Below are 60,948 nucleotides of genomic sequence, written 5' to 3' on the forward strand. Positions count from 1 at the left end.
TTCGTTCTTAATTATTTAGATTTATTGAATTATTAATGTATTTGGTGATGATGGTTTCTCTCCCGACCCCATCATTTCTTTTCTACCTCATGAATTTCTGTTTTTGCCCTTGGGGGTACTTCGATTTATACGAACCGAATTTTTTTGTCATTCTAAAAAAATTCGGTTTATATAAACCGAAATATTGTGTTCCAAATTTTTTTTCAGCTTTCCTGCATAAATTCTGCATGAGACCCTCAACTTCCACAATTTATTTGAAATACTAAACGATGTCCGATTTGAGTAAACGACCACTCGTTGGAAAGCTTAGGGTGTCAAGAATACAAATATAATTTTTGTTTTGAGGATTAACTATCCAATTGGTTCAGTTTGACCAAATAATGAGTATTGGTACAGAAACAGAGCATAAACTTTTCTCAAACTTGTAGGTAGATTTTCTCATACTATACTTAATGAAATTTAACAATTCCGGTGTCAATATTGTAGTAAATTTTGTCTTCTTTACACTGGAACAAAAATCATTAGCATACGACTTATATTCAGAGAGCTATGATAAATTTACCACATGTATCTCTACAACATTTTATAGAAACTTTTCTCAAACTTGTAGGTAGATTTTCTCATACTATACTTAATGAAATTTAATAATTCCGGTGTCAATCTTGTAGTAAATTTTGTCTTCTTTACACTGGATTAAAAATCATTAGCATACGACCTATATTCAGAGAGATATGCTAAATTTACCACAGGTAGCTCTCTACACGAATTTTCACATAAATTTTCCTTCTTTTTGGGGGGTATATGTTATTTCGGTTTATATAAACCGAATTTTTTTTCCATGTTTAAAAACTTCGGTTTATATAAACCGAAGTTTGTTGGCAAAAAATTTTCATACCGCAAGGGGCAAAATGAGATTTTTGGGGGGTCGGGAGAGAAAACTTCTTTGGTGATACGATCACGAGTTCCCTAAACATGTGGAAGGAAACTTATAAAAAAATGCATAAAAAAATATTTGGATGAAGATGCTTGAGCCCAACTTGAAGCCCAATTCATATGATAAGAAGCATATTTGAGCTGAATTGTGGTCTAATAATATTGGACTAAACAATTAAATCCAATTTTCTTAATTTTTATTGTAATTTTCGTTTTTGGTATTAGGAGAGTTTTTATATGACTTTTAGTTGCTCCCTAGGCTCTCTAGATGCTTCCTAGTGGTGCACTAAGTCATTATAGTGGCTAGTGGGAATTTATAAGCATGTTAGTGGGAATTTTCTAAGTCCTATGGTGAATGCATGGTAGTGGACAATAAATCCTACTATGTAAGGATATGCTATAAATAGGATTATCTTGTACTTTTCAAAGAACTTGGAATATAATCTAATTTGAGAGTTTCTCTTGTGAGAACTTTTTCTTTGTTCTTGTGATAAGAACATTGTTCTTGAGATAAGAACTTTATAGTGTTGGTTCTACCGGCAGGTCGCGGTTAGGGTCGCATTTTCTTTGATAACTTTGGTTCTACCGGCAGGTCGCGGTTAGGGTCAAGTTCCTCTTTTCCTTGATAACTTTGGTTCTACTGGCAGGTCGCGGTTAGGGTCAAGTTCCTCTTTTACCTGTTTTCAAGACGATCCTAAGCAGTCGCTTATCATTTGGTCTATATTATAGACTAAATATTAGTTATTGAACAAATTTTTAAAAAATAGAGTTTTACTTATAAATAGGATAAAAGGAGTAACTAGTAGTAAGAATTTAGGATTTTACTCTTCGTCCCCATCATTCTCTTATTTCCTGAACTTTCATTTTTGTTTTTAGGAATAAAGTTCAAAACATAGAATTTGAATTTTTTTAATTTTGAAAAAGTTCATAACAACATGTTCTATTAAAACATACTAAAAAAATTTAAAATCTACATTCCGAGCTTTATTTTCAGGAAAAAAAATTCAAACGAGATAAGAACTGTTGAAACAAAGTTCACATTGGTGTGTGAAATTGAAAATAAAATTGAGTCACATATCAGATACTAGAGCATACTAGTGTGTAATTTGAGAAAATAAATAAATTAAGTCTCACATTTATTTATTTATTTTATTTATTGTGATTTATTTTTCATTAAATTGTAACGGTTGAGTTTATGGGAGAAAAACCGTTTTCACAATAACACAAAATAAGAGTAGAAGCTCACAAAAAAAAAAAGGTCAAGACTCTTGGAAATAAAACCTAGTTTTTATACATAGTTTTTATACATACTAGAGAAAAAGGTGACTGTGCATAGAGGTTGACGGCTGCACTTTCTTTCATCCTTCGTGACTTTCATTTTCATTGCAACTATGGTCTGCTCTTGTAATTAAGGTATACTACAACTTAATTTAGTTGATTTGAAAATGTTCTAAGTGATTTTATGAAAAAACATTGATGCAAGTATATCACTATGTGAGTGTGTATATTTGCTAGATAATATTTATAGTTAACTATTGTTTTGATTAGTAATTAAAAGTGGCTGCTATATAATTTTGATTATTTTCAATAAATCTTGATTCATTTAGAGACAATAAAGGATTGATGGAAAATGAATATTGTTATTGAATTTGTCTAGAAACATTAAGAACAAAATTTTGATTATTTTTTGCGTCATATCACGAGGCTCTTGTTGATCAATTGTCGTAAGTGCCATAATAATACCAGTAACAACAATACTGCTAATAATACTAATGAATTTTGTTATGAATATTGAAGCTTTTTCTATGTGAATATTAGTCTTGGTATTAGTATTGATTTATTTTAAAAGTGATCTAAGAATCACATGTTACTTCAAATAAAGAAGGGTCTTAGCACCATAATTCCTTGGATTTTAGATTAGTCTTCGTACCATATCAAAGTGGTTTAGTGTCATTATATTGATTGATATTGTAGTATCAATACGGATAATATTGTAGTACCGTTGAGTCATATTGTTATCGTAATATCAATATGTGTGGTATCGTAGTACCATTCATAGATTGATGTCATAACATCAATTTGAGTGGTATTATAGTACCACTGAATCATAGATTGATGTCGTAACATCAATTCGAGTAGTATTGTATTATCATTCAAGATGTATTTTTTGACCGATTTATACTGTGCAGTAGCAAATCGGTATTCATTTGTAATTGAACTATTTCATCCTGGGAACGACGTGGTTGAAGAGAACGACAGTATCACGAAACGTCTTAAAGAGAACGACCTAGTCTGCGGCATAGTACATAACTCAACCTAATAATCTCTTCGACGATCGTAAAAATTATTTTTTAGCTGTTTTTTAAACTCCGAAAACAACAAGAACATTATGAGAAAAATTCAAGAATTTAGTCGTATAAATCTCACTATTGGAATTGTAACTTTGTACCAAGTGAATGGAATGTCATTATCTGATTGAAAAGCACGTGTCCTTGTTCTTTATTCCCTTTCTTAAATGTGCACATGTAGTTGCCGCAATTTGTGGGCTTGTCATTTCTATTTCTTTAATTTTGATGAATGAGATTCTTTTAAAGCTATAGTGATTCATATTTCAATTTATAGTAAATAATTTACTCACATTAGAGTGTAAAGTAAATAATTTTAACAGTAATTAATAAACTAAAGATAATTTTTATTTGATAGGAATAAACTAAAGAAAATATTTTTAGTATATCATAACAAATTATATGTTGATATAATATCAGTTATTAATTTTCTCACTTTACATGTTATTATTGGTGGAGGCTCCTCATGCATGCTTAAGCATGTACTCACTTGCCATAATAATGAAAGAATCCAAACCTTTCAATATCAAAACATGTCTATGGCGCGGGCCATTTTATAGTTGTGGTGCTACTTGGCCCAAAATATTTATAGATGTATACAAATATTCAAATAATATAAATCATACATTTTCTATCCAAAATTTTACATAAAATAAAAGCTTTATAGAAAATATTCAAAATAAGAATCGCATGTGTTCTGTTTTGGTTATATTGAAAATAGTGAATATATTTGTTTATTTCGATCATCTACTTTTTCATATAATTAACATGTGGATGTTTACATATGTTTTTTATTGGTAACATTTATATATGTACTAGCTAGTATGTGAAATTGGAACTTTTATAAGCCATGGTTAATTTGTACAAGTAACTACGTAAAAACATAACATCTAATTGTTTTAATTAGTTAATTATTTTGATGATGTCAGATAGCCTTAGACACCGAAGAAGATAAGATATTAAATTTTGGAATTGTCCATGATTTGATCAAAAAGATACTATAGAAGATAAGGATCCTTGTTTATTTATATATACTATAGTCCTATAATAATTATTAGATTAGATTCTTACAGGGAGTTATACAGTTACAAGGGCTACATCATCTGCCCTTTTAGTATCAAATTGGCCCACTATTGCATATATAAAATTAACGACTGCCTACACTGAAATAGTTCTATGAATTTTGCCAGAAATCCAATTGTAATTGTGCCAATACAAATCTCTATATAAGAGGAAGCGTTGGTTGATTTGAAATAAAGTGTTTTTTTGGTTTAAAACTTTTTGAGAATAAAAATGAATTATAATATTGTTTTAGATTACCATTGGATAATATTTTTTAAGGATAGTTTCTTATTTGATATGAGTTTCTCTATAAATAGAGATATTTATGAAGCAGAAAAACATATCTAAGAATCATGTTACATGAGTCTAAATTTTGTCAAAAATATTCCTAAGTCATTTCTTCATTTTTTTAGTGCATATGAGTCATTGAGTAAATTTTATTATGTAAACTATCATTGATTGATATGTTTGATATGAGTGTGTAATTCATATATAGTTTTTAAAGTATCTTGAAGGAGATTCGCCATATATAGCCATTTATATCCGGTTAGCATAATCTCGTGGGGTGAATTGAACCTAAAATTTCATGTGTCCACAAACGCTTCAAAATTTATGTGCAATCTTCATCATGTTTTTCTTCATCTACTTCTTGTTCAAGTTTGGCTATCTGAACAAAAAAAATTGTGGGGTAGTTTGAATTTCCCATTTTATAGAAAACCATCTTCACTCCTATAAAGATAGAAAACCCTATAGGTATTCTAGTGATAGGTTCTTTAAAGATTGGACGATCCTATTTAGTTAAATTTCTATCGACGAACTCCTAGATTCCTTTCATTATTTCTAAACAATATTTTGGATAAATGTCCTAAGGATTCATAAATGATAGTGAGGAAGATATTTTTGATGAGTGCCATTTATAGTCTTACCTAATAATAAGGGTAGTTGCTATAATTATGATAGGATAATAAGGGTAGTTTCTAAACGCCTTTAATGGACATTTTTTTCAGTTTACTTTTTCTTCCGGTAGTTCCCCTTCACGACGATCTTTCCTGTAGCTCATTTAGCTTGTATGTGTGTGGGTTGTGTGAAATGAGAGAAATCAAAGACTATTCAAAAATTCAAAGGGCTCCTTATCTCAACTGTTGGACAAGATCAAAATTTTTTATTATCGGTATGTGGTTGAAGACTACGAACCTTAATCTAGTCTCCAACTCTCATAGTTGGTGGTCGAGCCTGTGTATTTGTTTGGACATTTTATAATTTTCATGTTGTGACTTATACATTATGTGATATTTTGTAGTCTTTTTGGCACACCTTGTATCGAAGAGATTATTTGGTTAATATATATTTCATTTTGGCCTTTTTAAAAAAAATTCTAAACGCCTTTGTAACATTAAATAATTTAGGTGCACTATTTTATGGGGTTCTTTTTATGATTCATTACTTAATTAAAATAAACATTTAAAAAATGCATTTAAGTTACCAACAATAAATTAATCTAAATAGTAAGAGTTTTAATCCTTTAAGCATGCAGTTAGGGGTTCGATTTCTGACTTATGTGCATAGAAAAAATTTGATTGGAGAGAATCCACTTTGTATGTCACATAAGCTCTCTAACGAAGATTAACCATCACTAACAGCGATATTAATCATCACTAGCAGCGATGAAAACTTCGTACATATCATAGTAGTAACCAACAAAAATCATCTAAGCTTTAACCTTATAATAACTTTCTACTTCATCTTTCTTCTACTATACAAAGTGGGGCTTGAATGACTATTACTTCGACACAAATGTGCCATGTATGATGTACATATAAATTTCCAGGCTGAAATAGCTAAATATTATTTTATAATTTTCTCTAACCGGGTCCATTTGAGAAGGTGAGCTATCAATTCCCAAAGACAATTCGAGGCTTGTATATGGATAGCTAGTGTAAGGACAAGCATTCCTTCCTTGAGTTCCAATTTTAGTTTTGTCCATTTTTGAAAAAGAGGGCACCACATTGCGCTGTCTACTATTCAAAACTACTATATATGAAAGCACCAATAATAAAGTGTGGTCGATTCTTCATAATTACGTTATTATTATGATCTTCTTTTTCTTCTCTTCTTCATAATAACTACTACTATCTCACCCTAATCTACACATGTTAGGGTTAGGGTTAGGTACCTAGCTCTATATTATATCAACGTTACAGTGTTCATATTAAGCTATATCTTATTTAGCCATATCTAGACCGTACTTTTTTTTTTCATAAGAAATCAAATGAATTGAAGAAGTAAACCCAAATTCAGGTCTTCTTGTATGGCTATGTGTATTTTTTAACGCTGTTTGTCGTTAGCGGGTGTACTTCTGGTATCTCTTTGTATTCTGAACTTCTCCTAGTTCTTTGCATATTATATATAATAGGGTTTTGGGAAAAAATGAAAAAGAGGCAAGTGGTGGTGGTGGTGAAAAGCAACAATAGTTCATCTTCAAGAAATATTATAAGATATGGAGAGTGTCAAAAGAATCATGCTGCATATAGTGGAGGATATGCTGTTGATGGTTGTACGGAATTCATGGCAATTAGCTCAACAGGAGAAGGAGTACTTACATGTGCTGCTTGTGGTTGTCATAGGAACTTTCACAAAAGAACAGTGCAAAGTACAAGCTCATGAGTTGAAAATGAGTACTATCTTAATTCATTTGATTCTTTACATGTCTATTGAATTAACTCATTCATGGAAGTGTTTGACATGGACTTGGTTTAAAGGTGATCCTTATTATTTATAGTAAAATTTAATTTATTTTCCTATATTTTTATTTTATTTTTATACCATTCATTTGACTCATGTACTTTTCTCTTATCATATTTTTCTTTATTTGGCGTGCTTGTAAGTGTTGATTACCAATATTGATTCTTGTGTGTAAAAAGAAAAATAAACATTCTGAATTTTTGTTCCTTGAATATTATATGTGTATCCAAATTAATTATTCTCTTATTTTTTTCCTGGTTTTTTAAAAATCTTGTCAATTTCTTCTTTTGTAGAGGTTTTTTTTTTTAAAAAAAAAAAAATAGCAAAAGTTTATTATAATAGACAATTTCTTTAACAAGAAGTCGAGGAAATACCAAGTTACATTACATGTAAACAGCCACACTACCATAAAGCAGGTATGTACCGTTTGTTGACTTGCAGGATATATAAAAATATCTCCCATTAAGTCAATTATGAAGGCATAAAACGGAATTTAAAATGAAACTTTTTTGAAATTCTTAATAGTATTTTAGTAAAATTACTAAATTTTGATTTTAATGTTATTTTTCAGATGTTTTAAATACGATATTATTTATTAAATGACTTTTTTTGTATTTTTTTAATTTTAAGGTGAAATTTCTAGCCACTAGACTATTTGATAAAAAAAAATTTATTTATTTATTTAATCTTGTTGAGGGAATACTAATTTTAGATAAGATTTTATTAATTTTATTTTTGAAAATAATAGTGTATGATTTTTTACCAAAAAAATGAAGAAAATGAAGCTTTTTATTAAGTAATTTTCTTGATATTTTTGGAGGTCTGAGACGATTGTAATAAGACCTGAACCGATATTGAGAGGAGGAGAATAAAAAAGATAGAGCACTATCCGGAAAGTTTACAAGAATCAAAGCCACAAAATAAAAAACAAGGAATTCTTGTTTATTTATGAATATAAAAAAAAATAAAAAATCATCAAAAAATCAAAAACAAGGGGAAAAAAAAAAAACAAGAGCACGCCAAAGCCTGATTGTAGAGAATATTTGGAAGATAAGCCAGGCTATATAGAACAGATCGGAGGATGCAAAGGGACTTTAAGGAGTTTTGTTTTGTTTCTAAACTCACTTTGTCATTTTGCTATTGTAGACTTGATTTTATGTCAAATGTTGTGTTAAAGGGTCATGTCAAGGGTCTTAGTTAAAGAAAAAAATAATTATATTGAAAAAATATGTTTTATATTTTAAGATGATAGATCAAAATTCTAAGATTATTTTGTTATTATAAATTTATTAATTAGTGCTTTTGGAAATTAATTAGCATTTTTCTTTCAAGGGTGTGTTTTAGAAGTATGTTTAAATTAATCAAAGAAGAAGAAGAAGATGAATAACTAAGTAGCGGAGAGCCTTTAAGAAATACAAAAAAATACTAAGTGATGGAGAGAATTAACAAATATCTTATCATATATCGACAATGACATGTGTGTTGGTGTTGTTTTGTTCAAGCATGTGTGTGTGTTTTATATATATACTTTTCTTACAAAAATATATAAATACGCTTTGTGTGACCATATAAATATATAAATACACGCGATCATCAAATGACATCATGGGCCTTGTCAAATTAAAAAATAAAATAAAATCTTTTATATTATATGCTTGTATACACAAGCAAACTCTAAACCCTAATTTGTTTTCTCTGTTTTCCCTCCATTTTATCTTGCAATTTTTATTAAAAAATAATACAATTTTGTCTTGACTAGGATTCGAACCCGCAACCCTTCAGTGCAAGGCAATATTTCCAACCACTATGGCAAGTATACCAATTGTGATTAAAATTATGTGCAATAATTGATAAGCACCATCAATTTTAAAAGTATATCATATCAAAATTATTGTTGACTATATTATTCATCACGAAATATTTTTATGTCTTTCCTGATCAATGATTTTTTTTCTACCGGATCATAAATTTAGAGAATAATTATCATGTGAGATTTGAAAAGTTATTATCACGTGTGATTTGGAAAGTTATTGTCAAATTCAATTATGCTAAATCAAATTTTTTTGCAATACAACCAAACACAACCATAGTCATGTCACTAATCACATTCATTATTTTGATTTTAACATTGTAAATTTAGTATTAACCGATGATCAATTGATACAATATGCACTAGCAGATATTGAGATGATTGTGGGAAGAGTTTAAAAGATTATTCTCCAATGCCTTGAGCAGACACATCATTAGTTCCTAATATATAAAATAGTTTAATACACGACGAATTGAATTATAACAGACAATCATTAGCTGAGGAACATGTTAGATTGATGTCAACTATGACTTCAGAGCAACGTAAAGTATATGACACAATTATGACAAGAGTTAACGAAAACAAACCTGGTGTGTTTTTTATTTATGGTTATGGCGGTGCAGGGAAGACATTTATCTGGAGGGCCGTGTCAGCCGCATTACGCTCAAAATGTGAGATAGTTTTAACAGTTGCCTCAAGTGGGATCACTGCATTGCTTATACCTAGCGGTAGAACATCACATTCAAGGTTTTGTATTCCTCTAAATGTTGACGAGTTTTCAACATGTACCATAGTTCCTAAAAGCCCTTTGATGCTATTAATACAAAAAGCAAAGCTCATTATATGGGTGGGATGAAGCACCAATGATGAACAAACACTGTTTCGAAGCTGTTGATCGAACTTTAAAATATATTCTCAAGTCTGTTGATGAAAAAAATAAACACATTCTCTTCGGTGGAAAAGTTGTTGTTTTTGGTGGAGATTTTAGACAAATTCTACCAATAATACCCAAAGGTACAAGGTCAGAAGTTGTTCATGCTACTATTAATTCTTCGGTTCTTTGGAATTTTTGTGAAGTTTTAACATTTAGTAAAAACATGAGGCTTCTCGGTGGTGCTTCGAGTGCAGACGTTGAACAAAGAAGATTGTTTTCTGAAAGGGTTTTGGGTGTTGGCGATGGAGAAATTGGAGATGACAACGACGATGATTTAGAACTTGACATTCCATCAGATTTATTGTTCCAAATTCAGGTGATCCTCTTGCTTCTATCGTTGAAAACATATATCCCCAACTTTTACAAAACATGAGATATAACACATTTCCAAAGTAGAGCTATACTAGCTCCTAAAAATTCAATAGTCGACACAATAAATGATTGTATGTTGGATTTAATTTCTGGTGAAGAAAAAACATATTTGAGTTATGATACTCCACTCACACAAAATGTAGACGGTCAAACAGTGGATGATGTTCATACTCCCGAATTTTTGAACACGATTTCTACGTCGGAACTTTCAAATCTCAAGTTGAGACTTAAAGTTGGAGTTCCAGTTATGCTATTAAGGAATTTGAATAAAAAATTAGGATTATGCAATGGAACAGGACTTATTATTACGAGATTGGGAAAATGTGCTCTTGAAGGAAAAATTATTTCAGGAAGTAATATTGGTGATCAAGTTTTCATACCTAGATTTTCTCTAACATCATCTGACGTGAGAATTCCTTTTAAATTTTAACGGAGACAGTTTCCTATAATGATTTCTTTTGCGATGATTATTAATAAGAGTCAGAGACAATCTTTAAAGCATGTTGGGATATATCTTCCGTCGCCAGTGTTTTCACATGGTTAGTTGTATGTTGCAATTTCAAAAGTTACTTCTTGAAAAGGATTAAAAATATTGATCATCGATGATAACGGTGAAGATACGACTAAGCATTCGAATGTGGTCTATAAGAAAATCTTCCGTAATATAACATAATTTTCTTTGTATGAATATTTATCCAAAGTTATTGGTGAACTATCGTTTAATGTTACTCAACGTTTTTCATATACCTTACATTATCGGAATTATCATATCTTATTTAATCATTATATAACTTACAACTAATCAGACCCGTGCACCGCACGGGTCGATGTTCTAGTTACAACAAGTATTCAATACTATTCAAACTCACACACATAAAGTGGATTAACTAGAGTTCAACCCCCAATCATGACATCTGACATTAGCAATTTGAACATTTCTGTCGGTTGAGATAGAATCTGTGGACAACATTAACACTTAATTACCTACTTAATTTGAATCTATAAAATAAATAAAGTGTAAAATAAAAAATTGATAGTTTTATTTTAATAAACTCATTGTTTGTTATAATATATTTATAATATTTATTTTTTATTTGTTAATCAACGGTTAAAATTGCTTATTTTACACTCTAATGTAAATTACACTCACTTTAGATAAATCAGATCTAATTAATTTATAATTTCTCATCCTGTATAAGAAACATGATGAAGAATAGAATTTTTTTATTTCCATGAAAATTTATTGGTTTATCTACTTTTTTTAACAACAAAAATTTGTGAATACATTAATGATGTTTTGCTCTATATGTAATTTTAGTTGGCTCATTTTAAATTTGGCAGTTTTAGTCTCCTCGATTTTAAATTTTTGTTCAAAATTTTATTTTTGAAAATTTTAGTCTATAAGCTGTGGAGTATTTTAAGCTAATGTTGCATATATTATATAGTTTATGTGGATGTCACGTCGCCATTTCCTATTTTATATTTAATTACTTAAAAATGAAACTACAAAAATTTGAAAAATAACTTTTTTTCAGGCTCGAGCCTTGAAAATTTTAGCTCGAATTGTTTATGAATTTTTTAGCGCGGCCTGATAAAGCTCGTTTAAAATATGGGTTGTGTAGAATGGGTCACGGCCGACCAGTAAGCCCGAAAAATTATAATAAAAAAAATTAAAAAATTAAATATAAGTAACTTGTTTTGGATGATTTGAACTTAGTTTGTATTATAAGAGTTTCTTTTGCCGCCCTACGAGTTTCTTAAATATCATCCGCCTGCAACTTAAGTAGCGAACAATATTTTTTCTTCAAATTTCTCATTTTTACTACTTAATTGGCGAATGAGTAAAAATAGGGCGCACAAGAAACTCGTAAGTAGCGGGTGAGTAAAAATTGGACGCGCGAAAAACTTGTAGGTAGCGGAAGAATAAAACTAGGGCGCGAGAAACTCATAAGTAGCGGTTGAGTAAAAATAGAGCGCACAAGAAACTCGTAGGCAGCAAATGAGTAAAAATAGGACGCGCGAAAATTATTGATCTTTTTTTTTTTATATATATATATATATATATATATTGATCCATTGGGCATTGCTTCCTCCTATCTAGCTGAACTATGTGCAACAATTATGTGCAGCAATGACAGGAATAGAAGTTGCTCACAGAATGAAATGACATAACATTTGGATTGAAACTGATTCAGCTCTTGTGGTCCTAGCATTTCAAAACTCTAACATTGTGATTTCAATTGGAATTTAAGAAACTGGTGGAACAATAGCTTGTTTCTCTTTGGTCAATTGAATGACATAGTGACTCATATATATAGAGAATGAAATCAAATTGCAGACTTGCAAATCATGGTTGTGCTTTATCTTCTTTCACTTTTTGACATCAATAATTTATGTTTTCCGTAAAAAAAAATATAAATGTATATTTTCTTGGTACATTTTTTTGCAAAAAATTTAAAACAAAAAAAACCAAACAATTATTTAGTTATTTTTATTTTTTTTAGAAATTTCTTTAGTTATTGTTGAGTTTGAGCACTAAAAGTAAAAAAAAAAAATTTTAAAACGGGCCGGCCCGAAAGTCCGACAACCCGTACCGGACCGGGCTCGGTCACTAAATATTATAGCCCATTTTTTATCCGGACTTTTTTGCCCGGCCCGACAAAACCCGAAACCCCGATCGGACCGGTCCGAAATGAGTCCGGTCGGACAGTTAGTTTTAACAACTCTAGTTAACTTCTTCATGAACCATATATTGTAACGGCTTAATTAGTAAAATGGTCCCTTAAAGATATTTTAGGTGTCACATTGGTCCCTTAAAGAAAAAAAGGTTCACTTTAGTCCCTTAAAGACATCTCTGTCATTCAAAATGATCCTTTCCGTCAATTTTTTACTAATAGTGTACCACCAACATCCAATTTTTTTTCCTTCATTTGTTCTTCATCTTCATCAACCCAGAAAATTAAAATCAAACACATAAATTCAGATTCGGAAAATTCAGATAAATCATCAAGTATGTTGAATATAGGACTTGCAAAGCTTCAAGTGTGCTGAGAACTCACATTATCTTGAGTGATCCACAAAAACCCCAAGAAAATGGGAGCCAATGAAGGTTGCATTAACATTGGATGGGCAAGATGAAGGTTTCAAAAATTCAGAATTTCAGATCTGGAACCAGAATTTTTTTGAGTGAAACCAGAAATTCAGATCTGAAATAAGAAAGAGTTGTATTTTTTTATTTTAGATTTGTTTTACTTTTTTTTTTTTTCTGGGTTTGTTGTTTGAAAAAATGGGGGTTGTTTGATGAAATTGGCGAAGAAGGAGGGTGAAGAAGATGAAGAAGTACTAAAGTGTTGGTAGTTCACATGTAGATACAATGCACCTTACATATCCAATGGTATTTTTTCATAAAAAAAATCAAATGGTTTAAATTAAAAAAATTAAAGAGGTCTATGGTGGACCATCGATAATATTGGTCCACCTAAGACATTTAAAGTTAAAAAGTAACGGAAATGACCGTTATGACTAACAGGGGTATCTTTAAGAGACTTAGACGAGACTTTTTTTCTTTAAGGGACCATTTTAAAACCTAAAATATCTTTAAGGGACCATTATACTAATTATGCCTATTATAACCCTAATTAAACAAACAAACAACTTTGAAAAAAATGATAAAATTTGTTCAACAACTTCAAACATTGCAACATTCACCATAATTTATGACCACTAACCTCATATTTCCTTAAAAAATAGATCAACCACAAAATCATTCTTTAATACATTACCATGCGCATATTATTTCATTTCGTCTTCAATGTAGTTCATAACAAATAACATCTCTCATAGGTGACATAACATCCACACACTTATATCCCACATCATAAAATTTTTGGTCAACTAAAAATAAAATAACCGAAATAAATTTTCAAAGCCCGTCTCATCAACAAAACATTCTAAAGCCCGAAAATTTCTCATCCCACTCACTCACTTTTTCTCCTAACCCCTGTTTTTTCATTTTTGCCCTTGGTCAAAAAATTCGGAACGCGTTTTCTGAATTTTTTTAGTTCAAATTTGGAAAAAATTCGAAAACACATTCCGAAGTTGTTTTTAAAGGCAAAAAAAATTTGAAAAACGCGTTCCGAATTTTTTGACCAAGGGCAAAAATGGAAAAACAGAGGTAGGTGAGAAAGTGAGTGGGTGGGATGAGAAATTTTCCTAAAGCCCGTGATGTATGTATTTCTTCATTTAGGCCCATGGAGTTAGTTGAATTGGCCCAAATTAGTAGAAATTAATGAAGAAACAGGCCCAATTATTAAGTACGAAACTATAAATACGGATACCAACTTCCCAAAGTTATCGTAAACGCTGAACAAAACCCCTCATTCGGAAAAAATGACTGAAACCGCTGCACCGGAAGTTATCGAAAACGCTGAACCTGCGGAGGTTTCCGCCGTCGATTCAACAATGAAAGACGAGAGCAATCAGAAGCGTACAAGAGATGAAGACGAAAAAGGTGTTTCGAAGAAGCAAAAAAAAAAAGAAGAAGCAAAAGGTGGAGGCGGAAGAGAAGAAAAAGGTGGTGGAGGCGGAAGAGAAGAAGAAGCCGTCAGGTCCTGTGAAATTAGGTCACAAAACTTTCGCCTCTTCTTTGGAATTGTTCAATTACTTCAACACTTTTCTTCATGCTTGGCGTCCTAATCTTAATGTTAATAAGGTAATTATTTAATCTATCTAATTATGCCCTGTTTTCTTCAGAAATTTGTAGCTTTAAACCCTTGACTTTCATTGACTTCAGTAGCATTAATGCAAAGTGGTTGCAAATGTTTGCAATAAGGCTATGTTTGGTATGTTAATATTTTTTTTTTGGTTTATAACCCTAAGGGACCTATTAGTCCAGAGTTCGGCCGCGAGGTAAGTAAAGTCTTGCCAAGAAATTTGTTTGGTATGTTAATTTTGTTTATAGAGTTTTCGGAGTTGGGGTTTTTGGACTTGCAACGGCTGAAAGAGTAGAACTTTCAGCCACCGGATTTATCCAACAACCGACCTTGGACAAGGGGCATGTATGGATTGGCTTAGTTGAGCTTATCTACTTGGACAAAAACACTTGCAATACTGTTTGAGAGAGAGCTCAAAAAGAAAACAACTTTTGACATGTTCACAAGTTCTTTTCAGCTTATTTCAATAAGCTCTTGTAGATAGCTTGCTTATATAACAACTTATAAGCTCTTGTAGATAGCTTGCTTATATAGCTTGCTTAATTGGTTGTTACAATTTAATCCCTGTTTCTAGTACGAAACTATAAATACGGTTCCCAACTTCCCAAAGTTATCGTAAACGCTGAACAAAACCCCTCATTCGGAAAAAATGACTGAAACCGCTGCACCGGAAGTTATCGAAAACGCTGAACCCGCGGAGGTTTCCGCCGTCGATTCAGCAATGAAAGACGAGAGCAATCAGAAGCGTACAAGAGATGAAGACGAAAAAGGTGTTTCGAAGAAGCAAAAAAAAAAGAAGAAGCAAAAGGTGGAGGCGGAAGAGAAGAAAAAGGTGGTGGAGGCGGAAGAGAAGAAGAAGCCGTCAGGTCCTGTGAAATTAGGTCACAAAACTTTCGCCTCTTCTTTGGAATTGTTCGATTACTTCAACACTTTTCTTCATGCTTGGCGTCCTAATCTTAATGTTAATAAGGTAATTATTTAATCTATCTAATTATGCCCTGTTTTCTTCAGAAATTTGTAGCTTTAAACCCTTGACTTTCATTGACTTCAGTAGCATTCATGCAAAGTGGTTGCAAATGTTTGCAATAAGGCTATGTTTGGTATGTTAATATTTTTTTTTTGGTTTATAACCCTAAGGGACCTATTAGTTCAGAGTTCGGCCGCGAGGTAAGTAAAGTCTGGCCAAGAAATTTGTTTGGTATGTTAATTTTGTTTATAGAGTTTTCGGAGTTGGGGTTTTTGGACTTGCAACGGCTGAAAGAGTAGAACTTTCAGCCACCGGATTTATCCAACAAACGACCTTGGACAAGGGGCCTGTATGGATTGGCTTAGTTGAGCTTATCTACTTGGACAAAAACACTTGCAATACTGTTTGAGAGAGAGCTCAGAAAGAAAACAACTTTTGACATGTTCACAAGTTCTTTTCAGCTTATTTCAATAAGCTCTTGTAGATAGTTTGAATCTTTAAAATTTTAAAAATTTACTGGGATGAATTGATTGTATAAAAAAAATATTATATCTCAAAAGAAATGTAAAAATATATTTATGTCGAAAATGCTTGTATATCTATACTAATATATAAAAATGATAGATGAGTTTGGACTGGACTTTTTTTATTGTCAATTTTACCCTTCAAAAACTTTCATTGATCAATAGTCCAAAAAAAAAAACTGCTCTCAAATATCATAATTAAAACTAACTTCCGTGCAAAAAATATTTAGTGGTTATATTTCCTTTCTTCTATACTATAAATAAAGATAATACATGAGTTTTGCAGCAAAAATATTTTATTATCAAACTCACAGTAACATTTTTTTTTTAAGAAAAACTCACCGTAACATAAGACATATATATATATTTCTTTAAAACATGAGTTAGACACAGACTCACTAGTTAATGTATAAAATCAATATGATAAAATTTTGAAAACCCGTAAGTATTTTTAAAATAAAAACATTAATGTAGTATTTCAATAAAAATATGTGCACAGCCGTTGTAGATTTTATGTACTTATATTTGTAAAAACAACCTTTTTTTAAAATATAAAATATTAATGTAAAGTTTATATGAAATATTTGTTAATTTTATATAAAAAAAATCCTTCTAAAATATTTGCACCACACTCATTGTACATTTTATGTACTTATGAAAAGTTGGTTACTAGTACTTTTATTAGTTTACCGGTTAGTGGTTTCTTGCTTTGTTTGTTACTATCTCATTTTGTTACTTCCTTCAATCTTTTATATATAAGTAATTTTTTAGATTTATTTAAAAAGTAATGCTAGAATATAGACTAATTACGTCACTTTTTTAATTAACCTAAAAACTTAAAAATAAAGAGGGGGCGCGTGGAGAAGGCTTGGGGGTGCGCTGAGCAGGACACCTCAGCTCTTCTTCTTCCTCCTGCTGCCAAAAAAACTGGTTTGGCCGGAGGTGATTCCGGCGCGGTGGCGACACTATTAACAAAATCAACTAACTACCTAACTTTTTGTTAACAAAATTGATTACAACACTTAAACACCTCAAAGATTTTTATGTACAATTAAACGGTAAAAGGTAGAGTCACCAACACTAATAGTTAGTTTTTTTTTTGAAAAGGCAAAAGCTAATATATTAATAAACCCAAGCATAAGGAATGCTAAGGTAAAGAAATAATAGTACAGGAATTCATTGTCTAATACATGGTATACACCTCTCATAACACTACAGGAAAATATGAACATCACCACTACATAGAATTAAGCTGAATCACCGATACTGAGATTAGAAAACAGAGATTTACTCATCCAGGCATAGAATCAAATTAAGGATAGAACATAAAATCTAAATAAGGATCGAGAAATTTGGATCTCTTGGGATCTCGCTCCAAGTCACTAGTGAGCATCCAGACGGTTGAAGAACATGCGATGATGCAAGAATTTCAAATCTAGAGCCCAATCCGGACAAGGATTTTGAGATTCAACCAAAAAGATACCAAAAACTCAATCACCTTTCCTTTACAAGATTCTACGCCACAGATTAAAAGTATGAGCAAAATTCACTTCCGGTACCAATTTGATTCTCTTAAAGATCGCAGCCGCAGTAGATTTAATAGTCCACACAACCAAGACATGCTCTAGGATTCAAATACCAAAGAATGAAGTTATAATCTATGCTGCTTGATTTAACTTTTAGCCAATTCCAAGACCACCTTTTCACATATTCAACCATATTGATCAAATTAATTTCCTTATTCTTGAACAACTTCTCATTTCTGGACCTCCATATGCACCAGATGCAAGCGAACCATATCACCCTAACTCTCTCGGTGTAAGCTCTTCCACTTCCGATAAGACCTTCGAATTGCTCTAAATGATTCATCCCTTCTTTATGCAATGCTGTTGATATACCCATCCATTTCGAAACATCGTACCAGATACCTGCAAAAACCGGACATTCAAAAAATAGATGGAAGACCGATTCCTCGGACCATAGTTAGTTGATTCAGTGATGATTGATGCTGAACTTAGTAGGTCGGACCATAGTTCGATCCTTTATGGTTTTTTAATTATTCCATAATTGCCCTTAACTTCCTCTTTTTTTTTTATTATGGTTTTTTCATCTATATCTATTCTATACTATAATATATAAAAAGAATACATCAGTTTTGGGTAGAATTTTCATAATACCAACATTACCCTTACTTTTTTTTAGTAGCAACAAAAATCTTTTATTAACAAATTCACCATAATATAAGACGTATCTTTTTTTTTTTTTTTGTACATAAATTAGACAAACAAACACCAAACAGTGGGTGATGAATCTAACAGAGGTTAGTTCATTTTCTTTACTTGAGAGAGAACGATAAAGCACGGGCCTACTACTGTTGTAACATCGTCTTCTCCTTTTCATCATCCTCTCCTCAGGTCCATCTCTCTCTCTCTCTCTCTATCTCTCTCTCTCTCTCTCTGTGTGTGTGTGTGTGTGGGGGTTCAGTATTCTCTTTATTTTACTTTTCAATTCTCTTTTTATTTTAAGACTTCAATTTCATCTTTGACTTCGATCGGTACCCTCTCTAACCCTTATTCTTACAGATCGGTTTCAACTTTGTTTTCTTCTTCTCAAATTTTCTTTGCTTTCAGTCTAGAAAATTGCAATTGCGTGTAATCAAATTCATTTTTTCCTTATCAATTGTGCTTTAATCTTAGTTTAATTCAATTACTCACCATAATCTGTAATTGGTTGTTACAATTTAATAGCTGTTTCTAGTACGAAACTATAAATACGGTTCCCAACTTCCCAAAGTTATCGTAAACGCTGAACAAAACCCCTCATTCGGAAAAAATGACTGAAACCGCTGCACCGGAAGTTATCGAAAACGCTGAACCCGCGGAGGTTTCCGCCGTCGATTCAGCAATGAAAGACGAGAGCAATCAGAAGCGTACAAGAGATGAAGACGAAAAAGGTGTTTCGAAGAAGCAAAAAAAAAAGAAGAAGCAAAAGGTGGAGGCGGAAGAGAAGAAAAAGGTGGTGGAGGCGGAAGAGAAGAAGAAGCCGTCAGGTCCTGTGAAATTAGGTCACAAAACTTTCGCCTCTTCTTTGGAATTGTTCGATTACTTCAACACTTTTCTTCATGCTTGGCGTCCTAATCTTAATGTTAATAAGGTAATTATTTAATCTATCTAATTATGCCCTGTTTTCTTCAGAAATTTGTAGCTTTAAACCCTTGACTTTCATTGACTTCAGTAGCATTGATGCAAAGTGGTTGCAAATGTTTGCAATAAGGCTATGTTTGGTATGTTAATATTTTTTTTTTGGTTTATAACCCTAAGGGACCTATTAGTTCAGAGTTCGGCCGCGAGGTAAGTAAAGTCTGGCCAAGAAATTTGTTTGGTATGTTAATTTTGTTTATAGAGTTTTCGGAGTTGGGGTTTTTGGACTTGCAACGGCTGAAAGAGTAGAACTTTCAGCCACCGGATTTATCCAACAACCGACCTTGGACAAGGGGCCTGTATGGATTGGCTTAGTTGAGCTTATCTACTTGGACAAAAACACTTGCAATACTGTTTGAGAGAGAGCTCAGAAAGAAAACAACTTTTGACATGTTCACAAGTTCTTTTCAGCTTATTTCAATAAGCTCTTGTAGATAGCTTGCTTATATAACAACTTATATGAAAACTATTGGAGTTTATTTTAGAGTACACAGTCACTTTCGTCTCTTGAAAATGCCACTCAACGTCATAGTAGTCCTGGAACCAACAAAAAAACATTTAAAAGTCCCCATTTGAACTTCCTTTAGCCAAAATCGTCCCTAAGGTTATCTCTTGACCAGTTTCTGTTTATTTGACACATTGGGCCAATATATGGCAATTGTTTCTTCAAATTTCACTGCCACCTAGTCAAGGATCAATTTGACACGAGAACTATTGGAGTTTATTGTCTCTTGTTATTATTGTAATAAAAATATCTTATATGATAAAACGCTTATGACTTACTCCCTCCAATCACTGTTATAAGTAAGATTGACTTTTGTATATCGAATAACTGATGTATATAGTTCATACTATATACATGTGTCTAAAAAACCAAATTTGCTTATAACAGAAACCGGAGGGAGCAAGTTGTTTATCCAAATAGAGTCTGGAATTAGATGCAGGGCTACAAAGAATTCAAGTTTTTTTTTTTTTGAGGTAATTCAAGCTGGTATTAACACATGGGTTTTTGAAATGGTTTTATATGCGTTTATGCAACAATTTAAAATTTCACTGATATATCTACATGTCCGGATTGAGCGACTTACATGCAAATTAGTTGCTACCTACTGTAATCTGTTAATGTATGTTATGTATAATAATCATGAAGAATTAGATAGTGACTGTCTAAATTTGTTTGTTAACTAGATTTACTTTGGGTTGTTTTGTGTGGCAGTATGAACATACAATGTTACTGGAATTGCTTATGAAAGGTCATCCAGAAGCTGAAAAAAAGATTAGTGGAGAAACCTGTGCTTTCCAAGTCCGGAGGCATCCTACATGGAAAAGCAAGTGTTTCTTTCTCATTAAGGAGGATGATTCAGCTGATGATTTTAGCTTCCGTAAATGTGTGGATAATATTCTTCCCTTGCCAGAAGCGATGCAAGTGAAACATGATGCAAACACAGCATTAGCTTGTCCTGGTGGAGGAAAGCATCGCGGTGGTGGGAAAAAGGGAAAGTCCAAACATTGAGTGCGTGACTACTGACTACTGCTGGTTTAGGTTTTTTTTCTTTCAGGATTATAGTTTTTTATGTAAACTTGACTAAGCTTGTGTCATGTTTCCTGTTACTCGTAAACTGCTAGTAGATGAATCATGTAGTAATTCAGATTTATTTGAATTTTTATCTCATGTGGTTATATCTATTGTCTTCCAATTTCACCCTGAGTTTTTTGAGCTTTTAAGTTTAAATTCAGATATTGATCCAAAAGGGAAAAGGAATGAGAATTAGAAATCAATAGTATAAAGTAGGCTAGTTTAAAGGACAAATGGATTGATTGTATATTAGTTTCTGAAAGTAGGTAGTTTGAATCTTTAAAATTTTAAAAATTTACTGAGATGAATTGATTGTATAAAAAAATATATTATGTCTCAAAAGAAATGTAAAAATATATTTATGTGGAAAATGTTTGTATATATGAATAAATCCTAATAATATATTAATATGATAAATTGCTAAATTTTAGTATAAATATGGCCGTCCGATCAAGATAGAGTCAGGGACGGAACCAGAAAAAATCATTGAGGGTGGCACAAGTAAAATAAAAAAGGAAAATGCTAAACAGTGCCCCCGGGGCATTGTTTAAGGAACCAAATATAGTAATATCATATTGAAGTTTGTGCAGTCAATGCCTCGAAAATCTAAAAAGTGTTATTTTCAATTTTTAAATTTTCTTTTTTGGTTTCCTTAACCAGTGCCCCGGAGGCACCGGTTAGCATGACCCAATAAAAAATATACTATCCTACAAAAACATTTAAGCATATTGTGTTAATTTACTATCGGAATAATGTCAACTTTAATAATATTGTGTTAATTTGATTGTAAAATTATTCATGCGACTGGACAAGTTGGCATAAAAAAATTTGACAAAAATAATTTTTTTTATCCCCCATTAAACCATGGGATAAGTTGGTTACTAGTATTTTTATTAGTTTACTGGTTAGTGGTTTCTTGCTTTGTTTGTTACTATCTCATTTTGTTACTTCCTTCGGTCTTTTATATATAAGTAATTTTTTAGATTCATTTAAAAAGTAATGCTACAATATAGACTAATTACGTCACTTTTTTAATGAATCTAAAAAGTTAAAAATAAAGAGGGGGGGTGCGTGGAGAAGGCTTGGGGGTGCACCTCAGCTCTTCTTCTTCCTCCTGCTGCCAAAAAAACTGGTTTAGCCGGAGGTGATTCTGGCGCGGTGGCGACACCACCAGAGTCATTTTTGGACCTCAAAATTTACAAATGAATATGTTATTTCACTCGAAATTTCGCAATGATTATGAACCCGAACTTAGATTTCTTAGTGGAAGCTTCAAAACACGATTCAACCACAACCAAGAAAAATTAATAAGTGGTAAAGCTTTAAAACACTTTCAGAAGCTGAAATCCATTGAAAAAAGCAAGGAAATCCATCAAGAAACGTCTAGTTCGAAGTTCATAGTGATTAAGAAAAAGCTTGATTCGGTTAGAATGTTTCGTAGCTCAAATCAGGTAGGTTTCACTTGATTCGTGATCTAAATGATGTTTTAAAACTTTTCCACCGATTAATTTTGCTTGGTTGTGGTTGAATCGTGTTTTGCCATTTTTTATGTTCTTGAAACTTTTTCTTCGAAATTTAAAATCTAAGCTTTCACTAAGAAATCTAAGTTCAGATTTGGCAGCAGGAGGAAGAAGAAGAGCTGACGTGTCCTGCTCAACGCACCCCCAAGCCTTCTCCACCCACCACCCCTATTTATTTTTGGTCGCATATTATTGTAGCAATTAATCCACTAGTATTAGTAGTTTTTTTTTTGTAGAAAGGAGTACTCCTCCATCCCAATTTATATATAAGGAAAATAAAAATAAAAATCACATTTATTAATAAAAATTAGGTTTAATTGTACATTTGGTCCCTTATCTTTATTTTAGGTTTTAAGTTGATCCCTTATCTTTTAAAAGTTTCAAATTGGTCCCTTATCTTTTCTTCCGTTTACTAAGTTAGTCTTTTCCGTCAATTTTTTGACCAACGCCGTTAGATTTCGACACGGGGCAAACGAAAAACATGGTTTTGACATTATTTTAGTTTAAAACTAACTACGAAGCAATCTGATGACGTTCATGGGTTGCTGTTGTTATATTCAATTTGATGGTGGAGATTTGTTTATGCACCATGGATAAATTTATTCCTTATGCATAATAACTGATGCCCTCTAATTATAGTGCATTTTTGTTTACAATTTATAATAAATATTTCAAAGAAAATATTGCAGTAACTCTTTTTTTTTAAAAAAAATGTAAAAATAAAAAAAATTGTCAACAAATTTAATATTAATAAACTTTTGGGTCATGCTAAACAGTGCCCCCGGGGCCCTTGTTAAGCATACCTAAAAAGGAAATAAAAAATAAAGCTTATATTGAAAATACAACTTTTTGTACTTTTGAGACATTGAATGTACGCATTTCGAGACAAAATTTCTATTTTAACATGTTTAATCGTGCCCCGGGGGTACTGTTTGGCATTTTCCTAAACTTTTTTAAGGTGAAGCCTACTCTACCCTTCCATAATTTGTGGGTATTTACTCATCAACCAATTAGAACAATTTACCTTGTAACAAATTTTTTTTTTATGTGAATTTGTATATTGTTGTTTTCTTATTGGTTGATGGGTAAATATCCTCAAATTATGAAAGAGTAGTTTTGAAAGAAAAAAAAAATCCTTTTTTAATCTATGATTTTCTCAAAGTATCTTATATTTAGGAAGTAATACTTAGTAGATTCTATGAGGATTTTTTTTTTGTGGTAAGATTAATTAATCTAGGAAATTGGTGAACGAAAGCACCTATAATTATTTTCAGTCTCATGATCGTGCCCAAGTGTGTTCAACTAAACTTTGATGAAGCTATTGCACAGAACAAAACAGTAAACGTGCATCATATGCATACATGGTCACGAAACCTCATCTTTTGATTTTTGAAGGATTTGATCATCCATACATACTCCATAGAAAGATATCGTGTCATTCAAATTTAGCATGTCTATATATACTATCAATATCAATCATTCACAACCCCAAAATTTTAATTAATTAGCTGACTCTACCAATAGATAATTGCGTTTCCCAAACTTAATTATGATGATGGTGATATAGGTTAAAGACACTCGTTTTAATTTTATCTAGCCTTATCAATTTTGTGTTTATTTTTCTTATGCTTTTGTTTTAAAGTACTCCCTCCAACCTCCGCAACAAAATATATGATTAATGTATTTGAACTATATTATAGACTAGGGTGGGTGGGGTAGCTCAGTTGGCACTTGCTGACTAAGCGGGTGTAGGCTGTTGGTCAGGGGTTCAATCCTTGGCAGCAACAATTGTAGTATTTTCTTTGTAAATAAGTTGGTGGTACTTATAAACCATCAACTTTTAAAAAAAAAAAAAAAAAACTATATTATAGACTAAATACATTAATTATACAATAAATTTAAAAAGTAACTTTGCTTATATTTTGTTACGGAAGGTGTATTGTGAGATGTAGTTAAATTATTTATTTTGGATAGTGTGGGTATACTTATGTCTGGATATGGTTGAGAGTGAAGTCTATATGTTGTAACAAATTTTACATAAGATTTATTCTTTTGTTGACGGTTTTGATAACGATCGTGGCTCGTGGTTTTTTCTCCGCACCCCTTATATTTCCTAACACCAAGTCACTCTCCCCATTGAAATTTTTCTATCTAAACCCTACATATATAAGGGGAATGAGATTGCATCCAATATTATCGGTGGTGATTAATTTTCATCGGAGTATAAAAAAAGAGTTCTTTTTTAACCGGTTTTTTTTCATACGTAAAAATTATAAATCGAACTTCAAACCATTTACTTTAGGGCTTAATTAAGACTTTTACAATTTCGATTAATTCATTGTTTGTAACTTAATCCTTTTATAATTATATCTTGTAAATGTAATATTTTTTACGGATCGTAAATGTAATACTAGTACTATGTTGTATAATATTATTCACATTTAGTAGTCTTTTTTGTACGAAACACAAACTTACCACTAGTATTTTTCTTTTTTACAACGAAACTCTGTTTCAGTTTTTCTTAAGTATCAATTCTTCTAAGCGCAAATGAAAATAAATGCAATCATGTCATGGATAATGGTTCCTTGCCCTTGCCTTCAATCTAATTTGTTCAATCAAAAAGTAAAAATCATGATTATTAATTGGTCTAAACTCTAGAACAAAGCATAGCCAACACTAGTAGTACGCTAGTACTAGAAAAACATCATATTAATAGACCTAATCAAGCATTCTAATGTTACAAAATGGATCAAATGAAAAAGATCAAAAGGTTTCTGATCCACACGCGATCAATTGAGTAAAAACTTAGAAACTCTTTCTCCTTTCACGTACTAGAAAAATTATGTCAAAAATTGTTAAAAATAATCGACAAACAAGCATTTCTATTTAAGTTATAGGTCAAAATTTTATAAGGGCTTGTTCAAAAAAGTTTATAAGGGTTTTGTGATTTCGTCTCCATTTAGAGACCAAAAATAGTTGTTGTTTGAAAACACTATTCCCCGCTGACATTCAATCAAAATATATTTTGCCATGCCCATTAAGATTGGTTTAGTGTCGAGGGATTTTAGTAGTATGATAGATGTTATGTGTTCAATCTTCAGCTCCATTGTAAACAAAAAAAAATTGATTATGTGATATTTTAATAAATTAATTTCTTAAAATTGAAATTGTTTTCAAAATAAAATTTTAAAAACATTGTTTATAAAATAAAAAATGAAAATTGTATTTTTTTTAAAAAAAGTTTATACAATAATTCATTTAAGTTTAAAAACAAATATATATTTAAAAAAATTAAATAATTTTTTTTTATTTTAAAATGTCAAATAAGTAATTTTGAGTTAAATAGTTAATGAGACAATTGAAATTTGAGGAATCAACTTTTTACTACCAAGTGTTGTTCTGGGGAGGAAGGAGTAATTTTGTGAAAAAGAAAAATCATAAATAAATTTACAAAAATATCCTTAATTAGTTGGGATGTCCATCATTCTACTTGATGTTTAGACGCTCTTAATTCAGTTAAAAAAAATAAATAAATATCATGAAAAAAGAATTGAAAGAAGAGATAATAATAAATGCTACAAAAAGTATGATACGAAAAAATATATTAATTCAACCGATAAATGTTAAGATAAAGGCTTACAATATTTTTGGCATTGTGTATATTTTGGAGTATATCATTTTATATTGATAAATTAATTTAACAAATAAGTTTATCAAACATTACAAATATTCGATCACAACGATAAAAAAAACTTATCTATTATCATCAACAAATTTAGTACTGCTAATTTTATCGGCTAGTAATATAGTATAACGTCTTATCTCACATACCAATATATGTAAAAATAGACTTTTTTTTTTAATCATGTAAAAATAGACTTTCTAGATTCCTTAAAAAGGTAATGTATTTAATCTATAATATAAATACATCATTTTTTTCATTGGTTTTTTCAAGTAGAATTTTTTTTTTAAAAAAAACTTTAAGATTATATTACGAGTACTATTTTTATTTTTATTTTACCACTAGTTTAATCTAGTTTGGGGGTCAGTTCTAGCATCAAGTGGTTTCAATTCTCTCCCGATCGCAGTTGCGGGGAATCGAACAGTAATCCTCCCTACTTAATTCAACGCCAGTCATTATTCATTAGTGAACCAATTAACAATCGGTAAAATTATATCCCCTCCGGTCTTATATATAAGAAAAACTTTGTTTTTAAGATTCATTGTAAAGTTAATGTATCATTGAAAAGTATAATGTTGTCTAGATACATTAACTTTTCAATAAATCTAGAAAACAAACTTTTTCTTATATATAGGACCGGATGAAGTATTACTATTTGGGTCATATTAACGTGTGTCCTAAGAGCACATGTTAAGATATCTTAATATAGAAATTCTACATTTAATGATACAAAAAATTTAATGCGGGAGAGATAAAATGCACAACTAATTTCAATAAATACTTTCTAAATTTGTTTCATTAACATGTGACTTTAAGACACAGTTAACATTCTCCTTACTATTTTTATTCGCTTAAGTAGTACTCCCTCCGTCCCAAATTATAAGGGAAAATTGGTCAAATAAAGTTGATGTATTTAGTTAAGAATTTGGACTAAATACATCAATTTTAGTTGACTAATTTTCCCTTATATTTTGGGACGGAGGGAGTAGTAATTCCTCTAGTCCTTCATATAAGAAAACTTTCAATTTTTAGATACATTGAAACATTGATGTAATATCTAGACTATGATATGGTCTAAATATATCAATGTTTCAATATATCTAAAATGTAAAAATTTTCTTATATTAAGTGTATTATAGGGAAAAAAAACATGAGAATTTATGAGAAAAAAACGGCGAGTTAATTTTGTGGCAGTAGTAATTAGCAATAATCTTGTAACTCTCACACGGCATTTAAAACGCATTATACAAGCCGGCGGGCACATTCTCCAAGTACTAATTGCTTCCTTTAGTTACAATAATGTCATCATTAATTCACTCTCATCATCACTAATTCCATCATCATCTTCTTCTTCACACTCCACTGCATATATATATTACGTTCATTTTTACACATCTCCCATAACTCACTTTGCTTATATGTTGAAAATGGACACTGACACTAAGCAACTTATAAGTTTGAGCTCTAATTACCATGAAAAAGTTGAAACGCCATGTTCATTTACGTGCCAATTTTCAAACAGGTAGTTCATAAAACCTCTGTTTATATTATGTTTGTCACCATTAAATTTCGTTACATTATAATATTTAAGTTTTAATTTGAATTTATTTAATTTTCACAGTGAAAATAGTACTAGTGAATATAATTTCCCAACGAATTTCGCCAAGGATGAATTTTCTAGCTATCTAGATTCTCTTATGGAGGAGTATTGTAATAATACTATCCTTGAATTTAAGGACCATTTATACCAATCTCTTACCGTCGAAGCAAATCAACCGGCATTGCCAAGCCTGCAAGGTTATACATATCATGCAACTTCTTCGATGGCACCGAACTTTCCCATTCCTCCTTTGGGTTATGATGATGACATTGTTCACCCTTTAGATGCATCTCTCTCCATTGAACCAACACCAAACATGCAACTGCAAGGTTACTAGCTATATTATTGTTACTATATATTATATATTATGCAGTTTTCTCAATTTTTCTAAGTTTATATACCAATACTTTGAATCTTAATGTTGGTGCAGACATTGATTTTCATCATGATGTGGACTGGAATGAAATGTTTGATATTTTGTTTGATTCAGAAAAAGAACATTTATGCTGCACTGATATTGAAATTAAGAAGGAGGTTGTGGAGTTTAAGCCTGAAGTGGAGGAGAGAAAGAAAATTACTATTAGTGGTGAAGATACAAAGAGTTTATCAAGGGATACCATATCTCAGTATTTTTATATGCCAATATCACAGGCTGCTAAAGAACTTAATATTGGCCTCACACTATTGAAGAAAAGGTGTAGGGAATTGGGTATTGGTAGGTGGCCCCACAGGAAACTCACAAGCCTACAAACCTTGATTAATAATGTTCAGGTACATAATGAAAAACATCCTTATTTTTTAGGTTGATAAAAAAACTGGTGCACCAGTTTAGAATATAAACCAGATACATCAGTTTTTCAATGAACCTGAAAAATGGTTTTTAATTTTGTTGGATTTTGTTGCAGGAGCTAAGGGAAGAGGAGGGGCCATTAAGTGATGAAAAGTTGATGAATGTAATAGGGATGTTGGAAAAGGAAAAGAAATTAGTAGAGGAGATGCCTGATATGGAATTGGAATATCGTACAAAAAGGCTTAGACAAGCATGTTTTAAGGCTAATTACAAGAAGAGAAAGCTTATGGAGCAAGTGTTTTGAGACTAATATATGGATAGATTTGTAGTTTTTGTTTTGATGATAGGGATGGGGGTGCTTTTGTTTTGTGGAAAATCAGTGTTTTATTTTTAGGTTTGTGTACATGTCTAGATTGAACTGCTTCCTATAGTTTATGGCTGTTTAATCCTTTTGTAATTTCTGGCAGTCAAAAAACAAATCGTTTTGTAGTCCTAATTCTGATCCACCTGCATGTTTAAATTAATGTGTTATTCTTCACACAGTGATGAATAGATTGTTGATGATTCTTCTTCCTGTAGATATTTTTTCGTTACACTTCCCATAGAATAGGAAAAACTGTGTTGATGATTTTTACATATACCCTGCACGTTTCTACATTAATGGTGTTTAGATAAATAAAATTCAATTAACTATCATTTTAAAGACAATTAATTTTTTTTGTAATGTAATGCTATCACCAAATTAACTTGGTGTAAATTACTTCCAATCAAACTTGGTGTAAAGATATCAGTCGAAGTGGTAAGGAACTTGTTACATATGTGGTTATGAGTTTGTAGGTGATTTTGGATTTGAGGATTTTGGAATAAAGAGTAAAGATTTTGATTTGGGGTTGGTGGTTAAGCGACGACAAAGCGAGACAACTCAAAAAGTGAAGTAAATTAGATGATGTCACCGTAGCTAAGCAAGTCAAGATGGTTTAGCTAAGTTCCCCCCGATCTGTAGCGTCGATGACACAAAAGTCGACATTGAATGAATTTACACCTGATCGGAATTAATCTTTCAACCTGAAACAAATGAACACCGCACAAAATGCAACTATAAAATGAAACTTAGACTTCATTTTACGGGTGTCATTCGGTTCTTGCAACACCAAACATCGCAAAACAGAGGGTGAAGGCAAACAATATTAGAGATCGGCCAAGAGGAGCGTAGGAATCATGTCGATCATCTTTTCATCCCTCCTAGTTATGCCTCCTCCTAGTTATGTATTGTATATATGATTATCATGTTTAACTAATTCTCTCTATTATTGGGATTAGGTTTAGTCAAATATTATAAAATCTTAATATGGTTGATTATATATAATCTCTATTTCATTACGTTGATAATTTATTTCTATACTTAATGATTTTTTGACGTAAAATTCCGAAATTGGTCTTTTGATTTACAAATATAATTAGTCATATCCTTTTTATTTAAGAACATGAAATAAATCCATATATGAAACTTAATAGTCAGACATAATGTTAATTTCATAGTCACTATACTATTAGGTGGCAATATCGTTAATTTTCATGATGAGGTGTAACTACTACTGTACTGACTAGCAGTTTTCTATCAAACAATCACAATGTCAAAGGTTGTTTGTAACCTTTCAAGCCTCCTATACTCAAAAGATGGCAAAGTATCGTGTCCGATACGTACTCGATACCGATATTCATCTGATACACGCATCGGAGAAGTAACGTATCAGAGAAGTATCAACAATTAATATTATTTTTTAAAATAAAATATAATCAATATTTGTCGGATACTTCTCTGATACGCGTATCGATCGAAAAAGTATTGGACAATTAATGCTCTTTGATGATAGAAACGTAGGAGAGGGGACTGATACAATTCGTATTTTCTCTTAAGTATTGAATGTTAAAGTATGATGTTACCAACTATGTCTTTATTAGTTTTTCTCGTTGTCATTTTCTCTTAACTCTGGACCCCCATCTCCTTAACCCTTAGCTCAACTACCTTGACCAGTTAAGCTACTCATCCTACCTCTTTTGGGTAATACTTAACTTATTATATGTAATTGTCACTTATTTTCTTATTTTGAATAATTTGAATGTTAATTTTTATCATTATCAATTTTAGTTATCTTTATATATTGTGCATTTATATATTTAATTTTAAATTTAATTTTTAAATAACTTATCCCGAATCTATGGAATTTTGAAAAAATTTCCCTATGGTGTCATAGTATCATTGTCACGTACCATGGCTTGATAGTTTGTAACACACCAAAATTGTGAGCCATGGATTCCAATTCATAAAACCTCAAAGGTTGTGTTGGTTGCACACCAAATGGCACCAGTTTGGTCTTCATGCTCAAACCGTTGTCTTCTCGCCGCAACCAATCTCCACTTCCCCTCTTATTTCACCGCCGCCATTTCCATTGCCACTCCACAACACCCAGAAAATCAACCAGAATCCATTTCATTTTTCTCCCTAAACAACAAAGAATCAATAATTTCTACCATAAAATCTATTTCCAATAAGACCCATTTGCTCCAAATCCATGCTCACATTCTCAGAACAACCCTCATTCAAGACGCTGCAGTTTCTCATCACTTCTTATGCCGTGTAGCTCTCTCTGGCCCATTGCAAAACCCCACTTATTCTCATCGTTTCTTTCAACAAATCAGTAATCCCTTTGTTTCCCATTATAACACCATGATCAGAGCTTATTCTTTCAGCGACTCACCTCAAAAGGCTCTTTTTTTATACCAAGATATGAGAAGAAGAGGCATTGCTGCTAACCCTTTAACGTCTTCTTTTGTTGTTAAGTCGTGTATCAAGTTTCTGTATCTTCTTGGAGGTGTTCAGGTTCATTGCAATATCTTCAAAGATGGGCATCAATCAGATAGCCTTTTGCTTACTGCTCTCATGGATTTGTATTCACAATGTCAGAAATATGATGATGCGTGTAAGGTGTTCGATGAGATGCCTCAGAAGGATACTGTTGCTTGGAATGTGATGATCTCTTGTTTTATTCGTAATAATCGGACACGGGATGCATTGAGCTTGTTTGATGTTATGCAGATGGAAAAGTATGAATGTGTGCCTGATGATGTTACTTGTTTACTTCTTCTTCAAGCGTGTGCTCGTTTGAATGCGTTGGAGTTCGGTGAACGGATTCATAGTTATATTATGGTACATGGTTATGGAGGTGCTCTTAATTTGTCCAATTCTCTTATATCAATGTATTCGCGGTGTGGTTGTTTAGATAAGGCTTATGATGTGTTTATGGGAATGAAGAACAAAAATGTGGTTTCATGGAGTGCAATGATATCTGGTTTGGCAGTGAATGGATATGGGAGAAAAGCTATTGAAGCATTTGAAGAGATGCAGAGAAATGGTATTCAGCCTGATGATCATACATTCACGGGTGTCCTTTCTGCTTGCAGTCATTCTGGATTGTTAGATGAGGGGGTGTCGTTTTTTGACAGAATGATCTCGGAGTTTGGAATAACTCCAGCCATCCACCATTATGGTTGCATGGTTGATCTCTTGGGACGTGCTGGCTTACTTGATAAGGCCTACCAGCTTATTACGTCCATGGAGGGAAAGCCAGATTCCACAGTGTTGAGAACCCTGCTTGGAGCTTGCAGAATTCATGGTCATGTTACACTCGGGGAACAAGTAATTGAACATTTGATTGAATTGAAAGCTCAGGAAGCTGGAGATTATGTTTTACTTCTGAATCTTTATTCATCAGCTGGACACTGGGAAAAGGTAGCAGAAGTGAGAAAACTAATGAGAGAAAAATCAATCCAAACTACACCTGGTTGTTGCACAATTGAACTGAAAGGAGCTGTACACGAGTTTGTTGTGGATGATAATTCACATTCAAGAAAAGTTGAAATTTATAACACACTGGATGAGATTAATAAGCAGCTGAAGATAGCTGGTTATGTTGTTGAACTTTCATCTGAACTACATAAGATAGATGACAAAGAAAAGGGGTATGCACTCTCTTATCATAGTGAAAAACTGGCCATTGCTTTTGGGGTTCTTGTTACTCCACAAGGCACAACATTAAGAGTGGCCTCTAATCTCCGGATATGCGTTGATTGCCACAATTTTCTGAAACTTTTTTCTGCGGTTTATAACCGTGATGTAATTCTCAGAGACCATAAGCGGTTTCACCGCTTCCGGAGAGGGCATTGCTCCTGTAATGACTATTGGTAGAGAGATGAAGAGTTAGTAATTGATTGGGAAGAGCAGCCACAAAAAATCGGTGAAGGCTAGCTCGCCATTGACTTTATTCAAAGTCTTTTACTTCACAGTACCCTGCTGCAGTTAGCCTGCGACAGAGGGCCATAGCTTGCTCTCTGTGAAACTGTAGATTGATCTTGTTCGTCGTGTACATGAGATTGAACATCTGCCGAGCACCGAGGGCCTAAATGAGAGACATGAAAAGGGGTCAATAATATCTCTACGGTGCAGCTGAGAAATTTGGTGGTTGTATTCTTTGAGAAATTTTGTTTCTACCGAGGGAGATCTATTTTTGGGTTAGTACAAAAATACTGAGCAAGTGTCATTTGATTTGACAAAAGACAAGGAAGGTTTGTCATGTGTGGTACCTAAGAGGATTTTGTTCATCATATGCTTATTTGATTGTCATCAATTTCTGAGTGTTTAGTTTTTGTGAAGTCCGTATATGACTTCACATTACAATGTCAAATGACATGTTGTCAACTTTAGTTATAGAAGAGCAACAAAAATGATACTTCACAGTTCACACACAAATTTAAAAATTAACTTCGACAGTAATTTGATTGATTAACACAATTTCAATACGTGGTTAATCACAAGTTAAAGTCAACATAATATTATGTGACAAATTCTGATTGTTTTTCTGCAACACGAAATTTCTCTTATTTTCTACCTTATTATCCATCCTTTTTGTTTCCTTGTCGTTCTCTTCTTCCTTGCACCACTCACCCCATGAAAAATGTTAAGTTAATTAAAGTGAAAATATAGCACCATCATTGAATCACGAATCAAGAAATAAAAAAGTTTGTATTTCGAATCTAATTTGTTGAAGTTGGCATTAGAGTAATCTATCTAATCTAATATTCCTCTAGAAACTCTAATTTGTTAGCTGCAGCAAATTTGGGTCAGCATAGCATTTGAATCCATCTCTAGGCGTTGATGAGTGAATGGTGAATTGTATGTTCAACCAGGCCAACAGTTTATAAAATGTGTGCGTATGCGTGCGAGTGTACAAGAGGGAAAGCATAGATTCTAAAAGATTAAAAACACAAACTGGTCCAATGGCCGTATTATTCAAAATGCAACGTTTACATTTTCCCAATTCTAGTAGACTGTAGTACATGATAGTAACAGTCTATTAAGATTTCCGATCAAAACTAAAGCTCAATATAGAGAACAGAAATGGAAGCCCCCTCCCGTTCTACTAACAAATCTGTAAGTAGAAATGATACTATAGAAAATTTAAATCATAAGTTCTGGAAGCAGTAAATGATGCTACTTAAACCTGCAATCTAAGTTCTCTTAAGTAATATTCATGCTCAAATAAATCCATAACCCAAGAAATCACCCATTGACATTCTCTCGCAAGGACGCTAGAGATTATAGAATATATGCTTTCACAAAATAAGTTAAGCAGAAACAGTTTGCTTTTGAGCAAAAGCAATCCCCTTTTCAATGCTAGCCTTAAGTTCTGGTTTAAGTGCTTCCAAAGCCTTCTGCTCGTACTCACTCAACCCTTGGAGATCGGTTGGAATCAAAGCCTCAACTCCTTTCCTTCCAATCTTCACCCTTGAAGCAAAAAACGGAAGGTCAGTCAGATCTGACTGTACAAATGAGCACTCATACACATCAGCATCACCATCAAGTGCACGAAGAGATGATTCAACAAATCTAGCTGCTGCATAAGCCATTGACAAAGTAGCAGACCCTGCACCAGCCTTAGCCTCAACAACTTCAGTTCCAGCATTTTGAATCCTAACAGTTAGCGCCTCAATTTCTTCATCAGTGAAATTCGCTGAGGGTCTCGTCTTTGACAAGAGAGGAAGAATGGTAATCCCGGCATGGCCACCAACAACAGGAACATCTACATCAATTAGCCTCAGGTTCTTTTTCTGAGCAACAAATGTGTTTGCCCTCACAACATCAAGTGTAGTAACACCAAAAAGCTTTTTAGGATCATAAACACCCTTTTGTTTCAGAATTTCAGCAGCAATAGGAACTGTAGAGTTCACCGGGTTACTGATAACGTGAATAAAAGCACCGGGGCAATTATCTGCAACAGCAGTGACCAAGTCCCTGACTATACCGGCATTGATGTTGAAAAGGTCATCACGAGTCATGCCGGGTTTCCTAGGAACACCAGCAGGTATAACAACAACATCCACACCTTTCAAACAATTTGCTAACTCAGAAGCACCTGTGAAATCCAAAACCTTTGAAGGAGTGTTGCAATGACTGATATCAGCAGCAACTCCCTTAACATTGGCAATATCATAAAGATGCAGGTCGGAAACCAAAGGGGACATCTTGATGAGAAGTGCCAATGGCTGACCAATTCCTCCTGCAGCACCGAGAACCGCCACTTTGTAGGATGCCTGAGGCTGCACATTTCGGGTGAGGTTTTGGTTTTCCTTTTGAGCTTTGGGTGCAAAAGTTGCACGCAGGGCAGCACAAGTTTCGTTGCCAAAGAAAGATGATTGAGACTCGCATCTTAGAGATGACATGGCCTTGAGACCAGAGAAGGTCTTAAAATTAACCTGAGAATTGATTTTCAAACCAAAAGAGTTTGATTGAGGAAGTGACCTCCCTGTTTGGGCAGTTCCAATAGTAAAAGTAGCTGATGCTGCCATCTCAACCTCTAAATACAAAAAAAAAAACACATCAAGTCCCATTTCATTATTTCATCAACATAAATGCCAAAACAAAAACAAAAAATCCATAAAAGAAACAACAAAGAAAAATTAAATTGGCTTTGCTATTTAATTAAACCGATTAGGGCCCTGTTTATTAGACTAGATTATTTGAGCTTATCTACGGACATAAACACTTGTGAGAGCTTATGAAAACAGGTTAAGAAATGTCCATGAGTTGTTTTCAGCTTATTTCCATAAACTCTTGTGAGGATAGCTTATTCAAACAACTTATAAGCACTTGATTAAGTTGTTTATCCAAACAGAGCCTAAATACATTGAAAATTACAGGTATGTGTGTGAGGTATTCATGACAAAGAATACAATATACGAATACTAATACAAGTACATAAAGAAGCATGGATAAATACAGCGTGTTTATAATGGAATAAATGAAAGACACGTGAAAATGAGTAAGATTAAGAGAACAGCATATTGAAATAACAGATCTAGAATAAACAATAAAGGGAAATTGATATAGAAAATTGAAAGTAATAACAGAATTGAGGTGAGGGATGAGATCTGTGAAAGAAGAAGAAACGTACCTGGGAATGAATGGTAATGGGAATTGGATGGAGAAGTTCAGAGAGAGAGAGAGAGAGAGAGAGATTTAAGAAGGAAGGAAAATTGGGTTTGAAATCTCCGCCTAAGAGACGAGGACGAATGGTGTTGGTAATGCGAGTAGTGCTACCGAACGAATGCTGCATAAATATACACACCAATGGTAAGTGAGTCACCGCCACTGAACAAAAACAAAATTCAATAAACAGTAACAAGAATTTGCGATCCGGCTTTAACTATAAGCAAATTTCCATTTTTTAAATTTATTGCACAAATAATGTATCCGATGATCAGATACATTGTTTATGCATTATATTTAAAAAATAAAAATTTGCTTATAATTAAGGTTGAAATGTGTACTAATTTTTATTTATAAGCAAATACTCCTCTGATTTTATATATAACAAAAACTTTACTTTATAGATTCTTCGTAAAATTGATGAATTTAAACAATAATATAGTTTAGATTCATCAATTTTATGATAAATCTAAAAAGTAAAGTTTTTTATACATATAAGACTGGAGTAAGTATATTATTAATAAAAATCAGATTTTTACACAAGATGAACAGAGACTAGTAAAAGATGAATACTGATAAAAATATCAAAACAGACACTACGTAATAGAGATCTACTTCTAATCTCATTCTTAGAAAGACAGTCGTCAGTTTTCAGATTACTAGAGACGGTCATCAGTTTTCAGATCACCAGTGAAGATATCAATCCAACGCATAAAGACGTCATTAGACACTAACTTTAGATAAGTAAACTTTATTTTAAAATTTATGTATTTAATATTTTAAAATTGTAAAAAATTATTTTATAAACATTAAATTTATCTTTAATTAATTTAAGTTTCTTATTTAGTATATTTAATAAGTGCCAGGAAATATTGCCATCGAATAAAATCAAAGAAAGAATCTCTCTAGTCCTAAATTGTACGTATATTCCCTGTCTCACATCTCCACCATTCGTTTAGTTTCAACTATGCTTATCATTTTACCTTTTTTGTTACTAAAAATCTCAACAGCTTTAAAGTGAATCACATGGTATGTTAATTTTATAGTACCACTACAATAGTAGTAACGTAGAGAGCTAAAAATTTGTTTTCTCTTTTAAAATGAGTGTCATTTAAATTTTTTTATAATGTTAAATCAGTGGGTTTAGTTTAGTGGTGGCTGGTGGGATTCATGAGGTCTTAGGTTCGATTATCATGGATAACATTGTAAATAAAAAAAATTTGATAATGTTATAAAATGTGTTTAGCTATTGTCCCGCACGCAAGGTCCAATGTGCAAGGTGCAAGGTTTTGTTGAGAAATTGAGTTTCATCACGGTCTTGTGCGCAAGGCTCAAGGAAGTGGGCGTCGGGCGCATGCTCACATTTACGCGCACGAGGCACACAATGCAACAATTTATAAATACTATGCGATTTTTTTACATGAACATTTTGGAGGTTAAGGTTTTGTGAAATACTCGGTAAAACAAAAAGAGAGAATTATTAAAGGTTCGAGAACTAATAATTGAGAACTTTTTGGGGTAGATCTAAAGTTGGGAAACATATCATAACCACATTAGGAGTGAGATTCATTGTTTAAATTTTAACCTCATCAAGGTTGTGGAAAAATTGATAGAAATTAGAGATTCTTTCTTGGGGCTAATTTCTTGTAACTCATTTGAGATCTCATCGTAAACATTGATTATAGTGAATGGAGAGTTGCTCATTGTAGAATAATCTTATCTTATTGTTATAAAAATAATATAATAGAATAGATAGGTAATAAACTAATAATAGTAATAATAAACATGGATGTTAATTGGATAACATTTTTATAATCGGATATATGATGAATTTTGTTGAAAATATTATGGTCTACTAATTAACTATGGGCTTTGGCCCTTGAATACAACCAAGAGAAAAGGCTACCAATTCTTGATTATATTTTTAATGCAGAAGCAGACTTTGAGCTCAGATGTAACTGTCATTACATCATTGGCATGCATGTCATTAACCTTAATCTCAACTCTCTTTCTTTTTTAATCGAAAATTAATCTCAATTCATTTTCCTCCTTTCATTTTCTTTCAATCCTTTTCTCAAAAAAGGACGTGGGATATCATCCTCCCATCACCTAAACCTTGAAAATCAGGAAGATCAAGTTGAACTGCACTGTTCTTTTTTTTTTTTTGGGTTACATGAACTGCACTGTTCTAAAAAAAAAAAATAAAAAAAAATAAAAATAAAAATAAAAAAAAATAAAAAAAAATAAAAAAAAAAAAAAAACTGCACTGTTCTTATTACTGTCCATTGATAAAAAGGTGAATATTCAATGCTTTTTATAACAAAGTTTCAATACTCAAAGAATGTTTAGGAAAGTACTTACATATTATCCACCAATGAAACCTCGACAACAAGATTCAAACTCAAATCTTTGTAGGATTAGAGCTAAATCCTTATCAACTATACCAACTTAAATTGACATATTCAATGCCCTTACTCTCGGATCTCGATTCCCCTGCAGCTTATTTTTCACACAGTTTCACATTGTATTAAATATTAGCTATTCATTTAAGATCGGACAGCTCTGGTGTTACATAGTTTTATGACTAATACAATCTCAACCACTAATTTCAAATCGGACGACTGAGATCAGTTACTGCAGGACACAGTAACCGCGGGAAATCTGCGTCCCTTACTCTCTCACAAGTTATAAACAGTATAACTAATAGAAGTGAAGTTAGTGTTAATATACGTAGAACACGTCTAATAATACAAAATAAATTAGGAATAACTAAACCACTAAATGAGTCATTACAACATAAACCAAATCTCTTAAATTCCATCTGATATTACCACATGCAAAGGTGTCTAAGCTCTAAACTTTTACAACAGCTTTCAAATTTCAATCATCCCCTGCTAATGCTATGCTCCAATCACCAGTCTATATTGGGATTGCACGAACATTTAATCCGCTTTCTTACACAGATAATTAACACTTATAAGAGATAATGTTTACTACTACAAAAGCAAAAATGAATGATAAATTAATATGTATATAAGTCAGACAGACAGTGATGAATGAATGACTAATGTTGTCATACATTAAGTTTGTCCATCTCCCTCCTTAGAGCATTAGCCCTAACCAAGCTTCCAATGGTGTTGATTGCCAACTTGATATCGTCCAATGGATTCCCCGGCACAACAGTCTTGTACAAATAACTATCAAATGTCATCTTCTGCACATATTCATCAGCACACATTTCCACAAATGCTTCCCTAGCAGGATTGGACCTATAAAACACCTTCTGAAGAATATCCAAAACTTTGTAAGTAGGCCAATAAGTCTTGTCCCATTTCTCCAAATACTTCCTCAAATCACTTTCTTCTACCATCCTCTTCCCGTTCGCTGAACCCTGCACGATTTCCTCTGCGCACATTCTCCCACTCTTGGCTGCAAAATAGATTCCTTCTCCGGAACATTTGGTCACGTAGCCAGCTGCGTCGCCCACGAGCGCGACCCTTCCTGATAATCTTCGTGGCCTTGGATGTTCTGGTATAGGGTGAGCCTCCACACGGATGATCTTTCCTCCTAAGATCTTGTCCTCGGCTCTTTTCCTTGTTGCTAGTTGGAACTTCTTGATGTCTCCCTTGTGTGTCACGGTGCCGGTGCCAACAGCTACGTGGTCACATTTTGGAAATACCCAACCATAGAAATCGGGAGAAACGTCGTCCCCCACATACATCTCTGCAAGATCCTCGTAATAAGCCATTTTGTCATCCGGAATCTTTATCCTCTCCTGAGAAAATGAACCATGCCATCAAAATCAAATATGCTAATTGCTAAGTGTTTCCTTTAAAAAAATAGTAACCACATAACACAAAACACCACGAGTAAGCTACATTTAAGTATCTAACTACGAGTGAATCACCAATTTAATCTAGGTAAGATTAGACAAGTAGACCCTAAAATTAGAAATAGTATTTTCTATCACATTAGTCTTTGAGAAAAATGATGAATAAATGAGACCAATGATAAAGTTGACATACACAAAAGGACTAATGCACCATGTAATTTTCAAATTCAAGGATGTTTTAGTATTTCGTAATTTTTAGAACTAAATTCTGTAACTCTACAGGTGACTAAATTTTTCTATTTCAATTAAATGAAAACTGTCCTAGAAACAAATTTAAAATTCAATTGACATTAAAAAGCAAAAGTTATTGACTTCCAACCACCGTTGGGTCGTTTAGGGGGGGAGGCTCACTGGGTTGGATCACATTAGACCTCGAGCAATCACACAAATGAGTTGGACACCACATCTTTATCCAAAACCTTAAGACATTAGATTTATGTTGCTCGACATCAACTCTTCCAATTAATGTGAGACTTTAACTCACACTTGATAGATCTCATTGGTTCCCCTTTCTAGACAAAGACTATATTTACCAATTAGAAAGACTAATAAGAAGGAGGTCCAAGTAAACTAACTTAACTACTAACTTACTAACATTTGCTTGTAAAAAAACACTAATGCGTTAGAGTATTTCTAAATTTCAGTAATGTCTTAGAATTTCTTTAATTATAAGACCAAGTTGTTATATCATACAATTTTCAAGATTAAATTTTTAATTTACTTAAAATGTCCTAGAAGTATACTCAATTGACATTGAACACTAAAAGCTACTAAATTTTCAACACCCCAGAAAAAGAAACAGATCATACATACCTGAAAAGCAATAGCATATTCATAATCACCAGCATCAATAGACTTAGCAACTCTAGAATTAGCTCCATCAGCACCAATAACAGCATCAACTTCCAAAGTACATTTCTCACCAACCCCACCAGTTTTTCCATCATAAGAAGAATAATGAAGAACATAAGGTGAATTCTTCTCCTTAGGAATATCCATTTTCAAAAACAACCCATTTATAATATTCGCCCCATTTTCCTTAGCTCTGTTCCTAAGATAATCATCAAGAACCTCACGTCTCACCATACCAATATACTCATGAGACTTAAGAGTTCTACCAATGTCGACGGCGACATTCGACGGAGAAATCATCTTCATCTTTGTGACACGACGGTCTATGATGTCTAATGGTAGGTCAAATTCACCTACCATGCAAAGAGGTATGGCTCCACCACATGGTTTACAGTTGTCCATTTTTCTTTCAATGAGGAAGGTTTCTACGCCACCTTTTGCTAGTGTTTCTGCTGCTGCACCACCTGCTGGACCACCGCCGATGACGGCGACACGGAGGTTTCTGCCATTGAGTTTTTGGCTGTTTGCTGCTGCAACGACAGTGAATTTGCGGCGGTGAGTAATGGGTTTTGGTCGGAAGGAGAAGTGGGTGGTTTCCGGTGAGGGTTGACGGAGGGTGATGAAGGATTTGAGAGCGATGGAGCTCATGGTGGTGGTGGTGGTGGTGGTGGTGGTGAGAGTGAGAGAGAGTGTGTGGTGGGAGTGAGTAATGAGAGGTTTGAAATTTTTGGGTCTGTTTTTTATTGGAATATGGTGGATATGGTTTGTGATTTTGGGGAGTTTGTGACCGTTGGATGGATGGGATTGAGGGTGGAGATTTCATTTGGATAGATTTTGGGATCATGGGTTGTGGTCCTCCAACCTTTTGCAAGGAAATGGTTTGTACTTGGAGAGTTGGAGTTGTGGTGATGTTTGTGTTTTTTTGGTTGACTTATGTGTTGCCACGTTATTGTGCTTAAAGTGGTGTATCTTTAACTCATCTTTTCTCATGCATTTAATGTAATTTTGACCAATTTTGATGAATGATCTCACATTGTTTGGTGAACACGGTTACAACTTATAAGACACTATAGTTCAATTGAGTAGTTTCAAGTTTCAACTCCATCGGTTCAGAATTCAGATCTTTCTAGTACTATGTTACTGTTGTCTGTTAATGGTGTACTTTTCTCATGCAAGTACTGTGAATCCTCTTGTTAAGAGATGCTCATAGATTGTTTTCATTAGCAATGGATTTCAGCATAATTAAACATGTTTTTTTGGTTTAATTTTTTTGGTTGATAATATTGGTTTAGTCACAGATTCACAGAGATCAATGTTAACATAGACAAGTAAAATAATAATAAGAATTAAAAGTAAAACATGTTACAAGGAAGAATTAAAAGAAAAAAAATGTATGTAACTCGATAAAAATATATTTTAACTAAAATGTTTTGGACCGGGCATAAGCCCAACTTAATGTCAAGCTTGGCCCACTTATGTGTCGAACTCAACCCAATACGATGCCGACTCAATGTTACGTGTTTCTGTCTAACGGTCATATAAATTAATCAACCCTTCTGTAATAGTCGATATCAGAATGATTAACTTTTACAATCAATTTTTAGTCATTGTTCCGAGTTGTGACAATCATTGATGTTGTAGATGCACATTGATAGTTTTGGCCCCACACTAGGGACTACATATAACCCTCTCATGTTAAGGAGTCGGATAACATCATTTCTTACTCTAAAACATCTACTTTGTGCAAATACTAACTTGAGCAACAGGGTATCTACAGATGCAACTCCCTTCATCACCACCATCGTACTAAAGAGAAACGTCACCGGCCACATCAATTCTGATCAAGTAAGATCATAAAATACAAAAACAATTGTATGAGTTTCACTACCGTCGCATTAAGCATTATGCTTTGTTAATGAAACCGCTTTATGAGCAATGGAACATCTAAACTTCAAGTTATATAAAAAAGTTAAACGCATCAAAAGATTCTTTAAATCTTGTCATTTAAATATAATATATAGATTTTTTTTTTCAAGTAGCATGGTTAGAAATTTACCCCAAGATAAATAACTCGGAGATCCAAAATTCGAACTTTGATCGTGTATATAAAATGCAATATTCATACCAATTGAGATATGTTTGCACGGACAACATGCCCATATTTCTATATTTTTTTTGTCAAGTAGTCTAGTGGCTAGAAAAATTTCAGTTTTAAGGTGGATAAATGAAATGGTTGGAGTTCGAACTCCGACCCCTTGCATATATAATGCAATGTCTCTACCAACCGAGTTAAATCATTTTTTTTTTTTTACACTTTACAATGAGCTGCAAATCGAACTCATAACTTATAGCGTACTACTCAAACCCTTCACCACTAGACCAAACCTAATAGCTTATATTTCTATTATGAATTGTAATACAACTAAAAAATCACATAAAAATAAAAATTCTATCGTTAACTAAGATAAGAAAGTAGCGGCGTTGTTTCAGTTTGGGACAAAATTTTGGACATAGTTGTATTTTTCAGGTTCGGTGAACTTAACGTGACAATCTACCCTAAGGACATGACATCCAACGTATTTGTTGAGAATTAAATTTTGAGGGTCACCACCATATATTCAATTTTTAATTCACATTCCTTTGTACTAGAATTTCATTTTCATACTGCAACATGCAAAAAATACAGGACTTTAGTTTCAACACACACTTTAAGATTTTACTCACTAAGTTGGAAAAAAATATTTTGGTAGTTGCAGTTGTTTTGAATCAGTAATAAAAGTTGGTATATCAAATAATTTATTGCATTTTCATGACATTTTTCTTTGTGTTGCTGCCAAATTGTGTAACATTGTCATCGTCTAAAATTTCCAATTAGCAAGCTACTATAAAAACCAACACACATGTTTAACAAAACAATATTAGAAGTGATCTCTTTGTAATTGTATTATTACAAGACAAATTAAAATGAAGTTTAATAAGTTGATAGTTATTATAGTAGCTATTATTTTTGGAATTGGGCTTGAAGGATGTGATTGTAAGGTTGTGCAATTCATATTTGGAGACTCTCTTTCTGATGTTGGAAACAATAGGCATCTTTCTAGAAGCCTTGCTCAAGCTAACTTGCCTTGGTATGGTATAGACATGGGTAATGGTTTGCCTAATGGAAGGTTCTCTAATGGTCGCACCGTTGCTGACATTATAGGTACTAATCTTTTTCACTTTTTGCTGACACGCGTCTCTGATTCTGCAATGACAAAAATTAATTTTAACTAAAAATGAATTTAAGGTGAAATGGTTAATCTTTGAATGAGTTTACGTAAAAGTTAGTTGAAAAATAAGTATATAAATCCTAGCTTGAAGTTTTTTTTGTTTTTTTTTTCGAAAAAGAAATTCTACCTTCAGGTTAGAATTGACTTCAGAGTCAAAATCAATTTTAATCGAGAACCGTACAAACATGCCAAAATCAATTTTAAGTCATCAGCAAAAGAGGTCTATAAAACAAAAGAGACAGTATCATCAATTTTAATTCATCAATTTTAAATCAATTTTAATGCTGCTATATTCTTAGTACTCGAATTCAAACTCTAGACCAGTAGTTAAAACAAAAGAGACAGTATCATCTCATTTAAGTGCTTTTAGATTTTGTTATGTTTCTAGTCGTATGAATGTATTTCAAACTAACAAAAAAAATCAAATATATGTTGCTGCTGCAAAGAATTAGCCTGACTTATTAAGGTTATTGATTTTGTGTTAATCAACATGTGATTATGTGAACAAGTTTAAAATTAAAGTTTGTCATGACATAACAATGATGTTATATATACATTTTCAGGTGATAGTTTAGGCCTACCAAGGCCCCCTCCAGTACTAGACACATCTTTAACTGAGAAAGATATATTAATAAATGGATTAAACTATGCTTCTGGAGGTGGTGGTATCTTGAATGAGACTGGCACCTATTTTGTGAGTTGCAACAGTCATTTTTTATACTTTGTGACTTATGGCATTTAAGCAATACTGATATATTTTGGATGATAAAATTATTTCTCTTGCAGATTGAAAAGTTATCACTAGACAAACAAATTGAGTTGTTTCAAGGGACACAAGAATTAATTAGAAGCAAAATTGGAAAAAGGGCTGCAGACAAGTTTTTTAAAGAAGCTCAATATGTTGTTGCTTTAGGTAGCAATGACTTTATCAACAACTACTTGATGCCTCTTTACACTGATTCATGGACATACAATGATGAAACCTTCATGGATTACTTGATAGGAACACTAAGAAGACAATTAAAGGTTTATTGAGTTCACTCTAAAATTAAATAATCATGCTTCATATACTCTTACTTTCGGCTCATTCAATAACTAATGTATCTGGCCTAATATATCTGACCTATAAACCAGATACATTAGTTATTAAATAAGCCTAAAAGAGACAATTTACTTATATATGAGACGAGAGAGTATTGTTTATTTTTGCAATTTTGTTTTGTATTTAAGTGTGCAAGTCTAATAATAATGAGAATATTTTCATTTATGATTTGTTTTTGTTTTTAGGTACTTCATGGTTTAGGAGCAAGGCAATTGATGGTTTTTGGGCTGGGTCCAATGGGGTGCATTCCTCTTCAAAGGGTACTTACTACAACTGGAAATTGTAGAGAAAAAGTAAACAAGCTGGCCCTTAGCTTTAATAAAGCTTCAAGTGAACTAATTGATGATTTGGTGAAGCAACTTCCTAATTCAAACTATAGATTTGGAGATGCATATGATGTTGTCTCTGATTTGATTAGCAACCCACTTAAGTATGGTAAGTAGATATGTTAATTCACTCCTTAATCACATGCATGCATAAACTATTAGGATCTAGTGTACATATTCGTACTAATTGATGATCTCATTCGTTGATTTGAGATCAGTCAATTCACAAGTATTTACCACCATTAAAAAAATCACATTGTGTAACACCTTTAACAAATTATATTTAAAAATGTCTCACTTAAAACTATATATTAGTTCTAGAAATATTTTGGGTCGCCCTGATACAAATGATCGGTGGATGAACCTCTAATCATCATCACATGGTGATTGATTGTTGAAGGGGTAATGCGTGAGTATGCTTGCGGTGCAGCATATCTTGCGCGTATACCCTCTAATCTCCCGGTCCGTCTGGAACACATTTTAATCTAATCACATTTGGTTTGTAGGATTCCAAAATGCAGACTCACCATGTTGTTCCTTTGGAAGAATTAGACCTGCACTTACATGTGTACCTGCATCAACACTATGCTCAGACAGAAGCAAATATGTGTTTTGGGACGAGTACCATCCTTCGGACAGTGCTAATGAGCTAATTGCAAATGAACTTATTAAGAAATTTGGATTATCAAGTACTGGTCAAAATGCTGCTCCTTCACCAGCACCTGCTATTGCTCCATCTCCACAAGACTAATCATTCAATGTTTTCATTCCTAATCTTGGATTTGCATGTCATTTTCTAAAACTATTTTCTTTATGTTCTGTTCCATGTGGAGTACTAGTTAGTTAGTTACACATAATTTCTTGTCATGGTTTCAAGTTTCAACGTGTCTTTATGATTAATACTACATAATATATATATATACTGTTTCAATAAGAAAGAAACTTCTGATATTTTCTTTTGTTCTGCATCACATAAATCGAATATTATTAATCAGTTTCTAAGAGAAATTTGAGAAAAGTTGTAAAAGGGGAGTGGTAGACAAAACAATTAATATTAAATATAAGATATGATATGACTATATGAGATACTTATTTAAGTCTAGTAAGTGCCAACAACATGATTACATAAATTAAACAAACATTTTGGATTATACTTCCAAATTCACTTTCCAGGAACATGGTTTATAGTTATACAACAATTTGCTGTGGGTGGAAAAAAGGTTCTTCATTTATAAAATATCTTTTTGGACAAAAGCAGGGCCTAAAAGAAAAGGTTATTTTGTCGGTTAAATTCCAAATGCATCCTCATCAACCACCTGTCCTAGATACATATACTTTTTTTTGTTGATAATTGATACATATACTAATATACATAGACATACTAACAGTTATTTATTCAACAACTTAATTATTTAATATATTGATGGATGGTGGAGGTTTTTTTGCACCAATATGAATGTGACCCATTTTTCATTATGTTACATGCATGTTGGATGGTTTTGCCAAGGAATAAAATAAGAGAAAATCTAAGGCTGTTAGAAGTTAGAACTGATCAAATGAGCTATTTTGATCAATTTTTTATTTTTTATTTATAAATAAGGATATATTAACAACAAACCCTTTCCTAGGTCTAAGAAAATCGAAAATAAGGTAGACCAATCCTATTCTTAACAAAGTCTTTTCTAATCAAAGCAGGATATTGATCAAACCAAATACAAACTTATCAGCACAATGGTTACCCTCCCGAAAGATGTGAGATATAATAAAAGACATGTTGTTACTATGTTCATACAATTTAACCATTTGTTTTTCAACTTCCAAGGGACAATACTATGAGATTTGAAGGCCATGATAACCAACTTTGAGTCAGTCTCCAACCAAAGTTGATTCCAGCCTTTCCTATAAGCAAACTCAATATAGCACCCAAAATAAAGTATAATGGAAATACCATAACCAATGAACCATTACATTAATGATACATAATTAAGCAGAAGCTAATTAACATACAAGAGTTCCTAATTAAGATCCCATACCTAACAATGGGGATTTGATTTAACTCTAACTAATTAATTAGTCCTTACTTTCATACATTCTCACATGTTAACTTAATTAATATTGTGCTACATAGAGGATGCATATATATAGTACCTAACTAGCTAGAGGAACTAACATAATCAGCTAGCACACCATTATGGTGCTCTTGGAGTGTGACGACCATTTGCCCCGGATGGTGCATAATCATTCAGTTCCAAAACCATCCTCTCAGTAATTCTTGGCTTTGGCTCTTCCAAGTGCAAGTTTCTCTCAGTAATAACCTGTAAACATATATAAGCCCGTTTAAAAAAATGCAATTGTACATGTCTTAAACTATGAAGCATGCATATAGACACAAATACCAGACACGGCACAACACTGACATGTTAACACCAAAAAATTTAAGAAAATGACATAATTCAATATAATCATATCATATGTGCCAGTGATGGATACTGACACATGTCCGACATAGGGACACACCTAACCCGAGAAGTGTCTGTGTTTCATAGGTCTTAAACAACTTAGGAATAGTCTTAGAGAGTATCAAGTTGTACCTTAGGGTTATTTTCCAGAGTCATTAGGTGACCTTGTCCATCTTGCATAAGGTTTTCAGTTCCTGCTTAACATAAGCATGCCATGTATAAGAAGACTAAGACTGATAAGATTAAGGAAAATTACATGCATGTTTATATTAGTGGTGAAAATTTTATGAAATCATGGTGACACTGTGATTTTGCTGAAGCTACGAGACGAGACCTACAACTTATGAAGAATAAAAAAGAAGATAGTATAGAAGAATTTACTTGTAACTGGGACTGCTGTCATGCATAAAAGATGAGAAAGACCAAGAACAATCACAAATAAACGAAAGAAAGTTCCTGCCATCCCTGCACTGCAATAGACCTTCTCAACAACAAGCTTTAGGTTGTGTTGCTTCAAATGTGCTAGTTCTCAATTTATACACCAAAGCACAAGATCTTTGTGAATGTTTTTTTAACATGGAAATGGAGCAGCAATATGATATTGCCAAAGTCATAAAGGTGATAGCAACCCATCATTTCTTGGAAGACCAACAACATGTTTCCACACTTTGGTAAACTTTCATCAGTTTGTCTTTTTCCTGTGTGAAAACTTAAATTAAGACTATAATTTTGTGTTTTCCGAGTAAGTATCATCTTGACAGTAAATTTGACAGAATTACGTTGAGTCACTACAGTTTTAGCAAATGCTATACTTTATAGCTTCAACAAAATCATAGTGTCACGTGATTTTACCTAACTCACCGTAAATCCAAACATACTCCTAAATCGTAGATTTTAATATGCACAAATCTGATTATTTTATGTTTAACAAAATGCATGTTAAGAGATACAAATTAAACTTCTTGGAACAAGGTGGACATGCAATTATGTTATATTTTTAAGTCAATGTGGAGTGCTCTATGAAAGTGGAAAGATGACAAGGAAATATTCGTGAAAAGCAATAGCCTAAAGTGGTATATAGCCAAAGTCAAAATCTAGTGGGAAATGGCCATTAAATCTTGAGGATATAATAAAGGCTATGTGTGAATAGTGCAAGAAGAGTGAAGGTAGGTACACATCCAAGAAACTCACTAGAAAGCTCCCAACACTTCACATCTGTGCCTCAACTCACAAAAAGGCAAAAGCACTATCATAAGGATAACAGCTATCAGTCTGAGTCCAAATTTTCTAAATGAGAGGCATTTAATTTCTTGGTCTTGTGATTTTTATTGACATTTTTTTATGAGCATGATTTTTATTGACTTATGTTTATGTCTTATTGTGTATGTATTTTACTATAGTAGACAGTATATATTTTTATGTGAATATGTGCATGCACTTCATTGCAGGCGGTGGAAGTCATGATATTGATCAAGGAATTAAAAATGCTCAAAAGTTGTAAACAGCCATGTATGATGCTATTGCTAGTGGGAACACAAATTTTTTCCACTAAATTAATCTGAATAGTGGCAGCTTTGCTCTCTGCACACCACTCAAAATTCCAAGCAACTGCACAAAATTACTTTTCTCACTGATCAAGTATATACAAAAACAACTACAGTACTTACATATATTGATGATGTTAAATAGGGTAAAATGTTCAAATTTACTTATAACTGAATCTGAATAATTTCTTTGATGCAGTTTCTTCCTTTTCTTTCTTTTTGATATAATTTGATGCAGTCTCCCCCTAAGCTAATACTAAAATAATACTAGTACTAGTATAACTAAAGAGAAATGCCGTGTATAGCGAAAAATTAACATCACAAAGGCATAATGGATAGTTTAAAGTCAAACCAATCAACACAACAACCACCTTGTATGGTTAGCCGAGACACTTTTTGACCGTCTATTCCTTTTTCGTGACAAATTCCTAAGTTTACTTGTCACGATAAATAGCACCAGTCATAACTAAAATGTGCAAGTAGTATGACCGCGCGTCTCTCACATTAGGAGGTGTAGAAGTTGAGAGCATCGATCTACAATGCATCATTTCTTAAATTAGTCTATGAGTCTCATGAGTTTCATTCATATACATCACTCATTTGTAATAATTAATGTTAGTACTTAAACAAATTCTTCAACATTAAATGAATCTCACTAATTAATAACACCACATTATTACATTACACCTCCAACATGGTGTGAACTTTGAGCCATATGATTTGTCCACTAATATTACATAACTTCTGTCCCAACACTAATTTGATTTCCATGCTTCTTTCTAACATAAGTCCTGGTGATATGAGACCTATATTACTAACAAATACATCAACGTCAGAGATGACAATGCCATCGCTTTCTTTGCAGTCGCACGGATGAAGCTCCAAAAAAACTGTCATCATTCAAACCCTGTGGGAATCAACCACACAATAAATTAATGTGTATTAAATACTCATTGATTCTCTTTATTGAATTCTACATCCTCCGGTATCTTGTCCATGTTGAACATTGCCAAAAGCAGATAATTCCAGAAGATCCATATCACGGCCTGTAATTCATCCAGTATTTCGATCAGTAAGTTTCCAATTACTACAGCTAAATATGATCATTAATAATAATAGTCATACCTGAAACCCTGCAATAAGAACTCTTCTGAATAAGATCTGATTTGGAGATATCTGTTCGATTACCCTTTGACCGATTAACTCTTGCCTGAAAAATTGTGGATGAAAAACATTTATCAAAAGAATGCAATGAGAATCAAATACAGAAACAGATTAAATGACATGATTTACGGTTGGAAACATAATATAGTCACTTGCATCTAAACCATGCTAGAACCAGGAGTGAACTTTAGTAGCAAAACATAGCTGACATGAACAAGTCCAACTAGAAGAAGGAAATCGTGTCAGCATATAATGACATCAATATTAATGTATTCAAAAACTCGCCCCTAGAAAGTTTGAAAGCCACAGAATAGTGTTGTAATGAAAGAAACAAAGAGATTCCAATGATTTTAGTTATCCACATGCTTGTGTTAGATATCTAAAAAATATCTCATCACATTATTATTCTACATAAAATATATGGTAGAGCATATGATCATCTTCTAGCATTGGCTTTCATATTTCCTCATTTAGTTAGGATTAAGAGACTAGTATTAGTACTTTGTCTCGTAGTAATATCCAACATATCATTCACATCAGTGTAATGCTATTGATCTTAGTATTCCTTTTCCTCCCTCTATACCTAACCCTATAACTGCAACAGCTTGCATCCAATGATCCAATACCAAAAATTACACTTTTTAGAACCAACTGAATATATGCCATGAATACTAATCCAACCTCGCCATATCAGCATTTTGATAACCATACCAACAAGCTTATTTCACAGTACTACTTACACGTAGCTTCAGTAAGCGTATACATTCAAGTCCTTATTAGTTCACTATCCAGAAATACAGTAATGAAATTATATGACAGAAAACAAAAAAATGGTTCTTTATAATATATATTTTCTCTTTGGAACTCTAAATAGATAATCCATAATATAGATATTAAGAAAAGATGCTTAAGAATGAATCAATGGTCATGGCAATGATTATATAACGTGCTTAAGAAAAGCACATTATACAATAATAAAACATATTACGATGATCCCCCTGCTGGATTCTTTTTCCAAATAGAAAACAGAGAAATGGAGAGAAACTGGGAAACCTTACCTGTAATACTTGACAGTTTTCCAGCGTGCTTTTGCCCCCCTGAATTTCACAAAAAACCGAAATGAATAAGAAATAAAAAGGAGACCAAACCCAAAATAAGTTGGCGACTTAGTGATGTCATGATGGTCTCTTGGGGGGACGTTCACATGTTTGGGGGTGGAAATAATGTCCCAAAGCTTATGTAACTTTAAAATTAAAGATGTTCATTAAAATAACTAAGACATGGGTTTTAGATAAAACATAAAAATTCCTCGTTTTCTTCTCCTTTTTAATAAACTTCCACATGGGAAGATGGATAAACCAAAACCTTTCCTGCTCTTTTGTTCTCTACCTTTCTCCTTAATTGAATGACAGCTAGACACAGATATACCGCAGGCTAACACGCACTGCCATTTACAGAACAAAAAGATGTTTGGTTCCAATTTAGGGTTAGACTTATTACATTACACAAAAGCTTACTGTACTAGTATTGTATTGACTTAATAAAATAACTTATGATAAATTCAATTTGCTGTTTTCAATTTATTACCATAAACACTACAAATAACTAATGAATAAACGCTTAATTAATCTCATTCTTATAGGTGTTTTATTTATCTAGATTCTAGACCACATTATAATCCAGGCTGAGCCGGGACAACCAATATTAGGGGGCAAAGCTCTCCCACACCTATGTTTTAATTCACGAAAACAAGCTTCATGGGAACCAAACTCCTTGCTACTTATACAAACCAGCATGTTTATAACAGCCTATATTTGAACTATTTATCCAAACTCAAACAAAATCCTCAAAATGCAGTATAGCCTCAACAAGGACAACAGATGCTATTTATCAAAGGAGGCAACAACAATGTCCATTGAAGTTCATTCTCCATTAATATGGGGATTGTAATAAGAATGGTATACAAATGATGCAAAGAAAGACAATTTTCAGAGTGACAAGTCAGCTTAATTAAGAGCTTACAACATAAGCGTTTATCATATAAGTGCCTGAGTATAATTTATTCCCATAACAAGAGATAGGTTTTGTCTTTGTCTAGCAATGCCAAATTTTGAGCTTATAGCTTATAAGCTATTGACAATAAAAGACCCGTTTAGTAACATGTTTTTCTCACAAACTTGTAGCCTATTTTTGATAAGCTAATTCAATTAGCTTACAACTTATCAGTTTTTCTCTCAATTTTACCGTTTTCATCTTACTTGAAAATAAAAATATTAATTAAACATTTTTTTTATGTCAATTCATATTTATATGCTAGTTCAACCGCTAATCTTACCAAACACTACAAATTCAATCAAATAGTTTATCTGCTATAAGCTAGTTTATAAGTTATTCACTATAAGCTAGCTTATCAGTTATCCGCTATCTTTTGCTATACAGAGCCAAAATAAAGTCAAACAGCTTTTTTATATATCCTAGAGAGCTTGGGAATAAGCTGAAAACAGCTTATAGACATGTCGTAAACTATTTCCAAAAAGTTCTCACAAATGCTTATACTAGTATATAAGCTCAAATAAACCAATCCAAACATACCCTAAATTGAAATTAAAAAGTTGTAAAACATGTAAAAGGATAAATTTAAGCATAATTCTATTGCACCAAATTCTAATTCATGACAAGCAATTAAAAAGCATAAAACAAGCATATATGCATTGATAGAAAGTAAACAAAACAAAAAGAGAAAAAGGAGAAACCTTAGAATAAGGAACAATGTGATCATAGTCATGACATAAACAACCAGGGCAACCTACGAGCTTACGAAAGATAAGGTTACCAAGGGGATCCCTTCGCCATCGATCAGGGTCACGTCCTTTGACTTTGTCAGCTTTTTCCCAACATTTCTGTTTAACACTGTGAGGGAAGCTTCGAGGGTTAGGGTTAGTGTAATAGTCGAATAGAACAGCGTTTGAGTCATCATCATCGATGAGAGTGGTAGCAGAAGATGAAGAGCTTAGTTTAGATGATGAAGAAGAAGAAGAAGGAGGAGAAGAAGATAATTTGGATGAAGTAGTTTCAGTTCGATCCTTTAACGGCGAGGTTGAGTTTCTTCTTCTTCTCCTTTCTGGTCTGCCATTGCCACCACCACCACCCCTCATTTATCCGATATAGATAATAGATCCTAATCCTATGTTTTTCATTGTAGCACCATTATTTAGTTAGATTTTTCTCGATTTAACAATTTAAGAAATTGTTTTTTTAAAAATGAATTAAATATGAATTTTTGAGAGGAAACACTTAAAAAAAATCTTTTTTTTATAATCAAAAATTGAATTATATTTCATACGGGTGCTATGCTCGTGGTGCGGTTTGGTTTGGTTTAGAACATAAAAGTCATCCTAAAAATTACATGTAATTTGGTTTGGTTCAGTTGGTTTTTAAAAAGTCATCCGAACCAAACTAAACAAATGTGGTTATGGTTGGTTCGGTTTGTGCGGTTTATCGCGATATAAAAAATATGACGATATTACCAACTTGTTACAAAATAACATTAGGAAATTTTAATTTATTTTATTATTTACATGACAAAATATGCATATACAAGAATTGCATATACATAAGAACTTATTTTTAATACCAACAGTATAGTTCTGAATCGCATTAAATGATATGTTTTGACAACCTATTATCTTATAGACTCAATTTGGTTTGGACTTGCTAAGTTGGACTAGGTAATAGGTTGATTACTATTAGTCGATAGAATTAATTTAAGTATTGCGGTTTAGTTTGGTTTTCTAAAATGAAAACCGTAAATCAAACTAAACCACATGGTTTAGAAGAAAAATCATCCGTGCGGTTTTTTGCAGTTTCGGCTTGAATTGGTTCAGTTTACGGTTTTACTTTTGGATTGGTTCGGATACGATCACCCTTAGTATTTCATGTGTATTCCTAATTTTTATAATAACAATCTTCAACAAAAATATGCTCAGATAGAACATCATTCAACTTTCAACCATATTTTTTTAAAGACCTCATCATATTAGTGTTAATATCATCCAGAACACCCTATTAAGTAGAAAAAGGTTAGTCGAATGCACCGAGAAAATACTTATATGGGCTAGAGTCCACTTGCGTCTATTATCCTTGTTAAAAAGTCTCACATCAGATATGAGATGACCTTGACAAGTGTTTATAAGCAGGTGACAGTCATCACCTTACAAGCCGGTTTTGTGAGGATGTGTAAAGCTTATATTTATTTCTAATAATTTCTAACGTGATATCAGAACCTCTCTAAGATCGATTAGACTACCCATTATTGTTAAATCTACATTTTTGTGAGGATGAATTAGGCTCATACTTATTTCTAATAATTTCTAACAAACCCTATCAAAGAAAGGATTGTAATCTACCAATTGGGACAACAAGTCAATCGTTGCTACCTCTTCTGTTTGTGACAGCGCTACTGTTCAGTTAAAGTGCCAAAAACAGTTGTGTTCCTCCCCATGGCCCATATTCGCGATACTTTGTTTTGTTGATTTAGCAATAACATAGGGAAAAACTAGAAAAAGGAGACAATTCAATCTATTTTTCTTTCCAAAAACCAATAATTTTACCATCTTCCAATATATTGCTAACATCGGAAAAAAAAAAAAAAACTCAAATTTGATGCGTCTCCCACCTCCATAAATCACGCCACCATAGTGAAGCCAAACCATGCCGCATAGAGGCCTTCCCCATTCAAAAAAGTAGAAACAAAAAGAACCATATCTAAATTGTAATAAATCAAACCAATGGGTTGTTGGTTCACTCAAACACCTCCACTTCCATTTGCTCAATAATGCCCGATTTAAAATTTTGCAAGAGATATTTCTTTAATATACTATGACTGCAAATTTTTTTTTTTTGAAAAATACACATAAATTAACTTACCTTTTAACCTTGGTTAAATTTGGGTATCAAAACTTGGTTAAATTTTTAAAGAGACTAAAAACAATATTTCATATATAAAAATATTTATAAGAACGAATAACTTATTTAACCCTGAATTTAAATACTTTGGTGTGAAAAATAAATTTAAATACTTACTCCATTTATTTTACTATATGAAATATGCTATTAATTAATTTATTAGTAGCAGGTTTTTATTTTCTAATAGCACATGATGATAGTTCATTATAATTTTTTTTAAGTAGTGTAGTAGTTAGAAATTTCACACTAGTTAAGGTGGATAAGTCGAATGTCAGGGTTTAAACCTCTACCCATTCTTATAAAATTCGATGTCCCTACTAACTGAGATAAATTTAATTTACGGGACTATTTTTTTATCAAGTAACTTAGTGACTAAAAATTTCATCTTTAAGGTGGATAAATGGGAGGATGACCAAGGTTCAAATCTCAACCCCGGTATATACAATGTTCTCGGAACCCTATTTTTTTTTTTTTTTTTATATATGTTCAAAATATAATATGTTTTGGACGTGTCATGAAATAAAGAATATGTTTTGGACGTGGCATGCAGAAGCTAAAACGCTGGCTGAATGTAAGGGAGGAAACAGAAAGGGTTTGTGTTTGTTTGTTTGTTTGTTTGTTTTGTTGGTAGAAAGAAAAGTGTTTGTTGTAAAATCTCACCGTTCATTTTGTTTTCAAACTTTCACCTTGTCTGGTTCCCCAATTTCTATCCACCGAAATCACAGCTACACCCATCATCTCTTCAACAATTTCATTTCTCTCTTTCTACTTTGCATCTTTTCCTTCAACATTGCTTCATATTTGCTTCCACTTAATTCTTTTCTATTATTGCATATCATCCATCATCTACAAGGTTTATTATTATTATTATTTTTTTATGCTTTATTGCAATTTCATTTTCCCTTTTTAATTTTTTAAAACATTGAGTTTGTTCATCATAAATTTGCAGGATGGGGAGAGTTAAACTGAAGATAAAGAAATTGGAAAGCACAAGCAACCGACATGTGACTTATTCAAAGCGGAAAAGTGGAATTTTAAAGAAAGCAAAGGAATTATCAATTCTATGTGATATTGATATTCTACTTCTCATGTTTTCTCCCACAGAAAAACCTACCTTATTACAGGGAGAGCGCAGGTAATAACAACAATATCAATCAATAATTATGAGTCTTTTTTTCCTTATGAGTAAATTATAAAGGTCCCGGCGAACTTAACTTAGTTGATAGAGAGAGACATCACATTTTATATGCAGGCCGGGTTCGAACCCCAAACACGCCACGGGTGAGCTAACTTAGTTGATATCACATTTTATATGCAGGGTCAGGGTCGGGCCATGGTGGAATTTCTAGCCATTAGGATACTTGAAAAAAATTATAAACTAATTATACTTTAATAGACATTGATTGTCATATGACTCGCACACTCATGACGAACTTCAATGCATTTTTAGCAAAACATTGAGTTCAATTGTTCAGGAGAACCCAAGTTTGATTTCTGGTAGTAACAATTTTTGGCCATTTACTTACCTCGCAGCCGAACTCTGTTGGATTACCATGGCCCATTCCCCTAGGAACCAAAGGGTTAACTTAACATCAAAGAAAATAACTTCAATGCATTTAGTTTATATTATATGTATATAAATAATCCATCTTTATGGTGTTTAAATGTCAAAAGTACATATGAAATCTATGCGAGGTTTTTAACAATTTTTTCATGTTGGTTTTATTTCTAGTAATATGGAGGAGATCATTTCAAAGTTTGCTCAACTTAGCCCACAAGAAAGGGCCAAAAGGTTAGAGAATATTTTCTAGTAAAGTTTTATTTTCATCTATTCACAATGAATGAGCTAACCTCTTTTCTTGTTCTAATTGAGCAGGAAAATGGAAAGTCTTGAAGTAAGATCACTCTACTTTTCTCATGTTACAATTTACATCTATTCACTACTTTTGTTGCATCAAATGTGTTTTTAATGTACTCTCCTCAATTTCCTGTTAATGCTTGAAAGTTAATCTACTTTTGTTTTAAAATATAGGCACTGAAAAAGACCTTCAAGAAATTGGATCATGATGTAAAAATACAAGATTTCTTGGGTTCAAGGTAAGTGATTGTAACTATAAACAATCATATTATCGATGTCTTCTTTGTAAGTGCTTTTGAAGATTTTGACTTTTTCCTTATTTTCACCCTGCAGCAGTCAAACAATGGAGGTACAATTTATTCACAAAATGTTGGTTAATAATTACTTCAAAATCTTAAGTTGGTAGTTAAACAACCAACCAAAACGTTACAAGCTGAATTGACATTTGCAGGAATTAAGTCATCAAGTGAGAGTTTTACAAGCTCAACTCGCAGAAACACAACAGAGACTGAGGTGCAACTTTGGAGCTTTTGGTTGTTAAAGTATTTCTTTTTCTTTTTTGGTGTTATTTTATTACTCTCTTGTTGAAGTATTATTTAGCTGGCCTATGTCTTATCACTTTTAATTGTGCTTTGCAATTACAAAGTTATTTATAATACCTCTATATGACATGCATATGTATTTATTTTTTCTTGTACAATTTTTTCTTTGTAAAAGGGCAAATATAGTGATAAAACACTATACTAAGCACAAGAGGTACTTAAGTAGGTGAAAATTAGTAGTTCTACGGAACAAATAGACACACGCAGCTACAAACCACAACAAAACCAATGCCATAGCCAAAGACATTTCTAGCATATTCTCATTTAAACCACATATTCTCATTCACACATCCTTGAAGAAAAAAAAAATCAGATGATACCATTTGACATTTCTTAGGCATATAAAACAAGGTTATAACAAATATATGTTTATTTTAGATTTGTTCATATGTTTGATGCAAAGATTATAGATCCTTCTGCAAAATATGTGTTTGTGGGAACCTGGTTTTTCTTATACAAACTTTATTGATAAAAATACCATCGATTTATGTCAGATATACTATCATAAATTGGGTCATCATAAATTAATTTTGCTTTGAATTGCAATATCTCAGCTATTGGAGTAATCTGGAGAAGATCAATAACTTGGAACATCTTAGACAAATGGAAGACTCACTACGGGAATCAGTCAATCGACTATGTATACAAAAGGTAATATTTGGTTTCATGATGAATTAGTCATATCATTCTGTCATTTTCAAGTAGTTCTGATGAATAGCGCCTTAAATATTAGGTGTGTACTTGCTCTCATCCCCTCAATGGATAATTGCTATTGAGAGTAATGAAGTGATGTGTATTGATATTATTTTCATTTCAGGAAAATTTAAGAAAGCGTCAACTAATGTCACTTGATTGTGCTAACCAGGTAAATATTGTTGCTCACTCTTTCTTTTTACATCTCTTGTTATTTTCTTTGAGATGATCTTATTTGGGATAACATTTATTGCTTCATAGTTACCCGAAGGGATGACTTTACCTTTGATGATGGCTGGTCTACAAGAATCTCAACCCTTGTCTTGGCTTCTAAGTGGCGATAATCACCAGTTGATGTTACCTAATGAACCAAAATTTATGCCATTTAGGTGAGTAAACTATTACATGAATCTTGCATTCACAACTATACATATATTAGAAGTTGGCCGCATTCGTTCTATGAAAGTTACACAGTTTAAAATGTTTCATTAGTTCAATGATTTTCAAATTTTCATTGTGAAGATAAAAATAGTTCATCTTACAATCTAATTACTTGTTCAATTTCATCATGGACAGTGATAATGGCAATAGAGATGTTGAGTGCTCCACCGACATTTCACTCCCGGGCTATTCTGGTTATATTGGGAATGGCAAACTTGAGGTTGGAAGCTCTCCCCATGTCAATACTTTGGGTCAGGGAGGTAGTTCTTTGAACGAGTTAAACGGAAATCCAAATCCTTACTTAAATGTTCAACAGTGTGATCAATTTGCATACCCTCCTCCACAAGATCTCGAGGAAGTGAAACATCACCAAACAATGAATAGTAAATCAAATACTATGGATTACCAAGTTAATAACAACTATGAACTTCCAAGATCATTATTTGAAAATGAACATCAGCAGTTCTGGAATTCTACTAATGGCTCTTGTGGGATTGCTATGTATAATGAGAATGGTTACCATAGGGTAAGCAATTAGTCTTTTTCTTTTTTGGTTTCTAGTTACTCCCTCCGTGATAAAATATAAGCAAAATTCATTTTTCTAGGTTCATTGTATAATTTATGTATCTGAGATCAGATACATAAATTATACAATGAACCTAGAAAGAGATCAGATGCATAAATTATACAATGAGCCTAGAAAGATAAATTTTGCTTATATTTTGTCACGGAGGGAGTATGTAGTAAACAAGTTAGCTTTGGTTTATTTATTATTTTCTATATTTTGCAGTAATTGATTGGTCCATGCCTAAACTCTTCAATTGAAAAGGATGAGTTGACTTAAATCATTTGACCATTGCTTGCAAATGATGTCTGCAAGAACCAGATTATGTTGTTTCTTCACCTATGAGATCAATGATGCTCTTCATAGAGGGTTGTCTATGTTAGTTGTATATATTGTATGACTTATAGGATATAGTTTGTCCATATACAAATAATTTGTTACTTTGACTGACCTATTTACTGGTAGATTATTTTAGTTGGGTTAGTGATCTAAGTTGTAAATTTGAATTTTTGTAGAAAAGGAAGTGTAATCATATTAATATCTAGGTCTGAAAGGTGGATAAAACTTTCTAAGACCTCTGTATATCCCAAACGTAGAAGTATGACATATCTATTTGATATTGTAAGACCTTTTTAAAAGTAAAACAAAATCTTTAAATAAGATCAAGGGTTAGATATAATATTAGTAGGCTTAAGGTATTAGGCTTATGTTTCTAAGTTAGTCATTTTAAGTTTGGTGGTATATATTCTCTATGTAATCTTTATTTTCTGATGCAAAAGGTTATGCAATTCTTTATGTAACCCTTATTTTTCTATCTCTATTAACACTATGAATAAGTAATCTTACATTAAATGAAAGCATAGGTGTTGAAAGGAACTCATATACTCAATATAATAGAATCCTG

The 60,948-nt window shown here is 32.6% G+C and overlaps 8 protein-coding genes across 11 annotated transcripts; 4 read left to right on the forward strand and 4 right to left on the reverse strand.

Annotated features, from left to right (window-relative positions):
• The first annotated feature begins 18,701 nt into the window (after positions 1–18,701).
• On the forward strand, positions 18,702–21,307 carry LOC123885132 (protein EMBRYO DEFECTIVE 514-like). 2 transcript variants are annotated; one of them, XM_045934387.1, is made up of 3 exons: positions 18,702–18,815; positions 19,149–19,554; positions 20,818–21,307. In XM_045934387.1, the coding sequence occupies exons 2-3, from the start codon at positions 19,234–19,236 to the stop codon at positions 21,112–21,114; spliced, it is 618 nt and encodes a 205-aa protein (XP_045790343.1). In that variant the 5' UTR covers positions 18,702–18,815; positions 19,149–19,233; the 3' UTR covers positions 21,115–21,307. The 2 variants fall into 2 exon arrangements, with proteins under 2 accessions (XP_045790343.1, XP_045790344.1); XM_045934388.1 differs by having other exon boundaries at positions 18,712–18,815; positions 19,159–19,554.
• Positions 21,308–30,996: 9,689 nt separating this feature from the next.
• LOC123884256 (pentatricopeptide repeat-containing protein At3g47530) lies at positions 30,997–34,254 on the forward strand. Its single transcript, XM_045933323.1, has one exon. It carries the CDS (start codon positions 31,129–31,131, stop codon positions 33,013–33,015), a length of 1,887 nt encoding a protein of 628 aa, XP_045789279.1. The 5' UTR covers positions 30,997–31,128; the 3' UTR covers positions 33,016–34,254.
• LOC123884257 (malate dehydrogenase, chloroplastic) lies at positions 34,083–36,693 on the reverse strand. The gene is made up of 2 exons (XM_045933324.1): positions 36,278–36,693; positions 34,083–35,680 (listed from the first exon to the last, which is right to left on the reverse strand). The coding sequence occupies exon 2, from the start codon at positions 35,670–35,672 to the stop codon at positions 34,452–34,454; it is 1,221 nt and encodes a 406-aa protein (XP_045789280.1). The 5' UTR covers positions 35,673–35,680; positions 36,278–36,693; the 3' UTR covers positions 34,083–34,451.
• A 2,408-nt stretch (positions 36,694–39,101) lies between these two features.
• Positions 39,102–42,041, reverse strand: LOC123884252 (geranylgeranyl diphosphate reductase, chloroplastic). Its single transcript, XM_045933319.1, has 2 exons — positions 41,018–42,041; positions 39,102–40,087 (listed from the first exon to the last, which is right to left on the reverse strand). The coding sequence occupies exons 1-2, from the start codon at positions 41,702–41,704 to the stop codon at positions 39,386–39,388; spliced, it is 1,389 nt and encodes a 462-aa protein (XP_045789275.1). The 5' UTR covers positions 41,705–42,041; the 3' UTR covers positions 39,102–39,385.
• Positions 42,042–43,961: 1,920 nt separating this feature from the next.
• On the forward strand, positions 43,962–46,699 carry LOC123884918 (GDSL esterase/lipase At1g74460-like). Its single transcript, XM_045934145.1, has 5 exons — positions 43,962–44,258; positions 44,889–45,019; positions 45,112–45,351; positions 45,613–45,862; positions 46,260–46,699. The coding sequence occupies exons 1-5, from the start codon at positions 44,021–44,023 to the stop codon at positions 46,502–46,504; spliced, it is 1,104 nt and encodes a 367-aa protein (XP_045790101.1). The 5' UTR covers positions 43,962–44,020; the 3' UTR covers positions 46,505–46,699.
• Positions 46,700–47,682: 983 nt separating this feature from the next.
• On the reverse strand, positions 47,683–48,774 carry LOC123884735. The gene is made up of 3 exons (XM_045933909.1): positions 48,594–48,774; positions 48,345–48,406; positions 47,683–48,068 (listed from the first exon to the last, which is right to left on the reverse strand). The coding sequence occupies exons 1-3, from the start codon at positions 48,673–48,675 to the stop codon at positions 47,943–47,945; spliced, it is 270 nt and encodes an 89-aa protein (XP_045789865.1). The 5' UTR covers positions 48,676–48,774; the 3' UTR covers positions 47,683–47,942.
• A 1,540-nt stretch (positions 48,775–50,314) lies between these two features.
• On the reverse strand, positions 50,315–54,127 carry LOC123885506. The gene is made up of 4 exons (XM_045934790.1): positions 53,674–54,127; positions 51,979–52,017; positions 50,882–50,966; positions 50,315–50,802 (listed from the first exon to the last, which is right to left on the reverse strand). Exons 1-4 carry the CDS (start codon positions 54,073–54,075, stop codon positions 50,720–50,722), a joined length of 609 nt encoding a protein of 202 aa, XP_045790746.1. The 5' UTR covers positions 54,076–54,127; the 3' UTR covers positions 50,315–50,719.
• Positions 54,128–56,433: 2,306 nt separating this feature from the next.
• LOC123887511 (agamous-like MADS-box protein AGL65) lies at positions 56,434–60,739 on the forward strand. Of its 3 annotated transcripts, none has more exons than XM_045936837.1 (12): positions 56,434–56,477; positions 56,835–57,020; positions 57,618–57,677; positions 57,762–57,780; positions 57,918–57,982; positions 58,077–58,092; positions 58,195–58,256; positions 58,900–58,996; positions 59,163–59,210; positions 59,300–59,427; positions 59,615–60,005; positions 60,270–60,739. In XM_045936837.1, the coding sequence occupies exons 2-12, from the start codon at positions 56,836–56,838 to the stop codon at positions 60,270–60,272; spliced, it is 1,074 nt and encodes a 357-aa protein (XP_045792793.1). In that variant the 5' UTR covers positions 56,434–56,477; position 56,835; the 3' UTR covers positions 60,273–60,739. The 3 variants fall into 3 exon arrangements, with proteins under 3 accessions (XP_045792793.1, XP_045792792.1, XP_045792794.1); XM_045936836.1 differs by lacking the exon at positions 56,434–56,477 and adding an exon at positions 56,493–56,738; XM_045936838.1 differs by lacking the exon at positions 56,434–56,477 and adding an exon at positions 56,493–56,738 and having other exon boundaries at positions 58,080–58,092.
• Positions 60,740–60,948: the final 209 nt, after the last annotated feature.

The sequence above is a fragment of the Trifolium pratense genome, linkage group LG5, assembly GCF_020283565.1.
Source record: "Trifolium pratense cultivar HEN17-A07 linkage group LG5, ARS_RC_1.1, whole genome shotgun sequence".
In the NCBI taxonomy this organism is placed as follows: domain Eukaryota; kingdom Viridiplantae; phylum Streptophyta; class Magnoliopsida; order Fabales; family Fabaceae; genus Trifolium; species Trifolium pratense.

Coding starts and splice junctions, on each gene's coding strand:
- LOC123885132 (XM_045934387.1), top strand. CDS start 19,234: ATGACTGAAACCGCTGCACCGGAAGTTATCGAAAACGCTGAACCCGCG. Junction 19,555..20,817: donor CTAATCTTAATGTTAATAAG/GTAATTATTTAA, acceptor TTTGTGTGGCAG/TATGAACATACAATGTTACT.
- LOC123884256 (XM_045933323.1), top strand. CDS start 31,129: ATGGCACCAGTTTGGTCTTCATGCTCAAACCGTTGTCTTCTCGCCGCA.
- LOC123884257 (XM_045933324.1), bottom strand. CDS start 35,672: ATGGCAGCATCAGCTACTTTTACTATTGGAACTGCCCAAACAGGGAGG.
- LOC123884252 (XM_045933319.1), bottom strand. CDS start 41,704: ATGAGCTCCATCGCTCTCAAATCCTTCATCACCCTCCGTCAACCCTCA. Junction 40,088..41,017: donor AATATGCTATTGCTTTTCAG/GTATGTATGATC, acceptor TCATTTTCTCAG/GAGAGGATAAAGATTCCGGA.
- LOC123884918 (XM_045934145.1), top strand. CDS start 44,021: ATGAAGTTTAATAAGTTGATAGTTATTATAGTAGCTATTATTTTTGGA. Junction 45,352..45,612: donor CACTAAGAAGACAATTAAAG/GTTTATTGAGTT, acceptor TTTTGTTTTTAG/GTACTTCATGGTTTAGGAGC. Junction 45,863..46,259: donor TAGCAACCCACTTAAGTATG/GTAAGTAGATAT, acceptor TTTGGTTTGTAG/GATTCCAAAATGCAGACTCA.
- LOC123884735 (XM_045933909.1), bottom strand. CDS start 48,675: ATGGCAGGAACTTTCTTTCGTTTATTTGTGATTGTTCTTGGTCTTTCT. Junction 48,407..48,593: donor GACAGCAGTCCCAGTTACAA/GTAAATTCTTCT, acceptor TATGTTAAGCAG/GAACTGAAAACCTTATGCAA. Junction 48,069..48,344: donor CTCTGGAAAATAACCCTAAG/GTACAACTTGAT, acceptor ATATGTTTACAG/GTTATTACTGAGAGAAACTT.
- LOC123885506 (XM_045934790.1), bottom strand. CDS start 54,075: ATGAGGGGTGGTGGTGGTGGCAATGGCAGACCAGAAAGGAGAAGAAGA. Junction 52,018..53,673: donor ACATTGTTCCTTATTCTAAG/GTTTCTCCTTTT, acceptor TGTGAAATTCAG/GGGGGCAAAAGCACGCTGGA. Junction 50,967..51,978: donor AAAACTGTCAAGTATTACAG/GTAAGGTTTCCC, acceptor ACAATTTTTCAG/GCAAGAGTTAATCGGTCAAA.
- LOC123887511 (XM_045936837.1), top strand. CDS start 56,836: ATGGGGAGAGTTAAACTGAAGATAAAGAAATTGGAAAGCACAAGCAAC. Junction 58,257..58,899: donor GAAACACAACAGAGACTGAG/GTGCAACTTTGG, acceptor GCAATATCTCAG/CTATTGGAGTAATCTGGAGA. Junction 59,428..59,614: donor CCAAAATTTATGCCATTTAG/GTGAGTAAACTA, acceptor CATCATGGACAG/TGATAATGGCAATAGAGATG.